General features: G+C 39.4%; 6 protein-coding genes across 7 annotated transcripts; 2 read left to right on the top strand and 4 right to left on the bottom strand.

Moving 5' to 3' along the window:
• Positions 1-3,613: 3,613 nt before the first annotated feature.
• Positions 3,614-5,481, bottom strand: LOC104456997 (probable inactive patatin-like protein 9). Its single transcript, XM_010071909.3, has 2 exons — positions 4,260-5,481; positions 3,614-4,097 (listed from the first exon to the last, which is right to left on the bottom strand). The coding sequence occupies exons 1-2, from the start codon at positions 5,181-5,183 to the stop codon at positions 3,861-3,863; spliced, it is 1,161 nt and encodes a 386-aa protein (XP_010070211.2). The 5' UTR covers positions 5,184-5,481; the 3' UTR covers positions 3,614-3,860.
• Positions 5,482-18,857: 13,376 nt separating this feature from the next.
• On the bottom strand, positions 18,858-22,098 carry LOC104456998 (cyclin-P3-1). 2 transcript variants are annotated; one of them, XM_018861319.2, is made up of 4 exons: positions 21,769-22,098; positions 21,247-21,385; positions 19,445-19,844; positions 18,858-19,286 (listed from the first exon to the last, which is right to left on the bottom strand). In XM_018861319.2, exons 2-4 carry the CDS (start codon positions 21,311-21,313, stop codon positions 19,034-19,036), a joined length of 720 nt encoding a protein of 239 aa, XP_018716864.2. In that variant the 5' UTR covers positions 21,314-21,385; positions 21,769-22,098; the 3' UTR covers positions 18,858-19,033. The 2 variants fall into 2 exon arrangements, with proteins under 2 accessions (XP_018716864.2, XP_010070213.2); XM_010071911.3 differs by lacking the exon at positions 21,247-21,385 and having other exon boundaries at positions 21,769-22,095.
• A 5,564-nt stretch (positions 22,099-27,662) lies between these two features.
• On the top strand, positions 27,663-31,035 carry LOC104456999 (RAN GTPase-activating protein 1). The gene is made up of 2 exons (XM_010071912.3): positions 27,663-27,870; positions 29,112-31,035. Exon 2 carries the CDS (start codon positions 29,123-29,125, stop codon positions 30,746-30,748), a length of 1,626 nt encoding a protein of 541 aa, XP_010070214.1. The 5' UTR covers positions 27,663-27,870; positions 29,112-29,122; the 3' UTR covers positions 30,749-31,035.
• Positions 31,036-31,277: 242 nt separating this feature from the next.
• Positions 31,278-34,335, bottom strand: LOC104457000 (chloroplast stem-loop binding protein of 41 kDa a, chloroplastic). Its single transcript, XM_010071913.3, is given in 7 exon segments — positions 31,278-31,656; positions 31,877-32,154; positions 32,787-32,925; positions 33,013-33,115; positions 33,521-33,620; positions 33,623-33,641; positions 33,877-34,335. Coding segments are annotated over 7 exon segments (1,224 nt in total). The 5' UTR covers positions 34,279-34,335; the 3' UTR covers positions 31,278-31,473.
• Positions 34,336-36,638: 2,303 nt separating this feature from the next.
• On the top strand, positions 36,639-38,706 carry LOC104457001. Its single transcript, XM_010071915.3, has 5 exons — positions 36,639-36,753; positions 36,837-37,115; positions 37,265-37,519; positions 37,631-37,795; positions 38,201-38,706. The coding sequence occupies exons 1-5, from the start codon at positions 36,712-36,714 to the stop codon at positions 38,507-38,509; spliced, it is 1,050 nt and encodes a 349-aa protein (XP_010070217.2). The 5' UTR covers positions 36,639-36,711; the 3' UTR covers positions 38,510-38,706.
• A 4,500-nt stretch (positions 38,707-43,206) lies between these two features.
• LOC104457003 lies at positions 43,207-46,670 on the bottom strand. Its single transcript, XM_039299022.1, has 5 exons — positions 46,298-46,670; positions 45,022-45,486; positions 44,823-44,906; positions 44,648-44,719; positions 43,207-43,818 (listed from the first exon to the last, which is right to left on the bottom strand). Exons 1-5 carry the CDS (start codon positions 46,343-46,345, stop codon positions 43,576-43,578), a joined length of 912 nt encoding a protein of 303 aa, XP_039154956.1. The 5' UTR covers positions 46,346-46,670; the 3' UTR covers positions 43,207-43,575.
• Positions 46,671-71,397: the final 24,727 nt, after the last annotated feature.

Raw genomic sequence — 71,397 nt, 5'->3', positions numbered from 1 at the left:
ATTCGGAGTCTCCACGCCTCCCTCCGTCCTATTAGCCGCCTCCTTTTGACCAGTATTTCATGGACACTTGGTATATATATTTTACAGCAAAATTTCGTTTTTAAGGCGTTAATTACATAATTTAGTGAAATAAATAATGCATCTGATGAGAATAACATTTACTCGTTTAGTTATTTAACAAGTGGCACGAAGAGGCATCTTATCCTATTTTTACGAATAATTGGATATTTAAAATTTTCAAAGTCAATCGATTGTTTCAAGCTAAAAAGTCAATGTGGATGTGAAGCTTTTATCGTCATGCCTTAGGTTTTCCCAAAGTTGATCAGCCATCTCACACTTTTTTTATCAAATCAAAGTATGTCAATTCACATACATCATCTCATGTCCCCTTATAGCTTATGTTGGGTCGGATTTGACTACAGGATAGTGAGGTTTTCTTATGTTTCATTTTGGCATGGTATCATTCAGCAAAATATGGAAATCTCTTGGTGCAACATCTCGACTTTGCTACTCTTGTCTAAATCATGTATCCTTCTTGTTGATTAAGTACGTGGGTAGATCTTTATTCATGAACGATTTTGATGATTGAGATCTTGCTAGCTCAATGAATCTTTAGTGAGGACCATTGAATTACACTATGACACCAAGCGTCTGGTAACTTGGGAAGGTGTTCCTTCGGTTAAATATTCCAAATACTTTAGAAGTATTTAATTACAAGATACATAAATATTAATATTAATATAAAGGTAAATTGCATTGACTCGCTCCTATGAACATCACACTCTAGCTTTTAGGCGATACTTGCAATTAGGTCGCTAAACTTTATTAAAGTGATGCCATGTTAGCATTTGGCTAGAAAAGTCAATTACATTCTAGTCAAAGTGCGTCAATTGAAAAAAAAAATGTAGAGGTTCAATGCATTGGGTGATTGAAATCGAAGTTTATTTTCCTAGTTGTCAATACCACCTAAGTTACTGATATCGACTGAATCTATTCATATTTTCCATCTTAAGGTTATGATACTTGAAGACACCATATGAGGGCCTTTTTGTGGTAGGGTTGGCAATCCTAAATATAAATTCGTTCGTATGACATGAAACTAGACGTAAATGCAAGAAGAAGAAAGAAAAGAACGTAACATGTCATGGTATGATTGATGTTTATATAGACATGCGAGGATATGTGATTGTTAGCCAAATCATTTGACTTGTTTCAGTGTTACCGTGAGCCTATACATATTAGAAGTAAGTACGATACGTCGACATGAATGAGTCCCATTGTGCATTGCAAACTTGCGCCTTTACAACCAGGAAAAAGAAAACTTGCGCCTTCCCTTGGCATCATATCGCATGTAAAAAGCTCAATACATGTGGCCCCGGTGAATATTCTATCTAGGAGACACATTGTCACATTCATCCGGGATCGATTAACTTGAATGCTCAAAAAGAGTCTTGAAAACCCAATTGTTCGTGATCACAAGCCTAGCGACTTGGCGGGACAGCACATCATTAGGTGCGAGTCTTGACAACGTTCTTCGACTCATCCGTTCGAGTCGGAGAGGGCACGATCGAATTAATTTCGTTCAAGCTTTCTCAGAATTCTTCTCGCAGGGTATGATTATGCAGTCGTCCAGGAGATTCATGCGCCCCATAAGACGTCCTGTCCTTGCATAATACGAACAGGTAATGATCTCAATGTCGATCGATGTTCATTCACATCCATTACATATCATCGTTCAATGTGTTCTCCACAAACCCTAGGCATGCTATTTCTTGAATCAATCCTCCACACAAATCTCCAATCTCTACAACATATTCTCAGTTTATGTAACCTAATAAGAGAGCCAATACCAAACTCAAGAGAGCAGAGATCATGATAATTTTGTCTAATAGGTAATAAATTGTTTATCATGCCACTTCTTCTCTTGCAGATATCTTAATATTCCTAATGACGTATAGATCCATGTAAGAACAAAGCTTGCACATCCCATTGCATGACTTCTCATCCTAACGTGCTATTTCATCCTGTAAGTTTCAATTCGTGTAACTGTTACACCTGTAACGTGTTGCCCATGTGCAAAACATCTCGTATCATATACATTTCAACCTTTTGCTCATATTCTCTAGGGGTTTCGACTGAAAGCTGGCAGATGACATTTTAAAATGAAGTTACTATTATCTTGAAGATATAATCGGTAAAGGTGTTTGTTAACTGTTGGATCTACTTCAAACAAATAAAAAAATCGCTCTCAAGAAGGTACGAGGAACATGCCTACCGCACAGCCCAGGAAACCTCCTAACAACTAATTGAAGTGAAGGCCAAGAAGCGTCTGACCGGCGGTTTCCATAAGATCGACGAGCTCTCACTTGACCGATCGATCCGTTCGGGCAAAGGGTTGCACCAAAAAGGGAATTAGTGTATTATTACGCGACGCCGACGGCATAGTACACCATCAGGCGAGTGGGCAAAGGTCCTGGTCCCGACCCAAACATGGCAAAACGAAAACAACTCTTACTTTAAGCCGTAAATCTTGTCCTACCCCATGTCCTCATCGCCCCAGCTCCGAACTTAAATGTAGGTGGGGGCTGGCCCTTTTGCGCACATCGCTCTCTACCTAACTCAATAAAAAGTTATCCCCATCCCATGCCATCTCATCTCCCCCCACGCCCAGCCCCACGAAAAAGGTTAGGACAAAAACCCTAAATTTATAAAGGCGAGAGAACGCATTCCCCCGAAAACAGCACCGATTTCAATACTATACACTCCTCTCCCTCGATCGCTCGCGTCGACACGATCGCATGTAGAGCGGACAAAGTACGGTCTTCCTTCGGTACCTACCGGAAGAGGACAGAAGGACAAATTCAAGAGGGAGCAATTTGGGGGGGGTGGGAAAGGGGGCGCTCTTTCTGCTTCCGTGGCTTTCTATCCTTGTGTAAAGGAGTAATTCTACGGGAGTGGAAGCTTGTTCTGCCTCGCTGTATTCGCGCAAATCGGCTCCCTAATTTTACCCGATATCCCTCAGGCTGTCATGCACCCTTTTCTGTACTTCTTCCTATTGGGGTTTTCATATGGGGGGGTTCAAGGAGTTTTTAGCTAGGCTCCAAGGTTCTTTCTCGGTTTTCGTATTTCGTGTTGTGTGGGTTGTATAGAAAAAGAGACAGCTGTTGGTGGTCAGATCTCAGGTTGTACATTCTTGCGGGGAAGGGTAAATTCAGGGCCGATGGGGGTCGGGAATAGTTAATGTGCGACCCCTTTTTTTTTAGTCATTGCTCGGTACCACTTGGGGTACGTCGTCAGCCCTGAGATCTCACGGTGAAAACCGTGTGCATTCAATGATGGTCAATGGAGATTCATGCTGGATCTTAATCGGGGGTTTACATTCAATGAACCGTGTCATTCGCCGGACGAACTAATTGAAGATAATGGAGAAACTCAATGCCGATTCCATGGCAACCTGCCCCGTTCATCGATTTAGCTTTTACTTTAACGGGGATCGACCCGATTGAAATCGACGATTTGGGTATTTCGTGTCGTGTCTAATTATCACTAGCAATGTTGTCGCGCTCAATGGCATCTTTTTCTCTGGTGAGTAATGTAATGTACCAACTAAAACTACCAAAAGCAGCTAAAGAAACTCCATTTTTCTTCTCGCCACATACACATTGAGAGGGACGCATCTCAGGCTAATTGGCTCCCACCTAAATCTAAAAAGCCATTGGAAAAGGCAAAGGCCAAGTTAAGCTGAGGCTCGTTACACAAAGTTACAACAAAGTGGGAAAACTACCCCCCCCCCAAAAAAAAGGAGACTAAGGCAAGGAAAAAGGCAAAAAAATAAAATAAAAATTAAAGAGAGAGCTTAGTCAACGGCCGTTAACGAGGGGGCTAACGGCGGGATGCGAGTCCTTGCAGGGGCTCGGCGGCAGGCTACTCCTCCCCGAGGCGGCGGCGGCGACGAGCCGTTGCACGAAGCCGTCGAGGCGCTGCCCGTTCGTCTCCGTCAGCAGCCGCTTCACGCCGAACGGCAGCGACTCCACCCCCCTCTCCGCCAGCACCTCCTCCTCCTCCCCTTTCCGGCATTCTCTTCCCACCCCGCTCGCCTGCGGCATGTCAATAATGAGATATTGTCAATTTGAATATATTAATTCTTGATAAATTATAAACATTTTTTACCAAAAAAAAAAATTAAGACGAATTTTCACAAGGGAAAATGGATTGAGTGAAAAATTGGGTTTTCATTTATTTTATTTAATTTTTAGTACCTGAATCCTGACGTAGTCCGCTCGGTTCCAACAGAAGGCGTTCCCCAGCATCTGGTCCACCGCCTCCGACACTCCGTCCAGCGCGATGCTCACCACGTCCGACGTCGAGCACTCGCCGCCGCGCGGCGGCGCCTTGCCGGCGGCCGATCCGTTGCCCAGGGACAGCACCAGCAGGTCCTCCACGCCGTTCACCGACGGGAAGTCCCCCTTGTTGTGGAGCACGTGCGTGACGGCGGCGGCGGTCGGGTTGTTCATCACCAGGCCGCCGTCGACGGCCGCGCAGCAGGTCTTCCCGTCGACGGAGGCCAGCGCGAACGGCTTGAAGTGCCCCGGCGTCGCCAATGTAGCCCGGCAGGCCTTCCAGAGCTCGAAGTCGAAGCTCGGCGAGTCGGTCGCGTCGGCGCGGGAGAACACGAACGGGGCGGAGCTGTTGAGGTCGAAGCACGGGATCAGCAGGGGCTTGCGCGCGTCCTTCAGGGTCAGGCACCTCCCGTCCTCCCGCGTGAACAGCTCCTCCAGCACCTTATCCATGCTCCTCCCGGAGAACCTCCGCCGTCGCCGGCAGAGGATCCCCGCGGGCCGGAACATCTCGGGGGCCCGGGCGGTGAGGGCCTCGACGGCCTCGCGGGCGGAGTAGAGCGGGCGGCCGGAGGCGTCGCCGGCGGCGAGCATGGCGGCGAGGACGCCCCCGAGGCCGGTGCCGGCGAGGAGGTCGAAGGAGTCGGAGAGGGAGGCGGCGGGGTCGCCGGTGCGGAGGCGGATCTGGTCCTCGAGGCGGACGAGGGCGGCGCCGGCGACGGCGCAGGAGGTGCCGCCGCCGTCGATGCAGAGGAGGCGGGTGCGCCGGGGGGGCTCGCAGCAGTGGGAGAGCCACTTCTGCTCGAGCTTGGTGAAGATCTCCAGGGTGACCTTACTCAGCTCCATCCTCAAGTTCTCTCTTTGCGCGTGAAGGGAAGCTATTCAAGGGAGAGGGCAGCGACGTCGTGGCGTGAAGAGGGCAGGGTCACGCAGAGGAGGAGGGAGGGCATTAATGGCGCGGGATCTGCTGCTTCTCTGAGCAGTTCTCTCTCTGGCCGGAGCTCAACGGGGGGTTTCGGAGGAAGGGGGGAGGAGCACTGTAACCGTGCAGAGGAAGATGTTGTGGGAGTGAGGGAGTGAGTAGTGGTTGATCTGAGGGTTGAAGAAAAGGAGAAGGGAGGAGAGTGGTGGTGGTGGTGGTGGTGGTGGGTGGTTCTGTGTGTATGTATATATATATATATATGACCTTCCTCTCTCTCTCTCTCTCTCTCCCTCTCTCTTTCACCCTCTGTCGTCGGTTTTATTTTATTTATTATTTTTTTTTTTTTTGGAGACGTACTGCGCGAATGGGATCTTTCTTTCTCGTTATTTTTCACTGTTCGTTCAGATTTCACTTTAACTCCCCCGTACCCCACCAAAAAATTAAAAAAACAGATTTAACCTACGTCCCCCCCAAAGAAAAATAAATCAGATGTGACTAAGTTTTGTATATAGTACGTATAAACCCATCACGGGTGCAGAAATATATCTATGAGGAGAAGGAAATAATTGTTTTTTTGATAAGATCCTAGAGTTCGGGGATTTCCAACTCGGGAGCTGGAGTTATTCGATCTAATCTTGCAAATAGCTGGTAAAAACTGTAGATCGCAAGCTGGATTTGTGAGATTTAAAAGATTTATTGGGTGTTTGACGCACCTTCGAATAATTTGGCTTCTATACCTGTTTTTTCTAGATTAATAAAAAATAATACTTGAATTTTTTATAACGTTATACTGAGAACTAAAGGATCAATATGTAACGACTATGCCTTAGACATGCACATTTAAATGTATCGTATAGAGTACTTATTATATTTGGTTATTCGAGAAATTTTTCTGTAATTACACACTTTTTCTTATTGTTTTCTTTTTAAGATAAACACCAATGCAATGGAAGACTCATTTTTCTTTCTCAAATGATTATATATATTTTCTTCAAACAAAGGAAAAATATAGAAAAGGGTCGTCTATTATCTCAATCTATAGAGAAATATGTAGTTTTGCTCTGATTTCTTTATCTATAGTATAATTGGTAATGTCTAGCAGTTATGAAATAGAGAACTTAGACTTTGTTTATTTTGTGAAAAATAAATAATTTACAATATTTTTTTCTAAAAATTATCATTTGTATTGCTTATAAAAATTAATGAATAAAAAATGTTTTTCACTGTTCATAAAATATCTAGATGTAAATCTTGTCATCATTTTATCAAAAATAATTGGAACCTTATACTATACTAAAACTGACTTAAAATGCATTTAATGTGGATATCCATTAATTGAAGCCTCTTTTCTTCCTAGAGAAGTATAGTAATAACCCTGTGAAACTTTAATTTAAATATAAATATCTGAATCCGTTACATAACATTCAAGTTACGTGCATTGGTAGATAAATTCTTTCCTAAATTTGTGTCCTCTTTATTATTGCTCAAAGATAAATGCCAATCCAACGCATGAGGCTTTTCCTTGTCTAATAAACGCTTAAATTTCCCCAACTATTTATATCTCAATCTATAAAATAATATTTATTGGTACTATAATGTTTCATACGTAGTATAATTGATGATGTCTAATATTTAGGAGGCTGGTAAGTTTTCTAAATTTATCGCAATTCATGACATATACACAGTAAAATTAAATATACTATACACAATAATAATTCATATATTTTATTCGCATCATGTGAATGTATCATACGGAAAAATGATTTTTTCTTCTTTATAAATTGTTAATGATTAGGGCGAATAGATTTCTTCACGATGGATTAGAGATTTCATATCATTTCTTGTCTCATCGCATCCCATTCTCAGACCTAATGCAATCTTTCCTGTTCCATGACTCCTGATTCGATCCCTAATTTTGTATTAATGTCACGTTTTGATAGTTTTTAATGCTCATAATGGATTCCACGTGCCATGAGATTTTATGGCAGAACTAAGCATCCAGACCTCTCTTTATTTAGGTTTAGTCATAAAGTGACGATAAAATTTATGTAATAATATATCATATAATGAAATTAAATTTTGAACATTACATGCATTCAACTTATTGAAAAGACTCTTCTTTTTTGGTAAGGGAAAAGACTCTTCTTTTGTCCATGCAAAATTCAAGATTTTTCCACGAAAATGAAAAATTCAGAAAAAAATCTCTCGATATCTCAATCTAACTACAAATAATCATATTGTCCTATTTTATATATATAGTAAAATAGATTATGTACAACAATGACGTGATATAGAGAGAAGTCTTTTATTTTTCTTTTTCTTTTTTATTCAGAAATTTCAAAGGAAGAAAATTGCTCATATAAGTGATTATAGTTGCAGATATTCCCTGAGACCGACTAGATACATCTAATTTATATAGCATGTAATTTGGATCATTTCTCGTTCCTTAGTTGGACTTTTTTTTTTTTTTTAGATTCCAAAAAGAATATTTTCAATTGTACTGCTCTAGGTGGGATAGAAGTAGGAAAATAAATAATAACAGGCTCTTTGAATGTGTCCAATACGTTTAAATCATATATTAAGTACTATAGTCGATAGTTCTTGATAAATGTTTCTGAGAGCTCTAGTAATATATTGTCGGAAGCACTTCAATAGTAAAAATAGCCGTGGCTTGGGGCTCGGCTTGAATGACAATGTCTCGACTTGAATCTTGGCCTTAACTAAATCCTCTCTTTTGTTAACGCTTTAAATTGACCTCAAATGCGTTAATTGAAGCTCAAGTCAAGTGACTAACAAGACCACTCAAGGATCTCCATCTTTAATGCTTTTTAGCATGCTCTTGAAAACATGTCAAAAGAGAAGAGTACTTTGATGTTTAAACATATGCGTTCTTGCATTTTAAGTAATGTGGAGGCCAATCTCGTAATTCGAGGTACAAAATTTAGTGGGGTTAACAAGATATGTAAGCAATTATTTTCAGAAAAATATTTTTTATATTATTTAATTTTCGAAAAATAAACAAAGTCATTGATTACATTTAAATTTCTTAAATTCGAGCTATGCTCCATACAATAATTTAAATCTTGCACTTGGCTCTCTCTCTCTCTATTTACCGGCCAAATGATATAAAGCTCAAGTTCCATTTCCTAAGCACAAAAAATGAACTATATCGAATTCCTGTTTCTTATATCGGAGTTACATTCACCTATCTAAATATAAATGATAAAGTTATTTAATTAGGCTTGCGAGTGATTTAAGAATTAAATCAATTAAGCTCAAGTGTGCTTAAATTTAACGTTTGAACCGCCCAGACTTGAATTAAAAAAGAATAATGAGATGGGTTGAGTGCTTGGCAAGCTAAGTTACACGCATTGTAGTGTCAAAGGTTTAATATAGTCCAAACCATTAAAATAAAAAAAGTCAAATTTGTATAAAGATAAAAAGTTGGGTCAACCGACCTTCGTTCAAGAAGAGGTGCTTCGCCCCTGTTCAAGTCCCTCGTTTTACAGTCTTTATAGTATTTCCTTCATGTGAATGTTTTATTTATGAAATTCCTTGTGATTCTGTAAAAGACGTAAGTTTTTGTACGCAAAATAAATTTATGCCCTTTTACACACGCATCACAGGTGCATCATATCGCTAATTTTTTTTGTAAATTCAACCAAAACATGTGTGTTGTCAAGTGATGTTATTAGGTAAAGGTGTGGTTGAATATTTAAATATTTTAACACTCCAGCTTACATACAATAGCACTTATTTTCATACCATGTTAGGAAGTTTAACTCAAAATCTTAAGTTATTAGATAGAGGGAAACTACATGTATATAAAGAGCATGTAAGACTCATTGTCAAGTGATGTGAGATAATATTTCAAATTGTTGAATCAAAAGTCGAAGCCTCATTTTTTTATCTCGATGCTTTTTGGTTAATTGGAATGGGGTTCTGCATTAGTATAATTTCATTAGAATGGAAGGAGGTGGAATTGAGTGAGAATCAATGCGAACGAGTTAATGAAAAAAAAGCAAGTAGACAAGAGGATGGTCAATTAACAATGGAATTTGGTAACTTTTGTACGGTAAAAAAAACAAATTGAGAATGAATCGAAGAATTTGAACTTTAACAATGGAATAGTTGCATATTTTAATTTTGTTTGTTGAGAATCAATTTGGACAAAGTTATTTTCTCTTATTCACCAACTTCTTTGCCTAAGTAGTAATCCTACAAAATTTGCATAAATTGACTCCCCTTATACTTTTCCCCACATGTTAAATTCGACTATACTAATATTGAAAACAAAAGGCAAAGAAATGGAGAGCTACTTTAATGTACTAAATCAAAATTAAGGAAAACATGTCTGTTTGCACATTCAACGCGATAGTGCTACCTTCTAATTATTATAATGCAGAGCAAAAGTTCTCTATCTAATCATACACACACACGCGCGAGAGATAGTCTAAATTGAGATGATTAAGATATATAATTACACTAATTTTCATTGAAGAGTTTAAATTAATGGGTTTTTCTCTTTTGGGAAATCGATGTTCTCGGACATCGGATGCCTGAAAAGAAATATGGTAGAAACAAAAAAAAAGGAGGGAAGGCTTCTATAATCTAAAGAAATGTTGTATTTTCTTTTTCATGTGTGTTTTATTGTCAGAGAATCGGGTTCCTCATCGGTCTTTCCCTCTATCTCCCTCGATCCGTGGACTCCAGTCAGCGCCACGTTCCGGACAGGCTTCGTCAAACAGGTGATCATAGCCACCTTAGAAAAGCCTGGTGGAAATCAATAATAATTAAAAAGGAAAAAAAGCCATCTAGATCTTGAGGTGAAATCTAGGTGATTTGCCAAAAGCAAACATGCGTGGACTCGGGCGCCAAGAGGATTCGATTCGATCCGCTCCTAGTGATCTTTGATTTAAGTCTTGTTGAGAGCACTCCGAAAATAAGATCTTGAACGCGCTAGGAAATGGATCGATTGAGGTGCGCAACTGCTGACTCAAGAACTACTTGATCGTAAAAATTGTAGGACCGACGTTTCTTATAAGCCACTCCATTCATGCAAGCTTGCTCAAGACATGGATTGGACTTCATTTACCTTAGTCACAAAAGTAATCTTTTGCAATTGGATAATTACATAAATAGTTCTCGAATTTTCATTAAATGTGTAATATGGTCTCTAAATTTTTATAATGCTCAATCTAATTCATACACTATATGAAAATATTTAATACAATCATTTTATTAATTCAAGTTTAGGGAATGGTATTAAATATTTTCATATAACACATTGATTAAATTAAATATGTATCGATAGTTTATGAATTATATTGAATAAATTAAAAATTCATAAATCATATTGTACATTAAATTAAAGTTTATGAATCACATTACATAGGCTGAAATTCATGGACTACATTACATATCTTTGTCATTTTCCCTCTACAATTCGGGTCACGAGGGCGAGCTTCGCTACAACGCAGGTAAATCCAACCGACCAAGATAAAAGCAAAAGCGTACGTACCTCCATCTACTCACATATCCCTCTCATCGAAAATAATATACATATATAAAAATAAAAATAAAAATGATCATAAAAAATAAATGGAAAAATCCACGCATTTAAGTTCACTCGCACGGACCACCCATCACTCCGTGTCCCCATGCCATTACTCCCATGCAACGCACACGTGTGGCCTCATCTCCTGAATATCTTAGACATCAATTCTCGCACCAGACGCCTTCACGATCCTACTCAATCTCAGCCGCTCAGCGGCGCGGGGCCCCACGGCGGCGGAGGGCCCAGATCGAGCGAGCGGGACTCACGGATGCTGCCGCGGTCTAGGTCAAGAGCCTTTTTTCGTCCCTGAGCAATATGCGCATTAAGATCGCGATAAGATCCTGTCTCCCGGGGGAAACCCGCGTAAGCTTTTTCCTCTCCCATCTCATCGCTCCCGTCGGCGTCATTCTCCTTCTGCTCAGGCGGTGAAGACTTAAGACTGGGAGTTGAGATCTGGAGCTGGAGATTTGATATCTACAGATGAATGAATACCGACACACAGAGAGAGAGAGATGACATTGATGTGGACGTGTAATCAGAGCCTGGATTTTCCATGTTTTCCCGTCCCAGCCCACCGACATGCAGCTCGACTCCAATCAATGAACCCGAACTCTCTTCTTTCTTTTTCGTCAGATCTAGTGAGGATCAATCAATCATCTCGTCCACAATCAGGATGATTGATTTTACATCACTCGTGCAGCATTGTCCGCGTACTTTGCATGGTGCCCGCCACGCCAGTGCTTGGTGGGGTGATGTTCCATTGCGGTTCACCTTTCTTTTTCAAAGGAAACTTCGGCATTTAGGTCTTGGTTTTCACTGTGACGTTGGACGTGCTCAATACCCATGTTAAGGATTTGCCTGGAGTGGGTTTCTGCTCTTCTTCTCCGAATCTAATGATATCCGAGCAAACTGATGCGATTCTAGTTTTCGTTTCACGCTGTTCTAGTTCAAGATATGATGGATGAACTACCATTGCGGTAATTTATTTTTGGTGAAACGAAGATGGAGCAGGCGATGCCTAAAAGTATCTCGAGGGTCCGTACGATCCGCGTGGACCGAGTCAAGAACGAGTCGCCCACGTACGTATCGAGGAGAAAGTTCTTCCACGAATCAAAGTCATTTGTACGGCGGTACAGCTTGTTGCGAGTGTCCTGTCCTTGTCCCCAGTTGGATGATTCAGAGCAGATTTTAAGGTTAAAAAAAAAGGCCCAACCACGGAATTGCCGTACTCTTATCGGTCTGCGAATCGTAACTCCATGGAGTAAATTGCAAATGCGGTTTCGATGCACTAAATTTCGGTGCACTAAACGCATGATGAGCGTTTCAACGTCGAAACTTCTCGGTTAAATGCTTACAAGCATCTCGAGGAGACTTGTTCGCAATGACCCTTTTGTGTAATACTATTTTGCCGAAAAGATGCACAAAGGTTGATTGAGGGTGCATTTGTCTCGGTGGAAACTTCATGACAAAAAAATAATATATTTTTCATAAAAATCATTTTCAAGAAATTTTTTTAGTTTTTATATGTTTGGTAATTTTAGGGAAAGTGATTTCATTTTTACTTGAAAGGCCGTTTTCCCTTCAATTTAAGTTTATTGTTTTTAGTTCATGGAAAGCATTTTCCGTAAATTGGTTAGCTTTTCGTCATTTAAAAATCAAAAAGTTGGAAGACAATTTCCCAGAAAAACACTTTTTCTTCAAACACACAAACCCTAATTGATGGCCTAAGACTTGTTGATACGTGTATTAGCTTAACTAAATAACTTTAGATGCCTATACCAAAATCAAATTTAAATTTGTTGGGAAAATCCCTCAATGTTTTGAAGACGACAAAATAACGAAACTCTGCTAACGTATTTAATGTTTAAGTAATAAGGTGAAAGATGCACAAGTCATTATGCATATAATATTCGAATGGGAACATCTAAAGGTCATGAGTTTTCTATCAATGGTGAACTAGGCACTAGATATAGAAGTGTCTACAAGCTAGAGGTATTGGAGTAGAAGGTGAACAAGCCTAGAATTGGGAGTTTGGTAAAGCCTAGAAATACCTTGGATAGGGATAGGTGAACATACCCTAGATAAGTGAACGGCATGGTAGAACCATGATTGCCAATACAATTGAATATCACCGGGCAATTAAAATTGGATATCATCATATGACTGGAGTTGGATATCATCACATCAACAATATGGATATCAACAAATTTTACACGCTGGTATCATCAATGCATTTGATTACTTCGGATCCTATTGCTAAAGCTAAATCTATTTCTAATTATATGTTCAAACACAAATCCCACTATTTACATCATTATAGTTTGGGACTTGACTTGGATTTCCAATACAGAAAACATTGATTGATCTTCAATCTTGAAGATTGTCTTGCAACGAAATCCTTACGCAAGACATCTTTGATTGATTGACAATCATTTCAAAGGTAAACTACTTTCCTTAATTGAAGAACTCTACTTATGGCAAATGAAGATTTGCTTGAATGAGCAACCAAATCAATGGGGATTCCAGTTTGATCTCTTAACAGCAACTTAATCTTTCTTTTGCATCTTGTATAGTGGGTTGATTGGAGAGTATCCTCTGAAGACATCCAAAGGATAGATTGGAAGTGAATGAGTATAGAAGGAGACCAAAATGTTGAAGATTAAAGAGAGGTCCAGAATAAAAAAATTCCATAGTTCAAGAGAATTTCATCTTACATACTTACCCTATTGTAATCCTTGAGAGGCATTAAAAAAGTGACCGTGTGATATTGTGAGACCAATCACTTCCTTTTGTAATATCTTATTTATTGACCAATGAAATCCAACCAATATCCAACCAATATGCTATTAACATGAAAGAGTGGATGTAAACTTACTTAAAGCAACTGCTATATATTCTATATGCAATTTCTTCTATCTTTAATCTCTCATAAATTATTTCTCATAGACTTTTGCATATTAGCAAATATCATCGTATCATTGTCAATATTCAAACTTTGACCTTTGCACGCTGGTGAACATCATCATATCACTGCCGATATTCAGACTCATATTCCCACTTGAATCAATATTATTCAACTTGGTCGTTTTTACTTTCGCATTAAATTGTCAAGTTTTTTTTTTTTTTTTTCAAAACGATACCGCTAGTTCCAACAAAATTTAATGGTTAGTAACTAGGTGCTACTACATGTGTTTCGTAGGCACTCTCTATGCTACTGCATGCAACCATCACACCTAACTTATCGTGCAAGCCAATCGAGATCGTGGCAATGCGAATAGTCTTCCTCAACTAACACTAGATCCAGCACCAAAACGAGAGATAACAGCTGCCTCGCTAGGTTCCACGACAGGATATCGGGTTGGTTTCGCATTCTCCTTCCTCTTAGGATATCGAGATCGATGCTGCGGGGTAGGCTGGGCTGCGCGGGTGCGTGTCCGCGCGAGACACGTGGGGAACATGCGGGTGCGTGCGTCGGGCCTCGGTTCCTCCGGCCTCGTGCGCGCCATCGGTTTCCGGGGCGGTTCCCCTTCACGGCCCCGACAGCCTCTGACTCCCGGAGCCAGAATTCACGATCTCCATGCAGCATCGTCTTCGAGGCGGGGGCCAGGGACGATCGATGGCTGAGTTGAGCGAGGGAGTGAGTGAACAGCAGAGTCAAAACTCCCAGTTCGACCTGAATGATTTCCGGATCAAAAGCGCGCTCCTTCCCGGAGAGCTTTTCACCAATCAGATTTGTCACGACATCTGGAATTCTGCCCGGACGGTACGGGACAAGAACTGCATGTCACGTTCATGCTGCGTTCTGGCATAAATGGAACTTCAAAAGGCAAATCAATTACGAAGAGATTCGGCAGAGCATTCTGATCATCCGTTTATGCCTAAAATATAATCCAATGTGCAACGTGGCCTTTGAATTTTTGGTTCAAATTTATATAGTTCTTAAATTATATAAAAATATAAAATATTGTCCATAAACTTAAATTAATATATGGATAATATTGAATATTTTCATATAATTTATAGACAAAATTGAACATGCATAAAAAATTAATGGATTATATTGAATAAATTGAAAGTTGATGAATCACATTACACATTTGATTAAAGTTCAGGGATCATATTGAACAAATTAAAAGTTTATGGATCTCATTGTATATCAAGCCAAAGTTCAACGACTATTTGTATTATTATCCCTTAAACTAATGGTCGGAGATGATCGTGTGACCCTCTCCCATCGCCATCGTGAAGGAAGAGGTTGAGAGAGGTGGTGACGGTGCCCATGTCATAGCTCCATCGACCATGTCGTGGGGCAGCCCTGAAATCCAAGGACTTAGTATTTCAACCAAAATTAAAAAATGCACACGAATTGTTTTGAAGCCCATTCACAATGACAGCAACATTACATAAGCATCAATGTAAGTATTAGGATGACAATACCAGAAAAATACAAAGAAAATAGAATAAAAAGGGACTAGATGACAAACAACCCCCAATTTGAAAGTGGAAAAATCCAGGTGATGAATGAGCTGTGAGTGAGCTCACGGGGGGGAGCAAACCTAAATTCATAGCATAGGATGGAAGGCTTTTTAGATAGGAGACACGACCCACGAATGGAACAAAAGATACATTTCTTTGTCATATCTTTCCCGTGAAGAAAGCTCCAATCCAGAAGATGCTCTCAAGGGAGTCACCAGCTGTCTTCTTTTGACCTCTTATATGTACGTTTTGCATTAATGTATTTTCGACATTCATTTGCATGCGACCATGCAATAGCGATGATTTGCAGCGACTGCATACATTAATTTGAGGATACCGTCCCTTGGATCCATGCCTGCCCGTCTCTCCATACCATGAATTTTTCTGGCTCTGGGACAGTTCAAATGGGGCGGGAAATGGGTACCGCCCCCTTGGATATTCTCGTATCCATATCTCAATTTCAATTTGAACGCTGCCCGAATACCATCACATGGCTTCTGAGAATGGTTCACAACGGAGAGAGAAAATCAAGATATGCTAAAGCCCACGTTTATGTTGATAATCATTCTAGCTATCATTAGATCGAACGGATCTCTAGGGATTGAGTGTCAAATCAAAACTCGAGTGATTTAAAGCATGCTTAATGATCTCAGATCTAAAGCCAAGTCTTGGGAACAGGCCAATACCTGTTGTACTGCTCTTAGGAAGACCAACATTGACCATGACTTGATATATGTCGAATCTTCATCACGAGACTGATTAGATATGGTTGGGCATTAATAATACCATTTGCATAGAGGAATCGTTGGAATCGTTTGCTGACCTATTACGGGGCTCGTGGAGAGTACCTTATTAGTACATTATCACATGGCTAGCTAGAGCTTCTTATGGGGAAAAAGGTGTCAAGGAAAGGACGTATTTGTGTGCAGAGAAAATTTTTAGTGCATCCGACACATGTGAACTTTGGGCATATCGATCATCTCATATAGATCTCATGGAGATCTTGTCTAATTTAACGATATACATTAGTCACACGAATCGAGAAGAAAGAAATAATATTTTTTGCGTCCGTGTGGGTGGTGTTTTATGGTTTCAAGACAAAGATGTGGAGATGTATAACTTTACATAAGATGCGATTTACTCGTTTGTCATTTATGACTGAGAGAGAGAGAGAGAGAGAGAGAGAATCTGCCTGATGGGACTGTACTACTATACTATTCTGCCCACTCTCAACATAGAAAACAACATAGGTTATATCATAAACTAAGCCATTTTCTGATGAAGATCAAGCCAAAATAAGTAAAAAATATGAACACAAAAATAACGCCAAAAACAAATCTAATTTAACACGAAATTTATCCTCTTCAACTCTTCATCAGTAAGGCGCCGGAGGACTTTTAACTCGGAAACTGGAGATCATCTATTCCAATGTTACTGACTACATACAAACCATGTCGAATCGGGATCACCTGCAAAGGTTAAAGATCCGAATCTGAACGGCTCATGAGATTTAACCGCGAAATAGCAAGTCCGAGTGTCGTCAGCCGTACCCCCCCAACCAACAGTGTTTGCCCGAAAAGAAAAGGGAATCGCACGCTGTGCAGATAAAGAAAAGAATAGGATGTCGAACAGGGTTTTGGTGAGAATCTCAGGAGGGGGCATGTGCCTGCAGGAAAGACGACGGGAAGCTTCTCCCGTCGTGGTTTGTTCACTAGCGGCCGTGGCTTTAGCGAGAGAGAAAAGATTCGGTCGCCAGCCCCTCCGCCGACAGTGTCGTCCTTAGTTGGCAAAGTCAAACCTGTGAAAAACCAGGGACTTGTACCGAGGCGTATTCGTAGTTTTGAAGTTCATGCATCTAAACAAGCGAAGTCAAAATACTTTCAAAACTCGAACGCCGGGAACCGAGTCGAGTCGTTTGACACTCGGTGCTTGACTTGATCCGAATAGCTGGATTGAATCGAAGCTCGATTCGACTTGAATATTCTTTCTTTTAGTAGATCGATACCTCTAACTTAAATATGCAATGCTCGATACTCGAGTCAAGCTCGAATTTACAAAGTCAAAATAAACTCGCCATGCTAGCTCGGTGAGCTTTTGTCTGAGACTCGAGTGAAGGTCAAAGCCCGAATATGGAAGTACAGTGTAGAATGGAAAAATCGATGTGTTTTATCTGTTTATTTATACGTCAAAATGTGTACTGACTAGACTCGGAAAGCATTCAGTCAAATATTATTCAAGCTTGAGCTTAATTATTGATTAAATACTAGAGATACTGACACTCGAAAGGAGTCAAGCCTATTTCGAGTAACTTGATAATCGAGCTAGTGAATAGTGCAGAAACATGAGATAAGGTCTCGGTCATTAATCAATAGAGAGTTTAGGCTACATTTGGTTGTCGGGTACTGAAGTCTGATTGAAAAGCGAGCTTTCCATTTCATTCGTCCAAGCTGTCCGGTCTAATCTTTGGTCAAATCTTGTTTCCCAAATTCTCCACTGTAGTTGTCCAAGGGTCAACAAGCTACGATGCTTGGGTCAAGCCGTCTGACTCAAGCCCTAAGGAGATGAAGATCCAGCTCTGGATCTCAAGCCCTTTGTCATGGTTGTCTTTTTTACAATGCAGGATTCATGTCAATTGACGTCTTTTTCAAGTTTGTAAATTTGTGGTAATTCAGAGTGCTGCATGAAAAGAGGAAAGGCCGGTATCGAGTGATTGGTAAGTAAGATCCACTCTGAAATGATCGGCATCACATAGGCTCCGTGGTTACAAAATTCGTGTTTTCCTCTTAAAAAGCTTGGCCCGCACGGTAAAATGGTAACCGAAAATGATTGTAGGATTTGTGGGTCATGGGCCCATTCGTGATTCTGACCCATCATGCTTCCGACACAATCCGGCCGATCCCACGGGAGCCAAGCTCCGAGACGAGGATAATCGTGACCACACGAAGTGGTGATCATTTGAAAATTAATCTTACTTACGAATCACTCGATGGAATGTTACTGCGCCGTTAAAGGTTGTCGTTATCCGCAGCAAAGGTAGGAGTAGACTTGCCAAAATGAGTTAGACATGATACTGAGGTCGGTGGGGGTGAATTTTTGTCTTATGGACAAGTGTATTTCCGTGAGGAATTTTGTTATGTTGCCACTAACGTTCAATGTATACCTATGCCAGATGGAATTTGCCATTTAATAGCAAAAACTGAGTAGTTTACTTCTCGATTTTAAAAGTAGGATAAAATGCCGTGTATTCTCAATAGGGGTGGAAATAACTCTACCCTGCCAAAACTTGTTAAGATAAAAATAGTATGATCACCATGTTATTATTCTGATATAATTCACTTGACTCGATTGAAGTTTCTAGAGGTGTGTCCAAATAAAAATTTACTCTATAATGCAAAATTGGCAACGGACACCTTAGATTTTCTTTTCTTTTTTAATCCGAAACATAAAAAAATTTCACAATATACAAATTTTGCCGTGAATTTTTTTCATTGTTTTTTTTTTTTAAAAGGGGAATAATATTTTAAATGTCGGTGAGTATAAAGGAAAGAACCTATGACAAAGTCCAAAAAGGAAAATGAATCCACAATATACTGCCATAGGGAAAGCAAAGTTTGCTTTCACCATAAAAATCATCATCCAATGCAGGTTTCAATTTCAACAAATAATTCAATAAAAAACTATCCCCTCTTTTTTACCTTACAATTGACAAATACAATATCTTTCTACCTTCAAGATCATCTACTAGCAACTGTGGGAGTACCAGGTGGAATCTTCCTTGTTAGACCAGCTTTCTGTGATCCTGCAGGACTGAATCGACCGCTCAATTTGCAGTCCTTCCGACACTTCCTTCTCCAACAGCAGGCAGTATCGCTGGAACGTGTCGATGCTTACATGTAATCGAAAATCTATGTTGAACAGGAACTTCATCTCCAGCCGGTTCAGCTCCGACGTGCTCACTCCGCCAACCTTGGCGTAGTACGCATTGTTAAAGAACCTGCAGAGAACATAAGAAATAACCACTTCTGAAACTGGCAAAGCGTGCAACAAAGGATTCTCTCTGCAAGCTGAGAGTTTGGGACATGAATTCACATTTCAAGACTACTAAAGCTACACCCAACACATTAGGAATTGATTCACGAGGCAAGTACTTACGCATCATCGACAAATTTCGCTGCTACAGTGAGACTTGTTATAAGAAGGCGATGAACGTTTAAAGAAGTCAAGAGAACATCCGTGTTCTGGACGAATCTATCCATGTAAATCTGAGCAATGACGAAACAGGATGGACTGCAAGCCGAATACTTGAAGATGCGTTCAATGTATTGGCGAATGGTCAGAGCGGGCGGTCTTACGCCGTGGAAAATGGTGATTACATCTTTAGAATGTGATGTCTCCAGAAGCCTCTCATTCTTCTGGACAGATCTATCAAGTGCTGAAGAAAGGAGCATCAAAACCCGAGGACAGCCCAATATTTTTTTGCCCTGTTCTCTGAGACCAAGAGAAAGGTACATGTCTGCAGTATCAGGTGACAAGGTTTCCATGTCAGGGATTCCTGCAAATTACAACTATCATTAATGAATCATTTCCAAGAATTTAGTTGAACATTCTACAAAACAAGCATCTCGAGGAACTTAAAACCAATACAAAAGGCACTCTTCAGAATCTTAGAATGTCCTTCATTCACTTCTGAGTTTCGATCTCTACCCTCGACTCATTTTATCAATCTACGATAAGAGGCACACCCATTATTTACTTCAATCAAATTCAAGTCCCTCGTAGGAATTCCGAACTTCACCTCCTGTTTAGGATGTTCCTCATGCCAATTCATGTTTGCGGAATGCATATGCATTCTAGTCAGAAAGCAAATAGAAATGAAATGTAGGGGTTGCACCACAACTTCCCCAACACAAATGACCAAAAAATTGGAAACCATCACACAATTAGATGCAATCATTCTAATTGCATTCACAGAACACTCTGATTTAAGAAAGCAACTTGAATATTGAACAAGCAAACAAAAGAGAGATGATACTAAGTTGCCCCCAGGTGCAACTTCAATTTATGAAACTAGCAAGACTGTGCCGCAAAAGTACAGTGCACCACCAGTAATGATCAGTGCGAAACAGTCGATCAAGACTAGCCTACATTCCAAAAGGATATTCTTTGGAATGTCCATACAGAGATTCACACTTATCTCAATCCTCTCAAACTCTTAAGATCCCAACCACTGATTCAACCATAATTATGCATTAATGCTCCCAATTTGTGTACTGCTGTAGTACAGTCAAATATGTATGACGAATTCATATTACTATCTTGTTCGATAGACATGCTTGGGATTGTTGCTTAAACAACTTTTCAAGGATAAATCTCAGACTCTCAGCTCCGCATAAAGGGCGAGAACGACATTTGTAGAAAGATCCTGACAAGATATAAATGTAGTTATAAGCATCAGCATACACAAACACATACTTACATTAATTAATGTAGTAGGTATTCAAATTCACTGGAGGTACAATGATTTGGAAAAACCAAAGAAAATTTTTCTCAGGTTTGGAGAAATTTCAGAAGGAATGAAGCTACTTGGACTAAGCATACAATCAAAAGCTCAATATTGAACAGACAGATTAAAAGATACTCATGGCCATGCTCGTGACCCAACTAAATTTTTTTTTTTTTCAAACAACACTTAAGAAGAGTGTACTTCGCCATTATGTGACTGGATAATCCATCTAGCCAGCACTCTAGGAGCAGAGTCTAACCTGCCTTAACAGAACTTTACAAAATCTTAAGCAGAATTTTCTGTCTTCGCTACAGAACTTGACATGGCAAAGATGAAGGTTCTCTCCTCCAGACAAGATGAAGCACACTTGACATTACTTAAGTTTAAATCACATCGCTATGCTTTTCTTGATAAATGCCCAGGGATCTCCCCACGCAAAAACAAGACTTACCGCGACCCTTTCGAAAATCCAACTTCGCTACCTCGCTATGCATAGATTTCATACCCACAGCGCTCATTCTCCAGAGTACTTTAAATCCCAAATTGCTCCACAAAAGAAATGGGCTTTTTACCCAACAAGCTTGATTAAGCTGTCAAAATAAGTAGTTGACGAAAAACCTTAAAAGCTGAAACAAGAAAATTCTCAAGAGACATCGAAACAGGACATCAAGAAATCCAAAATTCCCAATTAAAGAAAACGAAATCGACCAGATCTGTCAAAGAACGCCCACATCCGAATTAGCACTTGACAATAGGAGCGAAAAACCAAGACATTTCACTACTTCACACTAGAAACTCAGACAACCAAGATCGATTCTCTCATCGCAAAGATCAAATTCTGAGACCGCAGCCGGGCAAACCCAGGTCCAGCAAGATCATACCTCACCCAGAAGGCTAACATAATCCATCTAAACCTCAGAAAAGAGGGTTGAGAACGAAAAAGAAGAAAAAGAAATAAACTTGAGGGTCTTACCTGGTCTCGAGAGCTCTGTATCTCGTTGCTTCATCCTACCTGCACGAGCATATATGGAGGCGAACAGCAACAAGATACAGAGCACTTTGATAGATCATTCGTACTTCCTTCAGGCTCTCACATCCTTTCCCCCCCTATTCTCGCCATGTCTCCTCTGCACTAGCTTGCCACCGGCCAAGACACAGAGAGAGAGAGAGAGAGAGAGAAAGAGAGAGATTGCTTTCTTTAGTATCTATCCATTCACAAGTGTCTCACCCTCTCCCCTCACATGGAAACCTCCTTTTTACTTTTGCACACTTCCCCTGTTCCCCTCTCTCTCTCTCTCTCTCTCTCTCTCTCTCTCTCACCTTCCATTTACTTTATGGAGAAGACTGTGTCGGTAGTGGAAGCAACACTTGCTTGTAATTCTTGGTGGGGTGGAATTATTTTGGATCCTTGGCCTTCGCGGTGGTTCAACCAAGGGACCCACCAAACACCCCTCACCATTCTCTGGTCTTGATCACTGGTTTTCACTTTTTAGTTTCCCCCAATCTTCACTGGCGAAAACCAAAAAGCTCCCTGCTTTACCTTTTACAGGGTTAGAAAAACAGGGGACCTGCGCAATCTACCCCTGACCTTCTTCTCAAGATTTCGCAGGAATCACGGGCTTGGCATTTGGCGATACTGTGAAGAAAAATATCGTCACAAAGAAAAGACAGCATGACAAGAATTTCCGAACTGCTCCTGATATTTGCGAGTCTAGTGTGAATGGTAACATTTCTTGACTAGAAGAGTTTTTTTTTAGAAATGTTTCTTTTCTATTTTTATTTGGAAAACAATTTCTATATAAAAAAACAGTTTGATAACTATATAAAATTTTTACTCTAAAAATAGAAAAAGAATAAAAATACGTTTGGTAAAAAATAGTTTCTTTTTTATATTTTTTTTTTTTTTATTTTTGCCGGCCGATCGTTGTTGCCGCCGTTATCCGCTACCACCGCCGCCGCTGCACGTCCGCCCGCCGCCGCCACCCAACCCATTGGCCGCCCCCACCTGGCCCCCATCCGCCTCCAACGGGAATAAAAAAACGGCGGTGACCCTGACAGGCGTCGGCGGCGGCGGCGGCGGCAACCGGGCGGGGGTCGGCAGCGAGCAAGAGATGAATAAAAGAAAAAAAAAAATTCACTTATTTAAACTTATTCTTAAGAATAAAAAGAATTTTTTTTACTCATTTCTATTCCAAAATCATTCCTTTAATTTTTTGTTAAAACAAAAAACTAAATTACTTATCAAACGGTTTTTATTCTTTTTTTGTTCTGAAAAAGAAAAGAATAGAAATTCTTGGGCTAGGGAATGTTACCATGCGCTGCCTAAATTTCCCTTGTGAAATAATGGGGACCCATAAGATTCATTGGTCGAGATCGACCGAGCTCGTACCTTTCAGGAGCACCAAGGAATGGCGTGCGGTTTATTTGCAGCACTACAAGTGGTCTACTTTGTCGTAACTTACGTCACCGGATAGGGACCGGCAAAAAAGAAGAAGATCATCCCAAATACGGATTATCAATTTGGAAACGTGACGTCAAATGCCATGTAGAATATCAGGTGACAAGCTTTTGACTCGATGACAATTTTGGTCTCTCACAAAAACGGACTGTCAGTATATAGTTATGGCCAGATGTACACTTTATATGATACAATAGATGGACTTTTTAGGAAAATCAGTACAAGTACAAAATCACATATCTTAAGAAACTTTACCAACTTGCAGACTCGTACGCCTCCAAGGATCGCTTGCTCAAATTTTACAACCGCATATTCTTTTAAGTTTTGGATTGTATGGGTTAGGCTACTTTGTCCTCATGACATCTTACTCTTGTATTATGAGAAAAACAACAAGAAAACAACAAGAGTTCGATACCAACATGTTGGACATTGATATGACTTTGAAAGCCTACGAGGTGCACCTCATCCGAGCTAAAAAGATCTATTTATCCCTTCCGCTCGACCCTTACACTTTTTTCCTTTCGGTGAATGCATGATTTGTTATTTAAATTTAGTGACGATAGAAGATGTATAATGCTGCTTCTATGTGATCCCGAAGCCTAATGTTGTGCTATGGTACATTCAAATCCAAATCACTCCAAAAGTGATATCTCCCAAACTTCACATCGGGGATAAGGATCAATTCTATGAACCTTGAATCGGACAAGCATAATCACAGCAACGGAATTATGAATCTAGGAGACTTGCACTGTCCTTCAAGGGAACGATTCCCCGATCTTAAGTTGTAATAATAGAGCAGGTTGTCGTAACTCAAAAGTCGTCAGGCATAAGATAATAGTACTTCACGATCTAACCATCATGAGATTATAGAAATCCGCCGTGGCGCTGTCACTGTCAATGGTCCAATCATTTGCCACCCAAACGAAAGCTTTGTTCCACCAGACATCAGGGGATGGACGATGCCTGGTATCCATGATGAGGTGGACCACTTTTCTGTCCCTTCCTCCTAACGGTGGCCTGTCAATGGATTGCATTAATTAGATTTATTAGAAGAAATACATAATATAAACATATGTTTATTGGCGTACAAGATATCTCCCGGAGGTATGGTAGGTTAGACGTTGCGTCCTTACAATGTCCAATTTCAGCCCGCAACGAGAGAACGTGCCAAGCATTTATTTTGAAACTAATTTATTTTGGCAGAGCATGGGAAGGCGCAACCCTTGGTGGGCTCATTTGTCCATCAACATTCTATGGACGAACCGACAAATAAATATACGATAATGTATGCATATATTTATATGATAAATAACGAGGAGGATAGCATTTTAATGATAACTAAAATAAAATATCATGTAAATTTATTGATATCTTTAAAGTCAAAGAAGGGGTGGCCTTCCTCTTTATTTCCCCTTTCTTTTCTATTACAGCGGAAATTCATATTGATTCGGATCTCGGAGGATGGTTACACACAAATTATATGAAATCTTGAGACATGCTAGAGCGAGTAGCCCCGATCGACCATTACAGCTCAATGCGCGGACTGCCATCTGGCCACCACCTCGTCATTCCACGAGACATCTGGTGAGGTTGCTGTCTTCTGAAGTTATTAATTTTTCAACTTAAAGGCGTATCGGGTAAGCGGAAGCCTCGTGCACGTAAGCTTTTGGATTATGCGGATTCCATCCAAAGACCCGCGTCATCTATGCACTAACAAAAAACAAACTATGCAGTTAGTGCATTCACCACAGGCCATTGAGGACATTTTTTTCCTCGTGGACGTTCGAGATGAATTCCAAGTTTAGTTTAATGCAATTGTGTGCGGTCCAATCGTGGAGACCTTAGAGGACAATTTCGACATCCATTGGAAGAAAAAAGGACAGATGCACAGGATTATCGAGAGTGACTTTGCAACAAGAATGTTTAATGTTACTAAATTGTATCGTACTACTAAAATTTCCGAACGTGCATATAAAATAACTAAAAATGCATTTCATTTGAAAGCTTGAGGGACCCAACTACTCACTTCTTTGTCCTGAGCTGAAAATGGGGGACAATTAACAAAATTAAAAAAATATTAAATCTATTATACTTATAATAATTCGGTCTTAAATCTTTCGATTGTGATAATTGAGTTCATTCGACCAATTTGAAATCTCTGATGTGAACGTTCACTGCTGTCTAAAGTGATATGATTAGGGTTGATATTGATATTTTGAATTTTTTTTCATATCTTTTGGTTTTTTTTCTTTACTTTGCTTTGTTTAAGACTAAGGGCTACTATGTCCTCGCCCAATGCTCTTGCCAACCACAGTAAGAGTGTTGCGACCATTGCCCAAATTTGGAGAGGGTTGCAATGCTGTTACTATAGCTAGTGAGGCCATGGGAAAGGGCTGTGATGCTCTCACCAGCCAAAGCAAAGGCATGCGACCCTTCGCCTAAATCTGAAGATGGCAAGGGCTGCAATGCCCTCACTTCGGTGGCCTTGCTTGCTCTTAGTCCAAAAATGTTTATAATGTTTATGTCGGTATTGTTTGTGCTATGTAGAATGGCAATATCTATGTCAACAATTTCCATATAGATTAATTGGCAAAACATCATAATGTTTGGAATTAAATTGATATAATTGAAAAGTTTATGATTAAATTAGTACAAGTCTAGTAAGTTTATAATTTTAATTTTTCTGCGGGGACATTAAGATCCATTGTTGTATATAGAATAAATGAGCAAAAGTTCAAATTTCCTCGTCCGCCCGAATTCTGAAATTTACGGTGATAAGTCTTCAGAATAGAACCCAAAGAAACAAAAAAACCAAACTACTCTCAACCACTTCCAAATCCCAAACCTCTCTCTCTCTCTCTCCCTCTTCAACCACTACTAGCGTAGCCTCCAACTAACGCCGCCATCTCCGACGGCGACACGACAACCCAATGCCGCAATGGAGGTGAGCCACCCCTCCCTCCCTCCCTCAGATCGACACCGCTGTCGAGCTGCTTGGTAGGGAAGACGAAGAGAGAGAGGGATTCATGACATAGACAAACCAAGGAAAGGCGGAGAGATACGAACGAACATCATGGATGGCAAGGCGGCGACTCGGCCTCGGGCGGCGACGGCGGCAAGGCGGGTGTGCGCGGCGTGAACGGCCGGGCGGCCATTGGCACGGGCCGAGACAGGGAGGAGAGGGGAGCGAGTTGTGGGTTGGAATAAAAAATGGCTGTTTAGTAAATAGGACTATCATAATAACTTAAGTTAGCTGCAACTTGCAATGGAATCACGAAAGTGAGAATGAATACTGTAGAACTAAATTCAGGGAATGGTAAATGATATATAGCTACAAAATGTGAGATAAAACTTGTTTTCACAAACAAATTTGACATTTTGGTTTTCCTTGGTTCAACTTCCTCCTCATGATCGTCAATTTCATTCCTCTTTCCATCATAGTTACTCCCTTTAGAATCGCAGTGCATGACCTTGTTTTGGTCGCAGGGATAACGACCTACAGTAAGATTTAATTCATCTTATCCTTTGAACGGTAATCGGCATAAGAGTTAGGATTGCTGATGATTTACTTACCTCGTCCTTGCTATCTCACCTTGAATTGAATATACCCGAATTAGGCGCAACAAGGGCCCGGATATCTCATCCTAGGTCTAAGGGGTGGATAAATTTCAACACATCCAAATCGGTCAGCACATTAACAAAGAAAAGCACACAGGAGTAGCGCTTCATTCTTCTTTATTAGACCAAAAACAATGGGCACCACCAACGTCGAGGGCCGTCAGCCCGACGACATTGTACAGTGAATGCTGGATTGCCTATAAAAGTTAATCTCGTAGTTCTTGTCTCATCAATTTCTAAGTTGTCCTAATTTAGAGATAATGACTTAAATGGTCCCTAAACTTTCACCGAAGGTACAACATAATCCTCGAATTTTTAATTTATTTAATATAGTCTTTAAACTTTAGCAAAATGTGCAACGTGGCTTTTGAACATTTTATTTGTTCAATATGGTCATAGATTTTTTTTATACATGTTCAATTTAGGCCTTGAATTATGTGAGCATATTCAATATTGTCCATCCATGATTCAATTTCGAGCGCAATATCTTCACATAGTTTATGGACTGAGTTGAACATGTACAAAAACTCTATGAATCAAATTGAATAAATTAAAATTTTAAATATTACATTACATGTAAGGCCAAAATTCAAGGACTACTTATGTCATATTCTCTCTTATTTATGTCCGGACGACGAAATGCAGCCTGAGAGAGTGAAGGCAAAGTAGAAGAAGGGGCCGGGCTCGAGCCCAGAGAGAGAGAGAGAGAGAGAGAGGGGAGAGGGCCACGGAGGGCCCACGGAGACGCTCCCGCGCGAGGAGGGCTTTCTGTCGCGCTGCAGGAGGAAACGGACAGCGAACGCTGCTTCGCTCCCAATCTTTCAATTTTTTTGAACTTTTGAGTTGAAAGGGCCGAAAGGCGAATCTCAATGGCTTGGCTTCCATCACTTCCCTGATTTCTTCCCTCCATTTCCACCCCCACTCTCCCTCCACCCACCATTCCGAGCGCACCAGCCGCGTCCGACCAATCTCGGGTTGCTCTCGTTTCTACCCAACAAGGTAACCATCTGTGTGTGTGTGTGTGTCTTAGGGTTCATCTCTTCGATGTTCGGCGGTTGTCGCGGCTGTTCTCGTCGGATCTGTCGGTTGTTTGCAATTGGGTTGCTTGCGGGACTGGTTGTTAGTGGAGCGAGCGGATAAAGCTTGGTTTTTTCTTCTTGCGAGTAGAGTTTTTCGCTGTGGCGTGACTGTTTATGTGGCGCTGTTGCGGTTGTCGTTGATGGGTTTCTGGTGCCGGTGCGGAGTTCTCGTGGCATTTTAATAAAAGGGTTTTTGTGGGTTCTGGAGGTTTTACTCGGTCTGTGTCCCCGCAGTCGTCCGTGCCGGCCAATTGGGTGACTTCTCCTCCTTCTAGTTGGTTTCTGTACGAGTGTTGGGTCTTCGTATTTCAGAACTGCCCATTGCATTTGTTCAGTCTAATCTAGTGAAGAAATCGGAGCATACAGTTATTTGAGATTATGAACATTTCCGCGTGAATGAATGGCAGGGGTTTGTTTAGTATTGGATTTTATTTGGCTCGGGGTAGAGTAATTTTTTGCTTTCCAAATATTCTGAGTTGATGTCTTTGTTTTTGGTAAGAAGATGTCTCTTGCCCACCTGAGTTGTCGGGATTGGTTCGCCTTGGGCGGAGTAGAGGAAATCATTTTTCGACTGAATGGGCCTTTAGGAATCCGTGAGACCTGTTAAGGATATCTCGTGTCATAAACTACTTGGTCCTATTCTTGGCCAACATTGGTCTTTGGAGAAGAGTCCATCCATGTAAATAGAGGGATTGTATTGGAAATAATTTGATATGTTGCTCTTGATATATGGTCATATGTGTTTGCTTTTTGGCTAATTAATGGTTGGATTATGATCTTTAGCATCTTAGAGAGCCAGGATATGCTATTCTCATTTGGTTAGGTGGCTGTAGGCCTAGTCAACAAGACTTTGTAGGTTAGTTTGAGAATTTCTAAAGAGAAGTGCACATGGGCATCTGAGAAGATTACATTTGCGTACAGTGTAGAAGTCAACTATTCCTTTAGTGATATGCACGTTTTGCTGAATGATATTAGAAATTGTCAATTGAGTCAAAGGCCTGTACTTGATTTCGTAAGAATAATAGAATCATGAGATCTATAGTCATTTTGATCTTTGATCCATATAAATCCAGTAAAACAGATTAGATTCAGCTTCCATGGCATCTGACTTGAAAAGCATAGATTTGCATGATTGTAGTATTGTTGTGACTCAATGTGCAGGTTTCCTTGGGATGGATTCAACCACACACAGTTTCCAGCGTCGGCCACTCTCAATAAAACTCTGGCCGCCTAGTCAAAGTACTAGGATTATGCTTGTGGAGCGTATGACAAAAAATCTAATAGCTCCATCTGTATTGTCTAGAAAGTATGGCCTTCTGAGTAAGGAAGAGGCCGAGGAGGATGCCAAGCGCATTGAAGAGAGCGCATTTGCTATCGCCAATCAACACATGGAGAAGGAGCCAGATGGTGATGGGAGTTCTGCAGTACAAGTTTATGCTACACAGTCAAGTAAACTTATGCTGGAAGTCATCAAAAGAGGCCCAAGGATGAAGGTGGATGGCGAGGCCATTTTACCTGCAAAAGCTATTGCTGCAAGTGAAACTGTCTTTGACATCTCTGGAGGTCGACGGGCCTTTATTGATGCGGAAGAAGCTGAGGAGCTTCTTAAACCATTGAAGGCACCAGGGAACTTCTACAAGAAAATATGTTTCAGCAACAGAAGCTTTGGCTTAGATGCTGCCCGAGTTGCTGAACCTTTTCTAGTATCTGTCAAGGATAAATTGACAGATGTTGATCTGTCAGATTTTGTTGCAGGAAGACCGGAAGCCGAAGCTCTTGAAGTGATGAATATTTTTTCTTCAGCCCTTGAAGGTTGCAACTTGAGGAGTCTGGACCTATCCAACAATGCATTGGGAGAAAAGGGTGTCAGGGCATTTGGAGCACTTCTAAAGTCTCAAAATAATCTCGAGGAACTTTATTTGATGAATGATGGTATCTCTGAGGAAGCTGCTCTGGCAGTTTGTGAGTTACTTCCTTCTACTGAGAAGCTTAGGATCCTTCACTTCCATAATAACATGACTGGAGATGAGGGAGCGCTTGCCATTTCTGAGATTGTGAAGCATTCTCCGGTGTTGGAGGACTTTCGATGTTCTTCTACGAGGGTAGGCTCAGATGGTGGAGTTTCTCTGTGTGATGCACTTAGCGCATGTTCCCGGATCAAGAAGCTTGATCTGCGGGATAACATGTTTGGTGTCGAATCTGGAGTTGCTTTGAGCAAGGCTATCCCTTCATTTGCTGACCTAACAGAGGTGTATTTTAGTTATTTAAACTTGGAGGATGAGGGCACAGAAGCTCTTGCCATTGCTCTCAAGGAATCTGCACCTTCCCTTGAAGTTTTGGAAATGGCAGGGAATGACATTACTGCAAAAGCTGGTGCTGTTTTAGCAGCCTGTATTGCAGCAAAGCAGTTTTTGACCAAGTTAAATCTGTCTGAGAATGAATTGAAGGATGAAGGTGCAATATTGATCGGTAAGGCTTTGGAAGAGGGCCATGGACAGTTGGTTGAAGTTGATTTGAGCACAAACTCGATTAGAAGGGTTGGAGCAAGAGTCCTAGCCCAGGCTGTTGTGCAGAAACCTGGATTTAAAATGCTGAATATAAATGCTAATTTCATTTCGGAGGAAGGGCTTGATGAGGTAAAGGATATATTCAAAACTTCTCCTAATATGCTTGGTCCACTTGATGAGAATGACCCTGAGGGTGAAGATTTTGATGAGGAGGCTGATGAGGAAGGCGCTGGTCACGAGGATGAATTGGAAGCCAAGCTCAAGGATCTGGAAATAAAGCATGAGGAGTAGTTTGGTTGATTCTCTGATTGTTCGATTGAGAGAGTTTTTAGTAATTTTAAAACTGGTTCAGCTCTATTTGCAATGTCTAGTTGCTTAATTTTAGGTTAGTTAGGTGATGTTCTTGTCAAATCTGTCATTGCATGTGAAGTTCAGAAACATGTAAGATGATGATTTTTCTTGCTGGCAAGTTTAGCAGATCATCATAGCAAAGCTCCATCTGAAGGGTATTTGATAAGGTTACTTGGGAAAATTTTTAAGCATGTTTTGAAGTCTTGTATATCCTCGGGACTTCTCTACGGTGAAAATGGTCGACAGTTAGAAAAGGTAGTGGTACTGGCACTGCTGCAGCCTAAATTGACTGGATATCCTCGTGCATTTTTGTATGTGCAGATTCCTTATATGTGCAAATCTAATGGACCGTAGTTTCATGTTAAAATCTTGGAAGTTGATTTGGATGGGATTATGTTTGCATAAATACCAGTGTCTCATCGCCTTTTGAGAGCGTACATGCAGGAACCTTAGGCAAGAAATTAGTGGGAACCATCAATAGCCTGATCTTTTAGTTCTCACTTGGAGTCTTGTGCTATTTAAGAAGTCGGAGTACGACCATAACAAGTGACGTATGTCTTCAATAAGCCAATACGAGAATTACAAGGAGGGGTCAAAGCCGAGAAGGGGTACTTGCGCAAGTCGATATGACATCTAGGGGGAAAATTTCATGAGACGCATCCTTTTTACACAGCCACTGGGACTTTAAGAGACTCTAGTATCTTATCATCTATCGGAAATTCCATTGGCTTCTTGTCTCTCCCGATCTTCACATACTCCTCAAACCGTTCCTTCAAATCTTCAGGAAGGTTCGTGGTACCTTTCCACCCCAAAATCTCTTTCGCTGCTCTTGGTTCTGCATAGAAGTGCTGCACAAGCAGAGAGACAATGTCAGATAATTCCACAGTCAAGGACACAAACAGGCTGCGATTCGGAACTAATGACATTGTCAGGCTGTAAATTATTTCTTGTGAAGTCTATCTGTCGCCGGACGAGGTTTCTCTCGCTAAATGCTAATTAATTCGTATCATTGCACGCTTTCCTATCACTGTATAAAAGGGGGCTACTCTGAGAATTATTGTGACATACATAGGTACGGAACGGGAAGGCTTTCTTGGCATCTACTCCAACTGTCTTGGGATCGTAGTGCACGATATTGACGTCTCGGCCAGCAGCCTTAGCACATAGCCTTGCCATCCCATCCAATGTCACGGCTCGGTCGCTGACACAGTTGAAGATGTTTCCAGATGCAGCAGCTGGGTTCTCAACGGCAACAGTGAGCATAGATGACAGGTCCCTAACATGGGAAATGTTGGTCAGCTGCATCCCTGGACCGGGGATCAGTATGGGCCTGCCTCGGACGATGCCTATTTTACCACCATGAAAGTTAGATTCTTGTGATAGAATTTCACTTGCTGCAATGCTGAATGGCCATTCACTAAATACAAAGTCGACAAGAACAACAAAAAAAGGTGGTTAATTTTGTCGGCATTATCTCTGATTTGATCTGCACATGTTTGAAACCTGAGTACAGCTAGCAATTGGAACAGGATTGGTCTTAACAAAATTTAGCTAGTCTCAATGACGTTCGGACGTGAAAACAGTCTAATCAAAATGAGCGCTGGACAAAACGGGAGAATAGATGCTAGGATGAACTGTAAAGTGATAGGACTCTACCCTTTTGCTGTCAAAATCTACATTTCCATCCCCTAAAAGAGCTAACTGGTGAGTCTAGGCGTGGTGTTTGTGAAGAGCCGGCAGGTTCATGTTTGTCAAACATCAGAGATAATTGTTTTAGCTTCATCTAGGCTATAGATATTTCACAAAGGTATCTTTATGAGGCATACGACAGTAACCACGGCGGGGGTGGTGAGGAAAAGTGTCTCTGAATAATTCCGCTGGAGGCTTCGTACATGGATACAACTCCTTTTCAGGCCAAATATGACAGAAAAGTAGTCATTAATAAATTTCTGAGCAAAGACTTGAGATCAATACTTACGATCGAAGAACCACTCCTCGCAGTCTTTGTTGTTGCCCGATCCAATCATGTACTGTGGACGGAATGATGCCCAGTTGTCGAAAATCTCTGAAATGTACTTCTCCACTCCAACATGACCGGCATCAGCTTTCACAACATCCTGTAATAGGTTCAATTTGAACCAGTTCAGTTGGATATCCTATGTCTCATTTGTGAATCTATGTCCTCATCCCCAGTTTAATCATACCCCTTCAACATGAGGCGGTTCATCAGTCGGCTTATAGATTCCGGCGCTGCTGATGAAGAGGAATTGCTTCACTCCGGTGCTCTTTGCCCAATCTGCTACCGGCCTGTTCGTGCATACAAGAGCGTCTGCCTATATTAATATCCTATCTCTCTTCGACTTCTTTTCCAAATGCTTGCAGAGCAATGCAGTAAACCGAACTACCAGCATTCAAAGCATCGAACTTCATCATAGATATCGTGAAAAGTAAGAGGGAAAATGAAGCGCGAGAAGATTGCACGAGCAATTTTCAAAGCGTTGGTCCTTCTCAATCATCCAATTTCACTTATTTGATCAATGTTCAAGATAAAGGAGAAAGCGATGATGGGTGACGATTAATTAGCAGTTGGTCATCGAGCCGGTCGATGGCGTGATGTCTTCAACGTTAATTCAATGTCCAAGAAAACTATGAACTGTCACAGAGATGAAAAGAAGAAAGATCAAGGAGCAATAACAAGAACAAGAACAGAACCTGACAGCATCCAAGTCCTTGCCATTGTTGTCAAGAACCGCATCAAATGCTTCTCCTCCCACCGCTTTCCCCACATCCCCAGGGTCTCCCCACACCGTTTTCCCCCTCCACTCACGATTTCCTGCAATACAACATATAAATAAATGACTCCAAACAGAGAAATTTGAAAGTTCATAATTCACTGCAGAGTCCCGAAAGCACAGACACTGCAGCACAACACACATCCGACACGAAACTACGCAAGAGCAATGCAATGCTGTTGCTAAAACTAAGTGCCGGCTATTGCCAATATCAGACGTTCAACAGAACTTCATGGATTGTGGAAAGCGCTGAAATTTGCGAAAATAAAGCCGGACCGAGAATCGGTTGAAAGGGGGTTTCTTCATCTTGTCGGAGCCCTCCTCGCCGACGGTGAGGACGGTGACGGAGTGGCCGGAGGCCAGGAGCTCCTTGGCGAAGTAGAAGCCGATGATGGCGTGGCCACCGCTGTTGGTGTTGACGATGAGCACCTTCTTCTTATCGGCGGCGGCGGCATTGACATAGAAGGAGGAGGAGGAGGAGGAGGGGGCAGAGTGGGGAGTGGAGTGAGGCCTCGCCAGGAAAGAAGGAGAGGAGGGGGAGATGGAGAGGGAGAAGGAGAGAGGAGGAGAGGAGCGAGGGAGAGAGGGGAGGGAGAGGCGGGGGGTATGGGGAGAGGAGGAGGAGAGGGAAGGTGGAGAGAAGAGGAGAGAGGAGGACGAGGAAGCGAGAGCAGCCATTGATCCTTTGGATGATCCCCTTCTGCTTCTGCGTCTCCGCTCAGGAGATATGGGAGCCAGCAGTTTTTGTTTGTTTTGGATAGGAAGGAGGGATTCGGTTGGCGAACCGGACCGGAGCCTAACTGCCTGCCTGTCCGGTTCAGTTAATACAGTTTATCTCCCTCTCTTTTTCCTCTTGTGCTTTCGTTTTTTTCAGAGTTGGAAGATTTCAGAGAAATGTGGCAATTTGGCTCAGCTCCATCAGGCTTTTAGCATTAAAGAAACTTACACACACACATATATATATATGCATGTTTGAGGTGTTTGATGTTGGCTATTAATAAATTAATCCTACCTTGAATGTGAGGATCCCTCATTGGATTGGGTGGCTATCGCCCTTGCTTGGGTTGGCGAGGGTAGCCCTTTGCCAATCCAGGTTTGTGCATCCCTCGATCGAGGGCATTGACCTCCATTGGTGAGGGACGAGGCTCAACAATGGCTGGTAGAGGAGAAAAGGTTAAAAGGAAGCAAAAGGGTAGTAAAGAAGGAAAAGAGAAGAAAGGAAAAATGGGGAACATAAAAAAATTTAAAATTTTGAAAAATCATTGAAAGATGTTCTCTTTAGTGCTGGTCGTGCCATGAAAGACGACAAGCGTTCACATGAACGATTTTCAACTAAAAAATTACTCATATGGACTTAATTGACAAAAATCTGAAAAGGTTTAAATTTCAATTGATAAAATTAAAAAGTTTAAACTGAATTAAAAAAAAATGTAATAAATTTAGGACCTTGACAATTTTTCCCTGGTAAAAGAATGTCAAACTCTTCTTCTTTTTTCCTTTATCTTTGTATAACATAATATTGAGGAAATTGCAGGCTTTTCCATTTTAAAAAAGAATGAGGTCTAAATCAGGTCCTCTATTTTCTTGCATTTCAGTAATTTTAATTCCTTGACTTTGTTCTAGCAATCAATAGTTCTAATTGATTCGATTTGCACAATCAAGCTTTTCGGTCACCTAATTACCTACGCGAGAAAAATTGTCGAGTCACATATTTAACATCGTGCTTTAGGAACCACATCAAAATGATAAGAAGAAAAGGAAAAATGAGAAAAAGAAAATGAAAGCACGAAAGAAGAGAGGCTCCCAAGACTCAATTCAAAATCCTTTCGTTGACAACTTTGACTAGTTGGTGAAGCTACTTTGAAGATTGGGAGGCCCTCTTGAACAATTTCAGAAAAGCACAAGGACAAAATGGGGCCATGTAAATTGCAGAGACGGAATTAAACATTCGACTAAAGAAAATTCTGAAAACTTTAGTGTCATCAACGGTTAGACTTATAGTTTTTATCTTCTGAACATAACGTTCACATGTTATTCGAGTGGCATCGAAACCTTCGAAAAACGATGAACTTGGGTTCTACCAACCGATTTAAACTAGACCCGCTCAAATGCAAATTGAAAGGCTGGCCTGTAGATCTCAACTTGATCTCACCATAGCTCACAAAGGAGGGGCAAACCTGGCCCAAGGCAATGCTAGTCTCGTCCTCATTTTGTCTTTCCAAAACTAGGTCGCTTGCCTTGTCCAAAAAGGTGTCAAAATTTTCGAAAACAGGTAATTCCATTATCTTACAAAGGAATTCAAAGTGGAGCTTGTCATTGGCCTTAATTTTATTACTCAAGCCTATTAATCATAAGAAAATATTTATAATTTAATTACATCATTGAGTCTAGATCTAGTTAAATTTGGGTCAAACTAACCTTTATATAAGGACATTTCTAAATAATAATAATAATAATAATAATAATAATAATAATAATAATAAAAAAAGCTGCATATATCAAAACTTGTTTACAAAATTGGTTTGTCAAAAATGCATTATGTTATTCTTGATTTTTGAATGAGTCCTGCTAATTTGAAGGGTCATTCACAATATGACACATCACTTAATAAATCGATTTTATTAGTAGTTTTACAAAAAATCTCAAACCCATACAACATGGTACAATGTATTAGTTTAAAATTTTCACAACAAAATTATTAATTTGGGACAACTAAGGCACTCTTGTACCAATTTGAAAATTTTGATGGTATTATCCCAAAGAAGTCCCATCAACAAGGCTCCCTCAGAAGGCGCGCTCACGAGTAAAAATCCTTCTTTACTTCATTTATCTTTTTGACTTTTTGGATGCGGACCGGATTTTCTTATAACCAAGATTCACGGGGTTTTCTAGTTAGATGAATTTAATTTAAATAATAAACATATATATTTTTCTATAATATATATTTTTTAAAGATTTCGGATATCAGAACGTTACCCCCAAATCGGCGCCCTCCATTTAAAAGCCACTTCACCTTCTTCTCCATCAATCTCTCTGTCTCCCAAGTCAAGGCACGCTGAAACTAGCCGTTACTCTCTCTCTCTCTCTCTTCTTTATCTCTCTAAAGCTCCCATGGCTGCTTCAGTGGACTCCCCTCCACCTCCCCACTTCAAGGTATCCCCATCTCATCTTTTTTCGACGTGGGTATTTCAAGCGAGATCTTCTTACCGAAACTGGGCGTGTTTGATCGGTTGCAGGACGGCGCGGGCGGCGGCAGCGGCTTCGCCATGGGCTCTTCTCCTACCCTCTCCGCTTCCCCCCTGTTCAGCCCCTCCTCCGACAAGCGCTTCTGGAGCAGCCTGCGGTGCCGTGTCGACGCTCTCCTCGAGAATCGAGACCGCCGCGGGGCCGCCGGTGGTGGCAGAGCAGATGGAGGCAATGGGATGAAGGAGGACTCGATGCTCTTGCTCAGAGGGTTCGACTCTGTCGCCCACAGTCTGTCTCAGCTCTCCGACAACATCGACAACGCCCTTCAGGTGAAATTGGATTTTCTTCCGGCGTTTTCCCATTTGGGGTTCTCGATCCGTGAAAAATGTTGATCTGAAGAGTTTCAGAGCGTTCGATGATGGCGGTCGTGTAAATTTTGAGGCTTTTGCGGCTGATTCCTCCCTCTGTTTTTCATCAGGGAGCTAGAGATCTGGCAAAGCCGCCTACTCTGACGGCCATCTTCCACAGCAATCTTAAGAAGAGTTCAGATGAAAGCAGAGAAACAAAGCAACATTCCGGAGAAGACGGAGAAGAAAAAGAAGAAGAAGAAGAAGAGCAAAAGAAGAAAGTGTCGAAAAGAAAGTTCGATTCGAGCAATTGCCCCGAAGAAGGCGATTCGCAGGACGAAAATGCTCCAAGCCCGAAACTCGCAAAGCTGAACAAAGCCAAAAATGTCTGTAAATGTCGATTTTTTTGCTCTTTTGTTGTCTTAAATTGACCATCTGATTTGTCGGTACCGTTTTGAGCTGACTTAGGCTTTTCGTGATTTGGGATTCTTCTTCAGCTTGCAGTGTCTATGGCAACAAAAGCGGCCTCGTTCGCGAGGGAGCTGAAGTCGATCAAGTCGGATCTGTGCTTCGTGCAGGAGCGATGTGCTCTGCTTGAGGAGGAGAACAGAAGGCTTAGAGATGGGTTTTCCAAGGGGATTAGGCCTGAGGAAGACGATCTGGTACTTGGTTTCATTACAATATCTTAATTTAAATTATTCGAGTGTCTCACAGTGCTTGATCATCTTGTCTACTGATCCTGAACACAACCCGTCTCATGAACACAACTAGTGTCTCTATCTTAGGACCAAAAATCAAAGATTGTACGTCTGTTTATGGAAGTGGGAATTACAGAGATGTACAAACTTGCCTGCCCATGATGCAGTTCAATTTGGTTGGTCTTGTTTCTGATTCTTTCCCTCATAAGAAGAGGAAATCTGCTCAGAAGTTTAGGATTATAAACTGAGTTACTGCTTACTAGTTTAAGCACTTGTTGCTGCAATTGACATTGAGTGGTGACAGAGCAGAATTTGCAAGTGGTAGATATTGCTGATAGACTAAACATGGCGGATCGCGCTTTTTGGCAGGTGAGGCTTCAGCTGGAAACCCTACTGGCTGAGAAATCCAGGTTGGCAAACGAGAACGCGAACCTGATTCGAGAAAACCAGTGCCTCAACCAGTTGGTCACGTATCACCAGCTCACCTCACAAGACCTCTCGGACTCGTATGAGCAAGTCATGCAGGGCATGTGTTTAGACTTCTCATCTCCGCCGCCTACCATAGCTGAAGACGAGGCAGAAGATGGTGATGACGATGGAGCTTCCGCGACTCCTGGGGACGACATTTTCAGTTTTTCCACTTCTCTCGACGGGAGTTTCCAACAGGAACTGTTGTAGGAAGTGGAAGTGGAAGTGTTCATTGTATCAGAAGTCCCAGAAGTGCAGCAACAAAGGCTTTGTTGCCTAATTTTGGTTTTGAATTGGGAATTTGTGGATCAGCCCTTTCCACAAGTGATAATGTTAGAATTTTGTACTAGCCAATATCAATAAAATTCTTCATGAATTTGAATGAGAAGTATATGCACTATCCTTCACGTTTTGAATTGATCAACATCAGCAGTTACATTCCGGACTCTAGTTTTGCCAGCTAAACCAGATGCTGGAAACGTGCATATATCTACCACCACAGAAGGTAGCAAATCAAGCAGATTAAAGGCGAAATGTTTCACCATTTGTGTGTCATATATCCTGCAGAACTCGATGCAGAGATGGATCGAGAATTTCCCGGATATCAATCTGTTAGTGAGTCTGATAATCGTTAGATCAGGAGAGCCAAGCTGACTTACCTCCATTTAAGCTTTTGGACTGACTGTTGCCGCGTCGGTTAACTGATATAGCACGTGACTTTCTTAGTAGATGCTAACTCTGAGAGAGTATACTCAGTTTCTAGTTGACTGTTGGGAAAGTATTGATTGGGAGGAAGAAGAATAAAGTCGGACTTGGAGGCATGAATACTGTCTTTAAGGAATTATTGCCTTACAATGTTGCTAATAGTTAATGGCAAAAATTCTCCAAGATACAACATTGCAAAATAGGCTGAAGGTGGCAGCCTTCTCACATTTGTTTCCGTGTTGCTTCAAGGTTTCTTTTGTTCATCCCTCAACAAGGCTTGATAGACCTGTCTCTTTATGCTAAGGTCAAGGTGCCTAAAAAGTTTAGAATATGTATACAAGAAATATGACCACACCTCTTGTTCGAATATCCCTCTACAGACTTTTCTAGTTCAAATGACCTAATATGTCGACAACGTACTCTTAATGATTCAGTCACTTCAAGGGAGCCTGACAGGCCTTATCCTGCGATGGTACATCACAAAAAAAATCAAACTTCTTGAAAGTTGGGAGGATGTAATTGACGCCTTTCTTCAGCAGCTCGAATTCAATATGGAGATCACTCCACCATGTCAGAATCTAGTCCACACAAAGAAGAAGAAAAGCGATTTTTTTAAGGATTACGCCACAAGGTGGAGAGTTGTGGTTGCCCAGATTAGCCCGGAACCACCGGAGAATGAGTTGATGGACTGCTCATGAAGACACTTCCGCTTGATCTGCTGTGTTGTTCAATCAGCTTATCCCTATTGATGGGCGAATTGAGGTGGCCTTCCGAGATGGATGGGCCACTGAGCAGGCCTCGAGTACTAGCAGGTTCACTGCTAAGAAAGAGGAGCCCATAACTGAAGTCAATGTGGCTTACACCCAACCGAACCATGACAATCATAATCACACTCCAACGATTCAAGTTGCTGGAGGCCAACAAGATGGAAGAAGCCACTTCTCCGATCAACAAAAAGGTTCTAGGAGACGTCAATTCACACCTCTACCGGACCTCTGTCCAAAGTCTTGCTAGTCGTCCGAATGAAGGGACTACTCTCTAATGAGCCGGGGCGAGGAAATGCTAAGCTCTATTCTAGATATAATGCCTCTTAAGAAGTACGATTGCTAGTTGTATCTTGGTTGGACGTGATGTCCTCTCCGAAGAGCGAAACGTGTTCAACACTTCTCACCAACAAGAAAGTAGGGGGTCAAGTAAAAAAAGGTGACCACAATGTGAAAGGATAAGGTACACTTTGTTTCTTAACAATAATTCTGGAAATGCCTCTTTTCCTTCTCCCTTGCAGATGGCAAACTGAGGGGTATATCAGAAGACTTTGATGGTGATAGTGAACCAACTAATCCGATCAAAATAGTAACTCGATGGATGACCGAATTTCTCCAGTCCCAGCTTGCATTTTATTTGTATTACGTAGTGTCTTATTTATACACATTCTCTTTTGCAGGGGTAAGAGCAAAAGCAGAGCGCCTATCAAACCAAATATTAGATTTCCAATCCTAATTGATCATTCATGTGTCATTTTCCCTTCAAATAGTGCCTCTGGGTTTGGTCTTCTAGATATCTTCAAGCATGATAGGTTATTTATTTTGAAATTACAAACTTTTTCGTGCTTAAAATCGATAAGCTCATACATTTTGAAAAGAGATTTTGTTTGCAGATTTTTGCTTGTTTATTTCACTAATTCCACATAAGATTGTCAAAATTGACCAATTTAATGAATGATGTGGAATTACTTGGGTATAATAAATGAGACGTATTAAGATGATGAAAGGCAAGCCCTGTATTGTACACAATCTCCTATTTATATACTGTGAAATAAGCAAAAAAATTCCACAACTTTAATATAAAGGTTTTTCTTGTAAAAAGGTACACAAATCGCAATGATGAGGACATTTTACTTCTTTATTCTAAACACTAGGATACGTTTGGTAATATTCTATTATTGAGAGCAATTTCTACTCAGAAATAATTTTTATTTTATTTTGTTTCTTAGATAAATTTTTGAGCATTTGAATGTGTTTGGTATGACCTTTAAATTTTTTTGTGACTTAAAATTTTTTAATACTTTTATTATATTTTTCTCGAAATTTAAAAATTTATTATATAACTTTTTTTATTTTTAAGATATGAAATTTATCTTTTTAAATTTTTTATTATGTGACTTATTAATTTCTTTTAATTTTTATATCATACTTTTATTATATTTTTCTCTTTTAATTATTTAATAAATTTATTATATACTTTATTTTATTTTTAAGTTATTATATAATTTTATCATATTTAAATATAATTTTTATTAAATAGGCCCTAAAGATAAATCATTGCTTAACCCATTTAAGCGTGAGTATTTAGAGAATTCTTTTATATTACTTCTGCCAAGGACCATCCACATAGGGGCAGAGTGGAGGCAAAGTTGACATTACAAGATGAGAAAAATGCATAAAATTTTCTTGCCCTCACTTGTATCAACTTTCGAGTGTTTTTATTACAAATGAACTCAAATGGGAATTTAAGTAATTTAGATGATGATGAATATTTTTTTTCTATCATATACACTTTTATTTATTGCATAGCCTAATTGAGCTTGCAAATATATTTATGAAAACCTGGGGGCAAGCAAATGAATTACTCTAGAGAGAGAGAGAGAGAGAAGAAGAAGAAGAAGAAGAAGAAGAGCGGCCGAATGCCCAATTGTCAGAAAGAATGAAAATATGGTCAAAGGCCAAGTTTGCAAAGATCATTCCCAACGGCGAAGCACCTATTGTCGAAGTTGCAAAAATCAAGTTTCGGACTCTCGTATTTAATGAAATATCTACACAAGAAGACAAATCCCCAATGAAGGACCATATTGTTAATGATGTCGAGATGGTCACCAACTACAATACTTTTTCAATGAAATTGTTTTGGGTGAAATGAATCCTTTCATTTCTTAACTCATTAATTGGGCTTACGTATGTCTCTCATAAAAATTCTTCAAATTAAGGCATTTGAATTAATGTAACGATTCGATAATAATAATAATAATAATAATAATAATGTAGCGAATTTAAATGTTAACAAGCATAGCTCGAAAATGTGTGAGCAAGATAGTTTCCATCTCATTTACAAGGTTCATGACTTGCGGTAGAGATGATGAATAATAATTTTTCTTCAAATCAGTGAAGGGAATTATCTTTTTACTAAGCCGTTGATCAAATCTACATTATGATCTTCATAAAAGCCCTCAGAGATTTCTAAAATCTTATTACTTGCAAGAAAACTCAAACCCTTGTCGACATGATGATAATGGTAAAATTGAGTGATTCTCGCATTAATGGACATAATAAAATAGCTTCCCCAGATGAAGAGTGAAAAGTCATTTCTAACTAAAATTTCTCATTTAACATTTTAAAAGAAGTCCACATCATGGGTGAATTTTCTGAACAATGATTTTCTTAGCGGAAATTTGATGATGCATATATGAGGAAACCGTTATGCATAAATCTCATTAGAGTTGACAAAAACCTCAGGAATTTTAAAATGTGTCTAAAATAGCTTTAATTGTCTATCTCTTTGATGAATGCATAAGACTATTGACCCTAATATTCTCCGACAAGTAAAATTTCCTCAAAGACTTAGGATGCCTGGCGTTCAGGCTGCTATTCGAAGTCTTGGGTTTGTCTATACACTTTGAACCTCCGGGACACCTAAAGCAAAATCCAAGTATCTCACAGAAGCTCTTTTTGAATATTCGAAATGGAATCCGTATATTTCATACAAATACTTTTACAAATGTTCGAAGTAGAATCCAAATATTTTGTAAAAAGAATATCCGAAGTGAAATTCGGATATTTCAGGAACTCTTTTCAAATATCTGAAGTAAAATCCAAACATTTCTTGAAAAAAAAGAAGACATTTTTCAAATGTTTTTAAGTGAAATCCATGTATTTTGTAAAACCCTTTTCGAATGTCTTAAGTGAAATCCAAATAACTCATAAAACCCCATTTCAAGTATCCGAGAAGAAATCTATGTATTTTGTTAAAGCACCTTATGAATAATCCGTAAAGACGCTTCTCGAATGCTTGAGTAGAAATCTAAATATTTCCTGAAAGCCCCTTTCGAATACCTGAGGAGAAATCCAGATCTCAAGTCAAGACACTTTTTCGAATACCTTGACATGTTGAAACGTCAATAAGGGCTATTTCCTAATTTGAGAAACAAGTTGCCACTGAAGTTCAACGATTGCATTACTTCTGAAAGAGTCTTGAAACGCCAATCCACTCAAGTTGCTTTTTAGACAAAACCAACTAGAAAGCTAAAGAGAGACTTCAACTAGAAACTGAGCGAAAGGGCGGATGCACAAGATGCCTCAACAATGCACGTACCATGAACAAAACCAGCCAAAAAGCTAAAAGAGATCTCAACTAGAAACCGAGTTGCGCTCTGATAGAGTCAGGATCTAATGTGAGGTACTATAGTCAGTTAACCGACATGCTAACGAAGGAAAAACCTAATGCCATTGAGGAACTCTTTTCTTCTTTTATTTTTGGCTTGGCATGCCTTTGAGAAACTCAGCTCTTCTTGGTTTCATCTATCGATCTCTTCCTCTTCCTCTCTTGGGAGAAGCAGTATTTCCAACTGCATCCGGAGAGAAAGAACCATCACGCATGTTTGGAGAAGTAGCATTCCCCACTGCACCTGGAGAAAAAGAACCATTCCGCGTGGTTTGCTTTCCATGAGCAACTGTTTCAGCAGGTTTAGTCAGATCGAATAGCACGACCATTTGTTTCAGTTTGTCCAATACTTCGCTGAATATGCGGTTCCCTTGCTCATACTGCAGGTAGAAGAACAAAAGTAAAGTACCGAGAAAGAAGAAGCGCGATCAGTAAAGGTTAGATAGAACTGTATTTTCAGGTGATTCCAAAATTTGAATTAAATGAACAGAAAGATCAATTACTGTACAAGTTTCCAGCATACTGCTCAATTACTCCAATTTTTATTGGAGCACAAGTCATGCAGCATATAAAGGATACAAGAGACATGTTAATAACAGTGCACTACAAAAGAGAGAGAAAAGAGCAACTCCACAAGTGAGATCGAGTAGATCAATGCCATATGCAGATCTCACACGCATATTAACTAAAGTAGTTAGCTGAAACAGGAAAAAGCTCTCGAATATAAACAGATCAGAAGTACAAGGTCATAAAGTTCTTACTGAAGCATAATGACTTGCCAACAAATGCTCCTAGACTTTATAAAAGCATGTATAATCAAGAAAACTCTAGCATTTGCAAGGAAAAGCCAGAAGCCCAATTCAAGATTCTATGCTATTCAAACTATGGAAAAGCAAACAAACACCGAGTGATGGTAAGCATGCTAATTCAATATTCTAGTAGATAAAATTTAAGTTAAGTTCACCTTGAAATGGTCAGAAGGGGAATGATGTAATGCAAATTCACGTTTTTCAGTGAAATGCAAACAAAAACAAACCTGACTCTTTCAGTGAAACAGGCTAGTGTCTTGGTAAGGCTCATTGGTCAATAATAGCAGCAGTTCAAAAGCTATCAATTGAAACAGCAATTTTATCATATGCAGCAAGGTTTTGGAAGTTCAAACAAGCCACAAGACAAGATCCATGCATATTGCACACTCCCAAAACATACCATTTCAAGTTTGCTGACAGCATTTTCTAGCTTCACGGTAAGGAGATGATTCTCATGTAGCAGGGCTTCAATCTGCATTTATAGTCAAAGAAATAGATAAGCAGAAAGCAAAAGTGTAGTCGAACTACTTTCTTGCTAGAAACAGGAGAATTGGCAAGGCGGCCATAACAACAACCTTCTTATCACAATCCATATGCAAAATTTTGTATTTAGGATCTGCATTGGAAGCACTTCCACTCGGGAAAAAATCCCCAGCCACCTGTGCCATTATAATAAATATGATGTTCGCAAATATCATCAAAATCATTCCACAAGACAGCATAAAAAGTATAAAGAGTTTTCTGCTAGACCACGTAAATGAAGGACTATTGGACCTTAGAATTGGAAGGAACCATGAAACTTGCTAGCAGTTCCACTTGTTTGAGCAGGTAATTGACTTTTGCCTCCAAACTCATTTCACTCAAGCTTTGCTTTTGCAATGGATCTTCTTCAGGTAAAGGTGACCCATCTTCGTTCTCACTGTCAATGGCAGTTATATCTTCAAAAACAGGTCCTATGTCCTTACACCTAGCGGGAACCACAGCATTTTGAAGACGTCCAGATCGGCGGATCGAACCGTACTCCTCTCTAGACTTCTTATAGGTCGACAAGCTGGCAGGTGCTTTCCTTTTAGGCTTTGATGTTTTTTCCACAGAAGGGTCTGCACTCTGTGGCATTGGTTCCGCTTTTTCAAGCAAAGGATTTGGATTTGCAGACTGCGTTTGTAGTCCATTTGGTGGCGATTTTGTACCTTCAGGCGGCAACTCTTCATTCCTCTCAGGGACAATTCCGCTTCCAACCTTTTGACAAAGCCACAAAAAAACAACAACTGCTAAACTTCACAAGTTGGCTACTCTTGAAATTCATTACTTCAGGGCACTTGTCGAGCATATTAGATAAAGAAGAACTCGACTTTTCGAAGCACTACTAATTGCGCGTATCACAAGAAAACCCATAAGCTCAGAAATTCAATTACCAGAGGGCACTTGTTACCAAAATCCTTGAAGATTCGCGTTTCCCCATGGGATAAAAGAATTCCCTAGAGACCTCTTGAAATGCCTACACTTTCCTCATCATACTATAAATACAAGCTCTAACATGTCTTGAAATATGGGCATTCCTTCAAGCAGCCTCTAACACCATTCCATATCCTAACTAGAACATACTTAGCACAGTAATGGTGAGAACAGAAAAGAACGAGAACAGGTCTTTGAAGAGGCGTAAGCCATCCGAGCCTTCGCGCGACTACACTCTCAACTACAAGCAAACAAAACAAGCCACTCTACAGAACCGCCCTTCACAAAACCTACATTTGCCACCCTCGCTAGCGCCAGAGCGATCGAAACAGACCCAATGGGCGTCGACGGAGGGGACACATCGCTCGTCCCGCATAACACGAACCGAAAAGGAAGATCGACGAACGGCCCACGCGAGTCGGAACCCTACTCAGGAAGACGCGCATTCGACCCGATTCGAAGGGCGAAAGCAGAAAACCCAGATGAAAAAAACCGAGAAAGCCAGCGTCGGTCGACGACGGAAGGCGACAGGGCATCGAAGAGCAGCAACGCGGGAAGACCCAGAAGCAGAGCATGAAAAGGGAGCGGCCTTTACCGGCTGAGCCTTCTCTCCAGCCTTCGCGACCTTCGGTTTCCTCTTCATGGCGCTCCACACACACTCTCTCTCGCTCGCTCGTCGTGCGAGAACCGGAAGGTCTCCTTTTATGGCGTCCGTTCAGGGGGCGCTTCGGAGACCGCGCCGGCGACGGCGGCGACGGCGGCGGCGACGGCGATCGCGGTCCCTCCACGTATCGGGACGCTATTCGAACTCGAAGCCCGACGGAAATGACGCGTCGCGATGATGCGGCTCCTTTATTGTTTCCATCCCGTACGTGATGTCTCGATCGGACGGCGCGGTCGCGGCTCTCTGGTTCCGAGGGACGATCGCGGCCGTCGGTTCGTTTGAGAGCTGGGGATCGGCTCGGCTGTTTCCCGCCCTCTCCCCGTCGGGCTTCGAGCGTCCGCCAGGCTAGTTGGTGCTCTGTCCATCGAACGGGGTATTTTTGGAAATAAAAAATATTTTTCGAAAAATATATATATTTTTAAAATCGTTTGAAACAATAAGTTAATGAAAAATATTTTTATCCTTGATATCAATGACAATGAAAATATTTTTTGTTTATTCAATTTTGTGGAGGTGAAGGTAATTATTTTTAAGAAAATGTTTTCAAAATCATTCATTTTTAACAAAATAAACGCATCCTTAGAAAAAGATTTTATTAACAACTGTTTCATTAAGAGTCGTCATCTCCAATGCAATCTTTCTTGCGATATTAATGACATGAATATAAAAAGCACAAGTATTTCATTATTTTAAACATGGTTAACAAGTTTTTTGAATGCCCTTATTGATGGAACCTATTGAAAATAAAAAATCCTCAATATCCTATTATCCTAATTTTGCAGATGAAATCAAAAGGCTCACCGTGGGCTTAGAAAAATGTTAGGCGTACATCTATGCTGTTAGTCTCTGCTAATAATTGAATGAACGGAATGATGACTTCAACTTTACACTTATACTAAAACCGTTCCATGAAAAGCCCTTTCATATATTAGTAAAAATGTGTGAATAAGATATTATTTTAAATAAAGATTTGAAATGACCGGATTTATCTCAATTAAATGCCCGACTAGCAGGCCACCCGAATCTTTCCCTGCTAGCAAGTTCCAACTAGTGGAGCAGGGGCACTTTTGTCCAAATTAATTATGGGAAGAAATCTTTTGTTTTTCTTCCTTTTCTTTTCCTCTTTATTTTTTGAGAACTAGGATGGTCGATTTGCTTCTCCATTCCATCGATCAAGTCTGGTTCAATCATCACCTCATTCTCAAGGTACGAGTTCTATATTCGTATGCTCTTTTGGTTTACTAATTTGTGCTTCTATAGCTCTTTTTCCACTTTGATCTGGCGAACTTGGCTGTAATTGCATTTCTCTGGAACATGACGTTGTTTCGTGAAGAATTGAGCAATTGTTCTCATTAGGTGGGAAAAAGAGCTATAGAACCTCAATTAGTCGATAGTCACAGTCCCTTGTTCTTGCAATGGATACAAATTACTTCATAATTTGGATTTAGCAATTCGCAAACGAGGGTCACATCTTAAAGTCCCAAGATCAAAATTTGGTTTTAGCTAACTTTTGTGAACGACAGCAAAGTCAGGGCAGGTTTCTTCTATACATAGTGAGTATAATTTGTGCTTCCTTTACGAGAAATCCGCATCACTAGATGTGAGAACACCAAGGAACCAGCATCAATCTTAGACATGCCTCAGTTGTGGCTTAGTACTTGCATTGATGGTTGAGTAGAGGTGTGTAATCGGACTGGGTATACCCGGTTCTCGTATTGACCAACTCGGAAAATAAGGTTGGGAACTGGTTCCCAAAATTCAGAATCGGTTTGAATCGGTCCGGAAATAGATTCCAAGTGATTACCCACTCGAAAACCGATTTCTGGATCGGTTTTGGAATCGATTCCTAGACCGGTTTTATAAGTAGAGATCCAAAACTCTTTTTTTCCCCCGATTTCTATTCTTACTCTTGCAATCACACGACATTTTTCATCTTAGCTTTTTTCAAACACGCATGGCACTCCTCTTTTGCCATTCCTCTTCCTCACTTGCTTCCCTCCCTCACCGGCTCCCTCTCACACCGTCCGATGAACGGACGGTGTTCGTTGCCGCCAAATTCTTGTGTATCACATGGATTGGCTCACCTAATTTCTCTTTTGTAGGAGGAGTTATTCTTACATAAATGAGTAGCTTCATGTAGTAGTTATGGGAATGAGATTAATATTAGACCCATGTTTGTTACTAATTCTTTGCCTTATGATTTTATTTATTATAATTAGCCTTGTGGATCCTTAATTTTTTGTTTAGTAAAAAAGTTTATGCATTTATTTATTACAAGTGCTTAATATTTCAATACAAATTAGGAGGATTACGTTATTTTCTCACGTATTAATATAAAATCCGAAGTCGTATAGGATATTAGGAGATTACAAAACAGGTTTCAATGGAAACAGGGTTGACCCTGAAACCAGATTCGAAAAACAGGGTGGATCGAGTATAGGGTCTAATACAAACTAGGGTATAGGGTCTAGAAAAGATGAACCGATTATAATAGGGTTGGGTACAGGATCCAGGGTCCAAGTCTAGACCCTACCCACCTTGGACCCAATCACCCTTATGGCTGAGTATAGGTTGTGCACTTCAAGGCCTTTCATTTTTAGAACTATTTGATTTGGTAGGTGAGCTGTTATACACTCCTTAGTGAATTTCAACTTTCATGATCATCGTATAGTGAATTTCAACTTTCATGATTATCATCTTGCTTTCTTAATTGACCGACATGGTTGTAATTATTAGCTAGCAGGTTCTACTTCGGTTGATTCTATTGCCACGGTGATTCTTGACAAGTTCTATTTAGTTGATTGCAAATTACTTTGCTCAATTTATGTTGTGAATTCAATGAGTGGTACTTTTTAGTTTCATGAGGATCATATTGTTCTTCCCTTTTTGGATGGGTAATATGTGCTCAGGGGTTTCCTAAGAACCTCATAAACCCTTTGCGTTTGGCAATTATGACAAAATTCAGGATATGATAAAATTTATCATATCTTACATTTGGTGTTTGCTTACGACAGGATAAAGTTTGATAGAAGGGGAATATAAACTAAATAAAATTATCCCATGATGAATATATGATAAAAGTTGATAGGATTTCTAACGTTCATAGTAGGAAAGTTATTTTTCTCGAATAACAAACGTATTAAATTAACAAAAATAACTAAATTAAAATTATTCGACCAAAAAAAAAAAAAAATTGAAATATATTTGAATTATAATATAATAAATTCAAAATAAAAAATAAAAATTAAGTTATATTAATTTAATCTTATTTTACTTATATATTTGAATTTAATTCTATTTTAGAATAAAAATTCAATATATAAATATAAACATATATTTACATTTATTACATATTTTAGGTATTTTAATATTTTAGATATATTAGTATAGTTTACTATTTTATAAAATTTTATTAGAGAATGGTAGAATGGGAAGAAAGAAATAACAAAGAAATTAATTTAAAAAGAGAGGAAAATAAAATAAAAAAGAAAATAAAAATAAAATATGCAAAAGTGTCGCGAGAAATTTTTACTATTTTTGTTTGTAAAATTTTTGATTTATTTATACTACTATACCGTTTATACAAAATAATGTACATGATATGATATTAATATATTTAATTGCAATCATCAAACGATGGATAGAATAGTTGATAGGATATAGTAAAATTCGTATATTTCATATTCTATCATATTTAGTCATATCCTAATTAGAAATCCAGATATCAAAATGTAGCTTTTTAGTTTTCATGTATTAAGACATTTTGCATAGGGGTTATAGAACCACGTGAAAAGTTATGGTAAGTTTCAATCAAGTGGATCCGTCCATTAGGGATGATAGAAGGTGCCGTGTGCTCTTTTTGAGAAAATTGAGAGATTTTAGTATGTGGTGATATATATAAGCCTATTTACAGGCTTAGACAAAAGAAAATAAGGGAAATCAAATTAGATGTGCATAATCAAAATAGGTATAGAAAATTATAGAAAATATCATAAATATCTCTAAAATATATTTTAATATCGTTAACATCTCCCCTTAAACTCAAAGTGACATTGTCAATTGGAGTTTGAATTAATGTCACATAGTGCCACGAAAAACTTGTTCCTTTGACAACAATGCGATACAGGCTTGTTGATCTGTGGTGGGCGGTGGTGAGGCGGCATCTTCCAATCTGGATCATTTGAGGGCAATGAGTCATTTGGTGGTGATGTTGGCCTCTTGAAACAACACATGAAATGTCGAGGATTGGAATGGAAAGAGCAAGTGGCCAATGCGGCCGGCTTACGAAACAGTAACTAAGTGACACGGCTGTCGCGACCAATTTTTCGGGGTATGAACCACCTAGGGTTTGGCTAATGGATTGTTAAGCCTAGACTTAACTCGGGCTCTCCCAAGCCCATACCAATTCGCGACTTAGATTCAAGTTTTTAACATGCAATTGATTTTCAATTAGGAGTCGCCACTAATCAATTTATGGTAGGTCGATTAGACACCTAAGTAAAATAATGGGAGAATTATTTTACTTCTACGAACCAGAGATTATGGGTACGGGAACTTGGTTACACTAGATTTCTCTAATGCCCTTTCGGTACCATTCTTTTAATTTTGAAAAATGTTTGGCAATTGAATTGATTTTAAATAAACTTCCTAACATGTGAAGTGATCATACATGTGCGCATACCACCAATTTAACACTCAAGAAAGCAAATGAATAAATGATGCAGAACTTACCTCAAAACAACGAAAGCATCTGCAGTGTTAATTTAGAATTCACATCAGCAGTCCTAAATATGATTTCTAATTAACACGCAATTTTTTGTCTTGTTTTCACTTAATTAATGAAAATCATGCAATATGCAATGCAATCCACTAATTTAACATGAAATGATATGACATGGCAACATGACTTAGCTATATGACCTAAGCAATATGACATAACTAAGCATGTAATCTATCCTAAGCATGAGATGATTTATTCTAAATAATTTTTTTATTTCCCATGAGATTCGAAATTAAAAAAAATGCAACACTTAAATATGCAATCTAAATTAATCTAATGACCTAATTCTAATGACGGGCAATTTCTAATTAAATGCATCTAACAAAAATCACTAAATGACGTGCATTGTATGAATCTAATTCTATATGACGTGCACCTGGTTTTTATTCTAAATAAGCATGCAATTTATTCTAATATGCAATAACGTATAAAGAATGTCCTAATTCTACATGACATATGCATGATGACCTTTTTTTGTGTTTTTGTTTTATTAAAGTTTTCACATAATTAACATGCAATTCAAATAAAAAACTAACAACCTAAATGAATGCACTTTCTTTTTTGGATTTTTATTTAAAAATTTATAATAAGATTGCAATCCTAAATATGCAGGATGACAACAAACCTAATCCTAATTAAGATTTTTTTGATTTTTTTGATTTTTTATAAAAATAAGATTTGACTCAACCAACTCGACGATAGCAAATCAAACAAAAGATAAGATTGATAGCCAAAAATTGACGAACCATATCCCGCGCATGAGATCGGGTTGGTCAATTTTAAATTAAAATCGCAAATCGAATCTCGGGCTTGAGATTAGATTGTCGATTTTTATAAGGGATTGCGAGTCGGATTTCGGGCGCGAAAATCGGACCGTCAATCCCTAGCTTGAGGACTATTTCATATTGGGATATCAATGAACAATTCCACTAACACATAATATTAAAAAAAAAGTAAAATAAAAGAAAAGAAAAACCACCTAATCAGATTTTCTTTTTCTTTTTATGTTTTCTTCTTTTCCGGACACCGCTCGTGGATTTCCAAGGGGAGAGGTTGTCGGTTCGGCAAGAGGAACTCCGGCAGGGTGAACCGGCGGCGGCAAGTGGTGAAGAGGTGAATCGGCGGTGGGCGAGCGCACGGAGGTGAGTCGGCGGTGGCTTCGCGGCTGTGGTGGTGCGGTGCTCACTGGGCGTCGAAGCAGAGGGCTGTCCGTCGGGGCTTCTAGCAAAAGGCGGCAAGAGGCCTTGGGTAGCTGCGATGAGGAGCTCCGGCGTCTGATTCGGGCTGTTGGGCGCGGTGTCCGTGAGAGGATCGAATCGGGGCAATCGTGAACGGAACGACGGTGCGGTGTCCGGCGGGGAATCGGTCGCAGCGCGGGCTCCCGTGGGTCGCTCGGGCGGCGCAAATCGTGGTCGGATCGGGGGTGGCAACGCGTCGCGGTAGTGGCTGGCGGCGGGCGCGGGGCGGCGCAAGGGCGGCGGTGCACGGCAACTCAGCAGGCAGCGTCGGGCACCGAGTCGAACAGAGGCCGAAGGCGCAACCCGGAGAAGATTTGCTGGTGGAGCGGCGGTGGGGCTGTGCGAGGGCGACGAGCGTAGAGGAGCCGGCGACCGTCGGGAGAGCGTCCGGTTGCAGACGCGGGCGGCAAGGGTGAGGAAGACGATGAACAGTAAACGTCCCCTCACCCCCTGCCGGTTGTACTTTGCTTCTGCTTCACTTTTTCACTTTTCAGTTTTGGCTTTTTCCTTTTCTCTTTTGTTTTCGTGCAGGGTTCTTAGAAGAACGAAGAGAAGACCAAGGAAAAGCTTTTCTTTTCGGTGGAATTTTTTACCTAGCCGTCGAGAGAAGAAAAAAAAAACTCCCTAAACCCCTCGCACGCACGGCCTTTTATAGGGAAGGGAATTGGATTTTCAAATTCTTCATCGAATCAACCTTCGCAAATCTTTTTAACAAAATTCATCTCATATTGATAAGTATTCGAGATCAAGATGAAATTTTTTCTAAATCCAAATCTTTTAAAGACAAATCGCAATATTTTTTTACCCATCTGCCCTATCCAAAAAAGATTCATATCTCGGAAAAATTTTAAAATATTATATTCCCACAAGATAATTTTTAATTATTAAAAGCACGGGCTTGGGCCAACTGTTCGCTTCATGGGCCCGATCCATCTAATTTGAATATATCCGCCACCGGTCCAATAAAATGCAAAAATGCAAATAACAAAATAAATGCAACTTAAATCTATATGCTATGCAATTAATAAAATTAACCCATAATTTCCTATGCAATAAATAAATAAATTAAATCATCAAAATTTAGGTGTCAACAGCTGCCCCTTTTTGAAGGTGAACTCGTAGAGGTTGCATTCAAAGACAAATTGAAACCTAAATTTTGACCATGCACATGCATTGAATGACTTGATTTTTTTTTTTTTTTTTTTTTTTTTTTTTTTTTTTTTTCGGAAAATGAATTCCATTTTAAAATGCAATTAACATGATGCATGAAAATGCTAATGCAAATGCATGATGTGAAAGGAAAAGACGTACCTGCAATTTCTTACTAGTCAGTGCGGTAAAGCATCTTGAGGTACATGATAAATCTTTGTTTACTCCACAAGTACCCAACTCTCACTCGGGTTCCTTGAAGAGTGTAACATAGATTGAGACATTGAGATTGAGAAGAACATTCACATCCAAAGTGAAATGTTCAAAGAATTGAGTTGAGACATCAAGATCAGACCGAGATGTCAAAATTTTTTTAACTCAAAATGCCTAGATCTAAACTAAGGTATAACAAGAAGGATCGAAAAACATTCACATCCAGTGAAATGTTCAACGAAAAGAATTAAGACATCCAGATCCAAACTGAGATTTTTGAATTCGAAATACCTAGATCCGGACTAAGGTATAATGAAAAATGTCGAAAAAACATTCACATCCAAAGTGAAATATTTAGACGAAAATAATTAGGACATCTAGATCCCGACTAAGATGTCGAAATTTTGAAATCGAAATACCTAGATCCGCACTAGGTATAACGAGAATAGTTGAAAAGCATTCACATCTAGAGTGAAATGTTGAATGAAAATAATCAAGACATCCGGGCCCAGACTGAGATGTCAAGAGTTTGGGACTCGAAATACCTAGACCTAGACTAAGGTATGGCGAGGAAGATCGAAGAACATTCACATCCAGAGTGAAATGCTCTAACGAAAATAATCAAGACATCCGGATCTAGACAGAGATGTCATGATTTTGGAAGCTCAAAATACCTAGATCCAGACTAAGATATAACGAGAAAGATCGAAGAACATTCACATCCAGAGTGAAATGTTCAATGAAAAGAATGGAGACATCCGGATCCAAACTGAGATGTCTAATTTTTGGAAAATGGTAAAGAAACTTACCTGGAATATCTTACCTTCAAGGAGGGTAGAGTGATCCAAAGTAGTTGGTGTTACATATCCAGAACTCGTACTTTTCTACGGTCGCCTAAAATAGGGAATAGGTGTTGTCGAGGACCCGTACCATTCTACGGTCGCCTTGACGGAAAATTGATTTTTCAGGACCCGTACCATTCTACGGTCGCCTGAATGAAGAAATTGCTTTTCCAGGACCCGTACCATTCTACGGTCGCCTGTTAGAGCAATAAATGTTGTCTAGGACCCGTACCATTCTATGGTCGCCTAGATTTTGCTTGGCTAGGACCCGAACCATTCTTCGGTCGCCCAACCTTGCGAACACGGAATCATCCGACCAGGACCCGAACCATTCTTCGGTCGCCTTAATCGGATTGAATTTGGAGGAAAAATCTTTGGGGACAACTCCATTGAGTGTCGATGTAAAGGACTGCAGGCTAACGAAAGCACGCCGGTCGATATAATGGACAGCTTGACCAAGTCAAGTGTCGATGCACTTCCTTTTAGAATACCTGCACAATGACAAGTATTTTAGAGTATGGTAGAGATATACTTACTTGTTGATATCTCTAATTCTTGGGGATATGTCTTTTGGAATTTAGATATCCCTGTGGAGGCCTTTCACTTCATGGTGGAGGTTTCTCATCTCCTAATATCATGAAACATTCTGAAAGGAACTTGAATTAAGAGCTCTTCGCATTACCGTCATGATTTAGAGCAAAATGCATTCATCGAAGAGATAGACAATTTGAGCTACTCTAGAATGCACATTTCAAAATTCAGTGAAATTCTCATTAATTCAATTGGGTTCATGCATAATGACCTTTGCATCACCCAAATTTCCACTTGAGAGAATTATCATTCAAGACAATCTTCACTCATGACATGGATTTCCTGAGAATACCAAATGAGAGACCTTCAGTTAGAAAGGACTTTCACTCACTCTCATTTAGAGGCTATTTTATGAGAATCACTCCATCTCACTGTCATCATACTAACAAGGGTCCGAGTTTTCTCGTAAGCGGTACGACCTTACCAATCGAGAGGTCTTTAATAGGGACCGTAATGTGGGCTCGGTCAACGGCTTAACAAATGGACTCTTTGAGTCAATGCTATTGAAAGAATAGCTTATAATCATCTCCGGGTTTACAAGTCAAGAACCCTGCAAAATGAGAAAGAAGTAGTCTTGCTCGCACTCCTTCAAGCGATGATTAAAACATGTGAACCCCTATGTTAATTCAAGTGCCATAATCTGAAGAGACTTTGTAAGGAACGTAACATAGGTTAGGTTCATGGGTTGAGAAATGAAAGGATCATCAGGCTCAAAATGTGTGTAAATGGTGAAAGTTGGTGATCATCTTGGCATTGCCACCGGTTTTCTTTTTCATCATTGGGGATTGTCTTCATGAAATGTCCCATTGATTGTAAAAACTCAACTTTTGAGTTCTTTGAGTATTGCTCCATTGGGATTCAACCTTCTACAATTGATAGTCACCTTATCTTGACTCTCTTTTTTTCATCTATGGGCATTGGTCTTGCTTTTACCAGGCACACCGCTTTTCATGCCCCAAGTTCTTATTCATTTTTTTCACTTTTTTTCATGGGCATTGGCCTTGCTTTTACCCGGCACACTGCTTTTTCATGTCCCTTAGTTCTATTTTGATTTCTATGCATGCGTAAAATAATGACACTCGAACTTTCAAGGGTCTTCATCTGCCTTTTGCCTTGCCCCAGTGTGAGGGATGATCACCAACTAGGTTTAATGTGAAATGAATTCATAGGCTCAAATGGGCTATGCAATGGATAAAAGTGTGTATGATAGAGAAAGAACTGCTCTTCATCATTCTAAGGCACTTAAATTACCACATGAATTCAATGTAATAGCATGACAAGAAGATTGATGCAAGTGAGAGCAAGAAAATTTCAATCCATTTTCTTCACCTTATGGTACCATCTTACCTCCAATTTGCCCCATGTGGGGTGGCTCTTGATAGGGGTAATTTGAAAAGAATCTCCACAAGTGTATGGGGCTCAAAAGGGTTAAGCAATGTATCACATGTAGTGTTTGGGATAGAGAAATGAACTGCCCCTCATCATTTCGGTCATCGTACATTTTGCGAGAGAACTCTTTACCTTGTAAATATGGAACTTCCTACACTCATCTTACAAGTGTATAAGTAGAGGATTGTGTATAGGATAAGGCTTGCCTTTCATCATATTGACACGTCTCATTCAGCATTCTTAAGCATTGATGTCACTCCATTAAATTGTCTATCTTGACAAATCTCCACATGAAATTGGTGAGCTAAATCAATATGAAAATTTTCTTTTCAAAAGAGTCCAGCAACTTTAAGCATAAAAAGTGTTTGTGACTTCAAAACAAACAATTTACTACACTCAAACATGATTTCAAGCATTCATTCAAGGAATTGTCCCACAAAGGGATTGTCTCAGCAATGGATGTCCCTAGATTGCCTTTATCGAAAGGGAGTAAACACATAAATTGATCAATCAATGATGAAAATCCGATCTTTGATTTGATGAAATCTTGCTTTTACCCCTGCACAAAATAACGTGCGTGAATAGGATACTATGCAACATCAAAGTAAATTCAAATTGCACAACCATTTTGGCTCGGATCGAGATTTTGTCTCAATCATGTCACTACTAGAATCTGTAGTGCCCCCAATTCATCATCTGCAAGGAAAAGAATAGAGTGTCAATTCCAGAATTAATTATATTCATGAACACAATGTATCCATTTCATCCAAGACAGATTATCCTCTTTTGATTTGTTCCATTATTTTCTCATGGAAATGAGAAACTTCATTTGAGAATGACATCTCACACAAATTGTTATGAGATGTGCCACATATCACACTTTGGAATCAAGATGATTTTCTTCACTCTTGGGAGATATCATCAAGATCAGTTAGGAAATGATCATTTGCCCCCACGTCTATTTTTCCTCTCGGATGTATGTTCCCAAATCAATGGGCCCACTATCATTGGAAATTGACGCGTTATTTTCAAACGCCTCTTGTTATGCTATGAGACATGAAGTAAATGAGTTAGAAAAACAAACAAGGGTAACCTAATGCATGCTTTTGGAAATGACTTGAAAAATGATCTTTTTTTTTGTTCTTTTGGAATTTTTTTGATGAGGAAGCATGAAGAAGCCTAGTCCTCAGAATTCTCCTTGGATGATATTTTCTTTTTATTGTTGGATATCGTCATTGGGCTAGTTTGGTGTACCCCATCATATCCTCAAAACAAAATTTGTAATTCTATTGATATTCATCAATCAAATTACATTTATTGGAATGTGATGCTTAAGCACAGAAGAAATTGAAATCAATCCCTAAAAAGCGATAAGAATTCCCACGCAAGGAAGGTGCATGCCCCTAATTAAATGAGGAAATGGAACAACTTAGGACCATGAATCATGTGTACTTGAATTCTTCACCCTCCTTGATCTTGTGATACGAACCCCTCAGATCAGATATTCTTCCATAGATATGTTGCTACCCTCTTCATGATGGCATCAAATTCGACTACCTCAGGAAAATGAGACGATTCAAAAGGTCTTCTTGGCTCTCTTTTTGGAGTTGCAATTTCTCACTAAAGATAAATCGCAGCACTTTTGCTTAACGAGATAAGCTCTTCTTTTATTTGTCATTTTAGCTCTCAATCATGAACAGATGGGTGAGCGGGATCGTTCCATATTCACCTAATTCAAATAAACGGGAACATGTAAGCATGAGGGTAAATAGAAAGTCAATCCATGACAATGATCTAACCGATTTTTCCATTTTTTCATTATTCATGAAAAGTTCTTACAATAAGGGCATTTCCTAAAAATGGACTAGGAAAATAAAGATAGACACCCTAACAAGACCAAATTTCCTAAACATGAATTGAAAACAAATTCTCAAAAGTTTTTTTTTATTTTCCAAATGCATCATTCCCTAGCAATTTCTTATTTCATTTCCAATTGACAAATGAATCAAATCAATAATTGACCTAGATTGTCATGGACCGACCCAAGAATATGACAAAATAAATTGCATGGTATAGGAAAAGAACACTTACTTCACCAAGGAGAATCAATGGCAATCACATAGACATGCGCATAATAAGTGGCTTGATTTCTAATCTATAAGGCTTATCAAGGTAGAGCCACAAGGATGATCGGACTAGCCACGGGCTTGTGAACTATGTCGGGTCCTTATGACTCCAGCTTAGTCAAAGAGCCGACCCGGGTCGCGAGCATGCGGACCGAGGTGGGTACTCTTGACACCATGAAAGAAACTTCGGGATTGAGATGGGCGACTCATACCGCGAGCATGCGGTCGGAGTGGCAAACATCTCAATACCATCCTAAATGATCCTATGCGGCCCAGGTCCGGCGGCGGGTTGTGTGTGCAATAGTGTAGTGCTAAATGCAAGGCATGCACGACAGTTCATATCAAGCAACACTTCATATATGAATGTAAACCATACATTCCTACATCTCCCTGCATAACAAAGATTAGCAAACACTTCCCCTTATACCTCCCAATCTGCAAGAACATTTAACACCTTAAATGTTAGGGACGTACCTGGGATCCTTGCTGCCAAACAAAAACATTTTTTCAAAAAGAAAATTGGCCTAAGTCCAATAAGAGTTTTAACTCAAGTCCCCAGCGGAGTCGCCAAGCTGTCGCGACCAATTTTTCGGGGTATGAACCATCTAGGGTTTGGCTAATGGATTGTTAAGCCTAGACTTAACTCGGGCTCTCACAAGCCCATACCAATTCGCGACTTAGATTCAAGTTTTTAACATGCAATTGATTTTCAATTAGAAGTCGCCACTAATCAATTTATGGTAGGTCGATTAGACACCTAAGTAAAATAATGGGAGAATTATTTTACTTCTACGAACCAGAGATTATGGGTACGGGAACTTGGTTACACTAGATTTCTCTAATGCCCTTTTCGGTACCATTCTTTTAATTTTGAAAAATGTTTGGCAAACAGCTTGAATTGATTTTAAATAAACTTCCTAACATGTGAGTGATCATACATGGGTGCGCATACCACCAATTTAACACTCAAGAAAGCAAATGAATAAATGATGCAGACTTACCTCAAAGCAACGAAAGCATATGCGGTGTTAATTTAGAATTCACATCAACAGTCTAAATATGATTTCTAATTAACACGCAATTTTTTTCTTGTTTTCACTTAATTAATGAAAATCATGCAATATGCAATGCAATCCACTAATTTAACATGAAATGATATGACATGGCAACATGACTTAGCTATATGACCTAAGCAATATGACATAACTAAGCATGTAATCTATCCTAAGCATGAGATGATTTATTCTAAATAATTTTTTTATTTCCCATGAGATTCGAAATTAAAAAAATGCAACACTTAAATATGCAATCTAAATTAATCTAATGACCTAATTCTAATGACGGGCAATTTCTAATTAAATGCATCTAACAAAATCACTAAATGACGTGCATTGTATGAATCTAATTCTATATGACGTGCACCTGGTTTTTATTCTAAATAAGCATGCAATTTATTCTAATATGCAATAACGTATAAAGAATGTCCTAATTCTACATGACATATGCATGATGACCTTTTTTTGTGTTTTTGTTTTATTAAAGTTTTCACATAATTAACATGCAATTCAAATAAAAAACTAACAACCTAAATGAATGCACTTTCTTTTTTGGATTTTTTATTTAAAAATTTATAATAAGATTGCAATCCTAAATATGCAGGATGACAACAAACCTAATCCTAATTAAGATTTTTTTGATTTTTTTGATTTTTTTTACAAAAATAAGATTTGACTCAACCAACTCGACGATAGCAAATCAAACAAAAGATAAGATTGATAGCCAAAAATTGACGAACCATATCCCGCGCATGAGATCGGGTTGGTCAATTTTAAATTAAAATCGCAAATCGAATCTCGGGCTTGAGATTAGATTGTCGATTTTTATAAAGGGATTGCGAGTCGGATTTCGGGCGCGAAAATCGGACCGTCAATCCCTAGCTTGAGGACTATTTCATATTGGGATATCAATGAACAATTCCACTAACACATAATATTAAAAAAAAAGTAAAATAAAAGAAAAGAAAAACCACCTAATCAGATTTTCTTTTTCTTTTTATGTTTTTCTTCTTTTCCAGACACCGCTCGTGGATTTCCAAGGGGAGAGGTTGTCGGTTCGGCAAGAGGAACTCCGGCAAGGGTGAACCGGCGGCAAAGTGGTGAAGAGGTGAATCGGCGGTGGCGAGCGCACGGAGGTGAGTCGGCGGTGGCCATTGCGGGCTGTGGTGGTGCGGTGCTCGTTGGGCGTCAAGCGAAGAGGCTGTCCGTCGGGCTTCTAGCAAAAAGGCGGCAAGAGGCCTTGGGTAGCTGCGATGAGGAGCTCCGGCGTCGATTCGGGCTGTTGGGCGCGGTGTCCGGCGAGAGGATCGAATCGGGGCAATCGTGAACGGAGGCGACGGTGCGGTGTCCGGCGACGGGGGAATCGAGTCGCGGCGCGGGCTCACGTGGGTCGCTCGGGCGGCGCAAATCGTGGTCGAGATCGGGCGGCAACGAGCGTCGCGGTAGTGGCTGCGGCCCCGGACGCGGGCGGCGCAAGGGCGGCGGTGCACGGCAGCTCAGCGGGTGGCGTCGGGCACCGAGTCGAGGCGAGGCCGAAGGCGCAACCCGGAGAAGATTTGCTGGTGGAGCGGCGGTGGGGCTGTGCGAGGCGACGAGCGTAGAGGAGCCGGCGACCGTCGGGAGCGTCCGGTTGCAGATGCGGGCGGCAAGGGTGAGGAAGACGATGAACGAAACGTCCGTCCTCACCCCCTGCCAGTTTACTTTGCTTCTGCTTCACTTTTCAGTTTTCAGTTTTGGCTTTTTCCTTTTCTCTTTTGTTTTCGTGCAGGGTTCTTAGAAGAACGAAGAGAAGACCAAGGAAAAGCTTTTCTTTTCGGCGGAATTTTTTACCTAGCCGTCGAGAGAAGAAAAAAAAAACTCCCTAAACCCCTCGCACGCACGGCCTTTTATAGGGAAGGAATTGGATTTTCAAATTCTTCATCGAATCAACCTTCGCAAATCTTTTTAACAAAATTCATCTCATATTGATAAGTATTCGAGATCAAGATGAAATTTTCTAAATCCAAATCTTTTAAAGACAAATCGCAATATTTTTTTACCCATCTGCCCTATCCAAAAAAGATTCATATCTCGGAAAAATTTTAAAATATTATATTCCCACAAGATAATTTTTAATTATTAAAAAGTACGGGCTTGGGCCAACTTTGTTCGCTTCATGGGCTTGATCCATCTAATTTGAATATATCCGCCACCGGTCCAATAAAATGCAAAAAATGCAAATAACAAAATAAATGCAACTTAAATCTATATGCTATGCAATTAATAAAATTAACCCATAATTTCCTATGCAATAAATAAATAAATTAAATCATCAAAATTTAGGTGTCAACAACGGCCTATACAGCTAGTGTCGTAGCCATAACATCAAGTGGCCTATGTAGCCGACTTGGGAAGATAGATACTACACAATGCAACTTGTGCGATTGGCATTGAAAGAAAGCCTCTTCTATAAAAAAAAAAAAGGCTTGACTATTCGACACACAATCGGTGCAACTAGCATCAAAATGCCAACTATTATGGAATCAACTCAATTAAGTGCTTCTTCAAATAAGACTATGTTCGTTTCACGAAAAATAATTTCAAGAAAATGTTTTTGGGATTTTTTGACGTTTATTTCACGAAAACGAATTAGCTGGGGAAAACATTTTCTATGAAAGAAAAAAAGTCCTCTAAGATTGAGGAAAATGTTTTCCACATTTGAGAAAGAGGAAAACATTCTCCATATATTCTTTCACCTTACTTTCCTTCATCAAATACCTTTTTCCTTTTATTATTTATTATTTATTTATTTTTTAAAATCTATTTTTAATTATTTTTGTTATTTTCTTTTTCATTGGTTGGTCGCTAGCCACGGCAACGATTGGTGATTGGCCATAAGTGAGCTAGAGCCTTGCCTAATCAGGCAAGGGTGAACTTGCTTGATGTTGGCAAGCTTAGCCTTGCCACAAGCCACCGGTTGTCGGTGGTGGTGACTGGCTAATTAAGAAGAAAAGGAAAATGAAATTAAAAATCAATTTTCAAAAAATATAAAAAAAAAAATTATTGAAAGGGGTGTATGGAGGAAAAGATTTTCCTTATTGAATAGCAAAAAATATTTTCTAGTACATTTTTAGGTTTTAGCTAAACATTGAAAAATATAGTCATTTTCTTGAAAAAATGGCTACTTGGAAAACATTTTTTATAAACGTCATATTTTCCGCAAAACGAACGGAGTCAAAGACTTGTGCGATGAAGTCATCACTGTTGAGATATGGGGATGACTTATTTGAATGTGTAGCGGGACACTCGGTGTGCACTAATGTGCATTTAGTGCATGCACTTAAGTTTCCCCAAAAGATCTTATACCAAGTTGGACATAAGAATGCGGAAGAGAGAATTAAGAGATTTTAGTATATTTCGATATATATATTTATATATTTTACTGTCCCTTTTGGCTAATACGAATGGAATGTTATGCCATTTGGCCTAAAAAATGCCCCTTCTATAGTCTTAGACAGAAGAAAACGTGAAAAATCAAATAAGATATGCATAATCAAAATATATATAGAACATTAGAGAAAATATCCTAATATTTTTAAAAGATATTTTAATATCGCTAACATCTCTAATATCGCTAACAAAAGGAAATGCTGATGCAAGACGAGTCAACACATTCCATATGCTCTTCATCGTTGAAAAGAAGCCTTGCTTTGATGTTGCCTATTCAAGTGTAAGGTTCCTGGTCTGCCTTAGGAGCTGTTAGAATTCCTGCAATTGATTATCAACGCATATGCATTTTGTATCCATGCTGGTTATGCCGTCTCCTTCGATATGCGCCTCTTGTTCTCTTGTGTTGGCATATTCTCTAAAGATATTTGCCAGATGTACAGCACGAAAATACTGACTTCAAGGGCAATTTCTAATTTAGCATCAAGTTATAATTATCTTATTCCAATATGGTATTTTGATGTCCCAAATTATACCTAAGGTTCCTTAGTAGGAAAGGACATGGTTACATGGGTTCCTTCCTACCTCCTCTTAGACCAGGAGGGAGTCTGGCTGTCCTTGCTAGGTCTACTAGCGCCTGCCTATTTGATATATAGTGACGACGGGCTGCCTAGATTCTCTCGATATAATTGCCTTGCGGACTCGGCTCCTAATACCCCCAGTCCTCTACCAAGTTTATCTTCCTGCGGGAGAGGGGAATATGGAGTCTAGACAATATGGGGTCTCTCACCTTTGGGTAGATCTCTTGTGTTTTCTCGTTGAATCTTTTAAGGACTTGTTCAAGTTCAATATGGTGTAGAGAAAATGAGAAGCAACTAACCTATTGAATAGCTAAAGATGTGTTGTCCTTCTAGCAAAAACTCAATACTCTTCTCCCAAAAGATACTAGAAAGACAAGATCAAATGTGTTTGAATGATATGCAAACTAAGCACGAGTATATTGGCAAGTGAAGTAAATCAATTATACAAAGGACTCAAGAATTTGCTTGATCAATTTTATAGTGGTTCGGCCCAAATTCGGTGCCTACGTCCACTCCCCGTGCCTCACCGGGAGTTTAAAAATGCACCATCTCAACGTTTTTTTACAGTGTGGTTAATGAGGAGCGCCAAATACCTCGGCACAACTCAGATTCATAACTAGTACAAGTGACCGTCTCTCTATATAGACAATGCCAAGTCATTCGCACTACTGCTTCAGTAATCTCCAACAAAATACAAGTGTTTTGCCCAGGTAAAAAAACTCGAGAGACCTCACTATTTCTGGGAATATAATCTAAAGAAAAGCTAGCCATTGCAGCTTCAAAATCAAATTACTTGAACATAGGGCTATTTTGACTGGCATGAAGGACTTGGTGACCAGGTAAGTTCTTTCCACAATCTGTCTGGTCCAGATGATCACTCCAATGTTGCAAGGCAATCCGCTCATGACTTGATCTGATCTCCTTCATGAACCCGGGATTGACTTCGGCTCGAGTTGTTCCGGTTCTTCTTCGCCAGTTCTTCACAACAGCATTACTCTTGGAACCACCTCTTTACGGCCTATGCAGCAGCCACATAAGTCGATTGAGTTGGGTACCGGGCACCTCACTAGCGGTCTGTCTGGTTCAATGGCTCACTGTGGCTATGGAATGAAACACTTTGGAAACCAACATATGTTAAAATAGTTCAAGCCACCTCGACTCCTGGCAGAACTTACAGAATAACTTGGAGTAGCGCTTATACGATCCTAATCAACAGTCTAAAACAGCAGTATGATGTGCCTGTCCCGCCTGATTTGGTAACAACTATTCGGGAATCACCACACTAGCAATTCTTCCAAACATCCATCTGCAGATTTGGGCAAACTCGTGACAAATCAATTCATTTTTAAGAGCAGCCCTAAAGAATCAACAAGCTGGGTTGCTATACATGCAAGACATGATAACAGTCAACAATAAAGAATAAGACGTAAAAGAAGATCCTACCTGCAGAGCGTCGTGCATGATTTCGCGATACTTCACCAAGCGAGATTTGTGGGACTCAAATGAGCAAAATAATTGCAGTAGTTGAAGCAAGTTCTCCCAGTGAATACGTGAATCGCCTAGAACAAGGCATATCATTCGCCTGCAACATTAATGTCACCAATCACGGTTTTAACGGCATCTTTGGTGCATGCCCAACGGCAAGAACCTACAAGGCCCTCTTGATACAGTCGTCAACCAATAGATGTTAGACCCTCTTGACAAACTCTTCAATTCTACCAACAAGAATTAGATCAAGATAGGGCACCTTACTCGAGGTGAAAAGAGATGAAAATTTTGAGCAGATGAAGGAAAAGAAAGGCATCACGATGTTTCCTCACCTAGCATCAAGAAAGTGGCATTGCCAAGAATCTCTCATGAAAGACTTTGGACCAAAGAGCATATTCAGTGAAGATTACCATGTTTCACACAATATTTCAGAGTTCCATGAACGAGTCTGAAAATACGATACAAAAGGAAGCAGATGATTACACAAAGCATGGCCCCATCACGATCTTGTACTCATTGTCAAGCGATGACGATAGACACGAACCGGGACTCGATTCTTTCGGCCCCAACTACGGACACCCATCGAATCGACGATGAATACCTGGAAAAAGAAAGAAATTATCAAGCAACCAGTAGGGATTCGAACGTTACCGGATTCGCAGAGAATGTAGAAGGATAAGGTTAAAAAGCCATAGGGAGTCCAGCTACAGTCTTGAATACGAGAGAGTCGAGACTTACAGGGGTCTTGCTTTGCGGCGACCACGAGAGATGGCTGAGGGAGCGAGACGAGAGGCGCGAGAGAGCAATGGGGAAGGAGCGAGCGAGCGAGCGATTGAAATGGAGGGACGGAGGGGATGAGAAGAGCGTTTAAATGGTGAGGAAATGGCGGTGAAATTCGAAAGACGGCCTCGCGTCGTTCCTTGAAGACCGTTAAACGGCGGGCGGTTTGACAGTTGGTACCCCAAATTTATGATTCTCATTTTAATAAAAAAAAGAATTAAGCGCATTATCGATTTTCCGAATAATGTTACTGGGCGAATTTTGATCATTTACATTATGTTATCTGCTCTATCGGTAATTAATATTTCGTTGATATCATTTTTACCACGATAGTGACACCGTAATATAACACTTTTTTTTTTGGTTAGAAACTAATAAATAGATACTATTAGATACGGATTAAGTTAATTTTTAATCTGAAAAGGGAATAGGAAATTGAAAAGATAGAAAACAACGGTCAAGAGGGATATTATGACTGATTTATTTAAAGAATTGTAAATAGGAACTTCCTAACGAGTTATACGTACATTATAAAGAAGAGTTTTATCGAAATCCGTTCGTTTTTTTTCGTTTGACAAACATTAATCATTCGACGACATGTAGAGTTTTCTGAAGCGTTGCTTCCAAAATTTACAGAACTAGTGGACCCATTAGAAATTATAATCTTTTCTTAATTGATTATTCTATAAATATCAATAATCATGAGGACAGAAACAAGATTTTAATGTCACGGCAACGTCGAAATTACTAACAAGGTGTGGAAGCAATCTTGTGATTTACCAATAGATCCAAAAATCTTCCAAGAACAACTTTCATCAATACATTTTACTCTAATAAATTTCTTATTTTTCTTTATAAGTTTTATTTTTTTTTTTTTTATGCTGAGTCATTGATTTTTCAAACCATCTTTGAATTGCCTACTATTATCAAATGTCATAACCATAATAAACATAGGTACAACACAATTGGGATTATATCAAGGAAACCCATTGCTCCTTGTAGCAAAATCGTCATCTTTTCCTTTTATATCAAACCCCAAACTATTATATATGTGTAGTTCCATAATACTTTGTCTCATAACTAGTTCAAACATTAACTACACCATTTACATCAAATGGTTGGGATAATGCCAATGCTATGGACAATTCCCCTATAATTAAATCCCTCATGGCCTTCCCGCAAAATTTGGTCACGTTTTTCCTTATTTCTTAAAGCTTCTCGTTATCAAGATCATCATCGTTAATCTAGAATCTTACATCGTTGAAAAATTTGTCTCATCATCATCATCATGATCCACAATATTATTCTTCTATACAAATTAATCACCTTTATCAACTAAGTTATCAAGATGTAAACCACCCTTGTGCTCAACAACCATTTCATTAACTTAAAATAATATCATCATGAGCACCCTCACCAATTAGGGGTGTGCAACGGGAACCATTTGAACTAGACCGGATCGGTCGGTTCCATGCAGCAATTTGATACCCAGTTCCTATTTTTGGAAGCGGTGGTTAGTTGGTCCGGTTCCGATTCCAAGGTTGGGGACCGGATTGATTGTGTTTTATAGATTTTAATTATTGAATAAACTCACTTTCCTTCCCTCAATCGTTCAACTTCAACCCCTCACTCTCACTCACGTCTCTCTTGCGCTTGACGACGAGCCTAGCAACTACTTTCGACCAACCCAGATGCTATTTTGTCCTTGTTTCTCTCTTCCATTTGTGCAAACCTTTTCCATTGGGTGGTGGATCTTGTGAGTGTTTCATTGAGAACTCAAGTTCCTTGTTGAAGAGGGCTGAGGAGGAGGAGGAGGAGGAGTGCTTCCAAGTTCATCAAGTGCGTCATCGTTGGAGATAGGGCTGTGGGCAAGACTTGCATGCTCATCTGCTACACTAGCAACAAGTTCATACGATTTGTCCATCTCATGTGAAATGATATGCTCGAACTCATAGTCTTAGGACGAGCCATTAGCAGTAGTTCTAGTTTTTTGAGTTCTTGCTACACCATGGGTTTCTCTTATGGCTGTGACAATCTTGATAGTTGGTTATGTATCTATTTTGGTCAGCTGGGATCCTTTAATAATAGAGTTTGCGGGACTTTTTTTTTTTTTTTATTTTATCTCTTAAATGTGTCAACTCATCACCAAATTGCCGCCAACATGGCAAACCGACTGGTTCCACTTGACCGGTTGGTTAGTTTGGTTCCCGATTCCAAGATTGATCGGTCCGGTCCATGGCTCTTAGAAATTGGAAACCGGTCCTCTCAAACTAGTTCCCAGTTCCACCTTGGAAATGGATCAAATTGGGAACCGATCACCCCTATCACTAATCCCTAGACCAACATCCTCACTCGGACCAATACCTCACCCTCACCCTCACCTTCACCACCCCCTAATTGATGCCTTCTCTTGGAACAACACTCTCATTTACACTCATTTGAGACCTTGACCATCACCCCGGCTACTTTATCTGGTGCAAAATTTTCTTCATATATCTTAATAATCCATGATGCAAATAACTGAAGTAAATCAACAACATTGCTCTCATTCCATATAAATATCTCAACCCATCCTATATAGACTTTCTAGAAAATTTAAAATAAAGCTTTTAAAATTTGCAATTTACCCATTTTCAATGTCTTTGATGAAGCTTTCGTAGCTTCTTGAATTGATATCAATTCAAACTAAATCAATCTTTTCCCCAATATATACAAGTATTTGGCAACAATAAAAATTTCCATCATGGAAAAAGCAAATCCATGCTCACTTGTATACACAAAAAAAAAAAAAAAAAGAAATTTATGTTGTAAGTAGCCTCATAGTTGATATTTTAACTTCGGCAACCTAAAGTGCTATCAATATGTGAAGATTTTGATTTTAGCATAAGGGCTTATACTGCCTAATTTTTGGTTATTTCTATTTTTTAGTTCTACGGAACAAAAAAAGACTAAAAAAATATTTGATAATGTCAATTAATTTTTCTACTCTTTGGAACAAATTTATTTTTGGGAAGAGATTTGGAATATAATTAAAAACTAGAAAACAATTACTTTTTTTGTTCTCGGGAGCAATTTTAGAATCAGGCCAATTTTTTTTCTCTTCTCTTTTTTTCTTTTTCTTTTCTTCTTCTTCCTCCTCATCTTGGATGGGCAAGGCTTCAACTAAGTAGCATTGACATCGACACATGACATGCGGCATGCGACACGATACGACACACACGCCGACATATTATTTCTAAAAAAAAAAGAGAATTCCGATACGTTTGGATATTTTTATATTAAATTTATATTTTTATATATTCATGATAAATTATTATTTTTATGATTATTTTAATCAAATTATTTTGATTCAAATTCATAAATAAATAATAAAAAAAGCCTAAAATAAATTTACATTAAAAACATTAATCCATAATTTTTTAATATCATTTATTGTTTTAATTTGACAAATTCAATTCCACTCCAATAATTCATTAAACTTGGAGAAAAAACAAGTAATATATATTTTGGACTTGCGTGTTAGAGTGTATCGGAAAAAAAGATGAAAAAATAAACTTGAAGAGTGAATTTTGTGTTATGAGAAGTGAGAGTTAAAAGAGAAGAGAATGTTAGGTTTTTCTTCTTTCCCAATTTATTACTTTTATTATTTATTATTTTCTTATATATTTATATTTTGACCATTTATTTATTGAATATTTAAAAATTGACCTATATGTTTCAGAATTACATGTTAGAATTCCAAATTAACTCATGTGTCAAAAAGTGTCAGGAGAGTTGACTAAGCATTACATTTTTGGGTTAATATCCTAAAAAATCCCAAATTGATACACTTATGACAAATGTATCCCAAATTACTTTTTGACCATAAATAAGAAAAATAAGAAAGAAAATAGAAAAATAAAATAAAAATATTAAAAAATTAAAAGAAATAAAAAATTATACCCAAATTAATACACCTATATTTAAGGAACACAAATTTTTGTTTAAAATTGTTCCTCGATGTTAAAAACGACATTTTTGGGTTAAAAAACCATTTATGACAAATTTATCCCAAACTACTTTTTTGACCATGAAAAATCCCATTAATACACCTATGACAAATTTTACCCAAAAAAACCATAATTTTATGACAATTTTACCCAAAAAATTTATTCCCAAAAACCCAAATTGGTAAATTTGTGACAAATATACCATTCACTAAATTAGATTAATACCACAAAAAAATCACAAAAATTGTAAATTGTCAAAAACGGAGCGTAAAATCCCGAATTGGTATACCGATCAATTGTTACATGTCATTTAACTTAATAATTTGACGGTAAAATTTAACGAAAACTAACAGAGGCTAAATTTGTCAAAAATATACTAGTTTGAAGTTTTTGGTGATAAAAAAAATAGTTTGGGATAAATTTGTCACATGTGTATCAGTTTAGAATTTTTCAAAGTATTAACGCTAAATTTTTTGACACATATTGGAGGGTGTAAGACATGTGTTGGAATGTCTAAATGTCTGACAAGACATGAAAGTTCTTAGAGAGTGTTGGTACTTTCTAAGGCTTTGACAAGGTTGCCAAACTTTAAGGTCGGTGACCGGCTAGAGGAGGAAGAAGAAGAGAAGGAAAAAAGAATATAAAGAAAAGAAAAAATGAAAAAGAGAGAAAAGTCTCATAAAATTATTAAAAAATTTAATGAAATTCTATAGTGCAAATTTTTTAGAATTGTACCAAATGCACTTATGTTCTTTTTTTAGTTCGAAAATAGAAATTTTGTACAGTTATTAAATGCTTTTAAATGTTCAGAAACTTGTCCGGAGAATGAAATTAGAAAAAGCTATTTTTGAATAAAAATTGTCCCTAAAAATAGAATGATTGTCAAATAGAACCTCATATAATTACAAGCTGGATTTCTCTCTATTTTACGAGAATTTAACTACGTCAATTTTCTAACTAATCTTTGAGCAATGATGTCCTCTCTAATTCATGAAAAATTAATTAGGTCAATTTACTAACTAAAATTTGGTACCTTGTGGTAGAAGAGTTCATGGTGATTAGTTAGTTTTACTTAGCATAATCATTTTACTTTGAAGATCACAAATCATGGGGCAAGAATAATCCCATGCTCATCTACTTTCAAGTTCAAAACTAAACAGTCAGTTTACTCAATATATGTGAACAAATGAGGTAAATGGATTTTATAAAATAAGATAGACAACACTTAGTTTGCAATCATGACAATATACCTTTAGACTATTTTTTCGCTGACTTTGCGACCACCACAAAGCTCAACACTTACTCACAGCACAATCAGACTAGGACCACAATACTTGATTGTGTGCGAGTACTCCAATCAGGCTCAACACCTTTTGTTGAAGAC

Source organism: Eucalyptus grandis, chromosome 8 (assembly GCF_016545825.1).
Source record: "Eucalyptus grandis isolate ANBG69807.140 chromosome 8, ASM1654582v1, whole genome shotgun sequence".
NCBI classification, from domain to species: domain Eukaryota; kingdom Viridiplantae; phylum Streptophyta; class Magnoliopsida; order Myrtales; family Myrtaceae; genus Eucalyptus; species Eucalyptus grandis.
Note: the sequence above shows the minus strand (reverse complement) of the source record. Positions and strands in the feature narration are given on the sequence as shown.

Bases quoted from the DNA above. Each gene is read 5' to 3' on its own strand.
- LOC104456997 (XM_010071909.3), bottom strand. From the start codon at position 5,183: ATGGAGCTGAGTAAGGTCACCCTGGAGATCTTCACCAAGCTCGAGCAG. The intron at 4,098-4,259 runs GTACTAAAAATT...GACATGCCGCAG, and splicing joins CGGACTACGTCAGGATTCAG to GCGAGCGGGGTGGGAAGAGA.
- LOC104456998 (XM_018861319.2), bottom strand. From the start codon at position 21,313: ATGAGCGCTGTGGGTATGAAATCTATGCATAGCGAGGTAGCGAAGTTG. The intron at 19,845-21,246 runs GTAAGTCTTGTT...TGTAATTTGCAG, and splicing joins GGATTTTCGAAAGGGTCGCG to GAATCCCTGACATGGAAACC. The intron at 19,287-19,444 runs GTAAGTACTTGC...TGTTCTCTGCAG, and splicing joins GCGAAATTTGTCGATGATGC to GTTCTTTAACAATGCGTACT.
- LOC104456999 (XM_010071912.3), top strand. From the start codon at position 29,123: ATGGATTCAACCACACACAGTTTCCAGCGTCGGCCACTCTCAATAAAA.
- LOC104457001 (XM_010071915.3), top strand. From the start codon at position 36,712: ATGGCTGCTTCAGTGGACTCCCCTCCACCTCCCCACTTCAAG. The intron at 36,754-36,836 runs GTATCCCCATCT...GATCGGTTGCAG, and splicing joins CTCCACCTCCCCACTTCAAG to GACGGCGCGGGCGGCGGCAG. The intron at 37,116-37,264 runs GTGAAATTGGAT...GTTTTTCATCAG, and splicing joins ACATCGACAACGCCCTTCAG to GGAGCTAGAGATCTGGCAAA.
- LOC104457003 (XM_039299022.1), bottom strand. From the start codon at position 46,345: ATGAAGAGGAAACCGAAGGTCGCGAAGGCTGGAGAGAAGGCTCAGCCG. The intron at 45,487-46,297 runs GTAAAGGCCGCT...CTTTGTCAAAAG, and splicing joins CTGGAGAGAAGGCTCAGCCG to GTTGGAAGCGGAATTGTCCC. The intron at 44,720-44,822 runs GTTGTTGTTATG...CTATAAATGCAG, and splicing joins ATATGGATTGTGATAAGAAG to ATTGAAGCCCTGCTACATGA.